The sequence below is a fragment of the Lepidochelys olivacea genome (genome assembly GCF_965140295.1).
Source record: "Lepidochelys olivacea isolate rLepOli2 genome assembly, chromosome: 4".
Classification (NCBI taxonomy): Eukaryota; Metazoa; Chordata; order Testudines; family Cheloniidae; genus Lepidochelys; species Lepidochelys olivacea.
In genome coordinates this window covers 5,215,987-5,287,880 of record NC_140414.1, presented here as the reverse complement: position 1 = coordinate 5,287,880, position 71,894 = coordinate 5,215,987, and positions in this window count along the sequence as shown.

The window sequence follows — 71,894 nt, the reverse complement described above, 5'->3', positions numbered from 1 at the left end:
TGATTTGTGCTTTGCACTGACTGGCCACCCGGTGTCGCTGTTGCTCCGTTAAGGAAATTATTTGTGCATTACCCAGAGTGGCCACCGAGTGTCACTGTTGCTCCATTAGGGAAATGCTTTGTGCAATACCTGTATTAGCCACCCGGTGTCACTGTTGCTCCATGAGGGAAATGCTTTGTGCAATACCTGGATTAGCCACCCGGTGTCACTGTTGCTCTGTGAGGGAAATGGTTTGTACATTATCTGGATTGGCCACCTGGTGTCACTGTTTCTCCACGATGGAAATGGTTTGTGCAGTACCCTGAGGGGCCACCCAAGACACCACACAGAAAACACGACAGACAACACTGACACACACACACACAACATGACACCGACACACACAGAGAGAACACTCTCACACACACACAACACAGGACACCGAAAGACAAAAACAACATGACACACAAATAAACTGACACACAAAACAGCACACAACAAGACACACAAAAATCACACACAACACACGACACCGACACATACACACACACACACACTTGATGACGCACAAAACAGCAGACAACGTGACAAATAAATCACACACAACACTGACACACACACACAATATGACACACAACACCTCACATGACACACAAAACGGCACACGTGACACACACACACAACACGATGCACAAAACTTCGCACACAAAATATCACACACCCACACACAACACGACACACGATACCGACACACGACACACAAAACGGCACACAACACGAGACACAAAAATCTCACACAACACATGACACCGACACACACAACATGCACACAAAACGGCACACACCGTCACATGCACACAACACGGTATACAACATGGCACACACACACACTCAACACGGACCACAACACGCACACATAAACACATCTCACACACACAAAACAACACACAAGTCACACACACAACACGTCACACGACACACGCAACACGACACACACAGCACGTCACACGGCAGAAGGTTTCATCGAGGAGGAGGATGTCCCGGGGTCCCCGGGCGATGCTCTGGGACTGCTCCCCAGGAAGCCAGGCAGGACTCTGGGGGAGTCTCCTCTCGGGGAGCAGCCAGTCTGCAGGACACACAGCTCCCCCGGCTCCACCTTCCTGGCTCTGACCTCGGAGCCTTCAGCCTCCTCTGCCCCTCCCTGCGCTTCCCACAGCCAGTCCGCCCAGGCGGGGTCCTGGGGGGGGGCAGAGGGTCCTGCCCCCCAACTCCGCAGTCAGACGGGACTCTCAGCCAGCCAGGAAAACAGAGGTTTATTAGACGACAGGGACATGGTCTAACACAGAGCTTGTAGGTGCAGAGAACAGGACCCCTCAGCCGGGTCCATTTTGGGGGGGGGGCAGTGAGCCAGACAACCCCGTCTGCCCTTCACTCCATGTCTCCAGCCAGCCCCCAACTGAAACTCCCCCCAGCCCCTCCTCCTCTGGGCTTTGTCCCTGTCCCCAGCCAGGAGGGCACCCGATTCCTTTGTTCTCCAACCCTTTAGCTCTCACCTCGCAGGGGGGAAGGGCCCAGGGCATCAGGTGCCAGGAAAGAGGGTGTCGGCCATTCTCTGTGTCCAGACCCCTGCACACACCTGCCCTCCAGAGCTCTGCAACGATCATACACCCTTACCCCACACCCTAGATCCTTAAGAACTGCATAGGGGAAACTGAGGCACCCCCACACAATTCAGAGGAAACATGAAGTCCCGCTTCATCACAGATGACTCCAGGAGGTGAGTTGCTTGCTATCCTACCATGTTTTTCTCTGTCTCTCCTCTAGTGCGTTGGCCATCACACATACTCTGTCTCTGTCTCCGTCTCCGTCTCCGTCTCCGTCTCCTCTCCTCTCCTCTCTTGGTGCCAACAATGACCAGGACCCGGGTGCCTGGGCCCCAGTGCCCCGCCTGTGCTCCATCTCTTCCTGTATCTGCCTCGCCCCTTCTCCCAGCCCACACTGCCCACCGCTGCCTGGAGGAGTGCCGGGTCACTCTGGGGCCGGTTTTCTTCACCATCTTCGTGCATGATCAGGAGGATGGGATGGATTGCACCCTCAGCAAGTTCGCAGATGACACTAAGCTGGGGGGAGAGGGAGATACGCTGGAGGGTTGGGATAGGGTTCAGAGTGATTCAGACAAATTAGAGGATTGGGCCAAAAGAAATCTGATGAGGTTCAGCAAGGACAAGTGCTGAGCCCTGCACTGAGGAGAGAAGAGTCCCATGCACTGCCCCAAGTGTGCCATGTCCCCGCCCCGAACCGACCCTCCCGGAGCATCCTCAATTCCATGAAACAGCTGTTCTGGGGTGGGCAGGAAGTGCTGGGAGGGAGAGTGGGGAGTTGCTCAGTGGGGGTGTGTCTCTCTGGGTGGGGTCTGTGTGTGTTTATGCACAAGCTGATTGTGATGTCACGGAGGCCAACAGCAAAGAGTGTTGGGCGTCAGCATTCTTGCCCTGCCGTCAGTCTGCCAACTGGCTTGGTTGACAATGGCTGGTGACCCAAGGAGCTGCTGAGAGACGCGGACCATCCCTCTGTCAACAACTTCTTGAATCAGCTATTTCCACAGGTGTTTGAGGAACAAAAGGATGAGTTTTTACAGAAGGTAATTCCCAGATTCTTTCCCTGCTCATTAGATCGCACACGACAGGTCGGTGCCTCCTTCTCCTGGGGACGGGTGGGGGCGGGTGTGGCAACAGGCAGGTCTCAGCGTTCCCTTTTGATTTGAAAGTGGCCATCTCTCAGGTCTCCTCCTGCTTCAGCCGGTCAGGTTCTTTGGAGGCAGATTTAGATGATTTTATCTTTCAGCAGACTAGTCGGGGGGAATTTCCAGGGATAGAACCAAAAGGGAAGATAACAAAACTCGTGTAGAATTTAGATTGAGATCTCCATCAATAGTCTTTCCCTTGGAGTTGCCCCTAATGCACTCCTTGCCTTCAAGTTGGGAATAGAAACCCTTTGTTTCCTGTCATGACTGCCAAAGAAATGTGTAAATGAGGATATTCTATGATTCTATGATTTACACCCATCAGGGGACACTGTCTTTTTGAGGCGGGTGCAGCTGGCTTGGGATGGTGCTGATGATGGATAGAAAACAGGCTGGAGTCAATGACAGATGGGACCACAGAAGGGGAAGGGGAAGGGCATCTCCATAGAAGGTCCTGGGTGCTCAGATACCCCAGTTCTAGGTACCCTGGCCTGTCCCAGAGAGAAAAGACAAAGAGGGGCCCAGCCCCCCGACAGTCATGCCATGGACAAGAATCTGGTTGGGAGTGGGCTGAAGGTTCCCGCTGGACAAAGGGGAGCTGAAGTCCCCCAGCGTCCTGGAATTTAAGCAATGCAAGCTTCAAACCCTGCACGGGTGGGGCCTGAGGGGCACCCGCAGAAGGTTGGGCTGGACAGCAGCGGCAGGTTTCTACAATTTTTGGTGGTTTCCAGAATGGGACCAAGTCCTGCCTCCCCGTCCACCTCCCCCCACATCTGCCTAAGGCTCTGGGAGTTTGGGTATGGGAGGCAGAGGGAAAGGGGTTGGGCTCTGGGAGGGAGTTTGGGTGTGGGCTGTGGGTTGCGGCAGGGTGTTGGGGTGCAGGAGGGAATGAAGGGTGCGGGGTCTGGGCTGGGGCAGGGGGTTGGGGTGCAGGAGCAGGTGTGGGGGCAGGCTCTGGGAGTGAATTGGATGTGTGGTGTGGGCTCTGGGCTGGGGCAGGGGGTTAGGGTGTGGGAGGGGGTGAGAGGTACAGGCTCTGGGAGGCAGTTTGGGTGCAGGTGTGGGGTCTTGGCTGGGGCAGGGCATTGGGTGCAGGAATGGGTGGGGTGGCCAGGTTCTGGGAGGGAGTTCAGGTGTGGGCTCTGGGCTGGGGAGGGGGTTGGGGTGCAGGAGAGGGTGCAGGTCGGGCTCTGGGAGGGAGTTGGGTGCAGGGGGTGGGCTCTGGACTGGGGAAGAGGGTTGGGGTGCGAGAGCAGGTGTGGGGGGAGGCCTGTGGGAGGAACTTTGGGTGCGGGATCTGGGTTGGGGTTGGGGGTTGGGGTGCAGGAGGGGGTGCGGGCGCAGGCTCTGGGAGGGAGTTTGGGTGTGGGGTGTGGGCTCTGGGCGAGGGCATGGGGGTAGGGTGGAGGAGGGAGTGCAGGGGGTGGACTCTGGGAGGGAGTTTGGGTGCAGGGGGTTGGGGTCTGGACTGGGGCTTGGGGTGCGGGAGAGAATGAGGGTGCAGCTCTTACCTCAGGGATCTCCCAAAAGCGACCCACACCCCCCTCTGGCAGCAGCTCCTAGGTGGGGGGTCTCTGCCCATCGCTGCCCACGGACACCACCCCAGCAGCTCCCATTGCCACAGATGGCAGAGTCGGCCCTCGGGGCGGGGGCAGCATGTGAAGATCCCCCCACCCCCGGGGCTGCAGGGACGCGCCAGCCGCTTCCGAGACTGGCAGGCCACACGGAGTGTAAGCAGTGTCAGGGTGAGCCTCACCCTGACATCTGGTGGTGAGGTCTGGCAAGTTGTGGAAAAGAACTTCAGGGGCCGATCTCATTTGCATCGGCACACCCACCCCGCCTAGAACGAGGCCATAGCTGCCCAAATGGTCACTTTGGCTGCTGTGGGATCCCCAGTGTCTCTGTTATTGGGGCAGGAAGAATAAATTGTTATTACCCTGATTATGGGAACTGTGCTGGGAACTGTACTGGGCCTTTTGTTATGATGGAGGGACTCACCATCAACTAAGTAGCACTCGCTAGGCAAGGGTCATGGGTTCCAAAATGCTGTGAATTGAGAGAGGTTGGGGATAAGTATTAATACTTGGTGCCATGGGTCACTTGGTGATGGCCTTACATGCTAATTGCTCTTCCTTTTCTCTCCACTGTGGAATCTCAGAGCTAATTTTGATTCCGTTAGGACTCTTGTTACAGACTATTAAGCTCATTTCAGGCTAATGGTGTCCCAGCACTGAGGCTCCCCTACTACGAGCTGACTTCACCAAAGAGCTGAACTGACTAAGAGCTGAAATCACTGAGCGTTGTGTTCAGTAGTGGGGGAGCCTGAAGATCTATTGTGGAGCAGTTTGCGGGACGGCTGGAGTGCCTCGTGGACAGGCTGGTGGAGCAGTTCGTGGGACGGCGGGAGCTGCTGGTGGGCCGCGGAGTGGAGCTGAGCGAAGCAGTTTGTGGGGCGGCTGGTGGAGCGGAGGCCTATGGAGCTGTGGGGCGGTCAGCTTCAGATCATGTAAGGTGCCTTTTACCCCCGCCCCCATCTCCACCCAGGTTGGGAGGTAAAGCTCTGCAGATAAACTTTTGAACTTTGGGGCTGCCCTGACCAGGGACAGAGACTTTTGGGTCATTGGACTTTTGGGACTTTGGGTGATTTGGGGTTGCTGGACTCAAGAACCAAAGGGAAAGGGCATGCCCCAATTTACTTGGGGTGGGTTTTTTTTTGCTCGTGGGTTGTGTTATGAATCCTGTTGGTGCTGTTTCCCCAACATAATGCCACATTGTTTCTCTCTGTTATTAAAAGGCTTTTTGCTACACTCAGACTAGGTGCTTGCGAGAGGGGAAGGATTGCCTCTGGGAGGTGCCCAGCGGGGGTGGTACATATTTGTCCCAGGTCACTGGGTAGGGTCTCAAGCAGGTTTGCATTGTGTTATTGGAATGGATCCCCTAGATATTGAACCCGGCCCTTGTTGCTGCCAACTCTGACGGGCAGAAGGGTTACACGGAGTGAGGGTGGGCAGGAAGCCGCCTTAGCCCCCTTGTGCTGCCGGTGATGGTTCCCGGGCCCTTTTAAATTGCCCGGGGGCAGCAGGCGGGGCTGGGGGAGACACCGGGCCCCGGACTTTGGTGGAGCCAGGCCCCCGTGCTCTTATGTTGCTGGAGCATGGGCACCAGGGGCCCAGATGAGGCGCCTCCCCTGCGGCTGGAGGAGCATGGGTGCTAATCCACGTTTTGGCGGGTTGGTTTTTGGAAGGTTAAATGAAGGCAGCCTCTGCTCTGGGCTCGCCCAGTTTCAGGGCCTGACGCTGCTTTGCAAAACGATGAATCTCGGAACAGGCCAGCAATGAAATGACGGCAGAACCTGAGGAACGAAAAGCCTCTGGGTTCGTCTGTGGGCCTTGACGCCGAACGGGAGCCATAATTTGACTCGCTTTGTGGCTGCAGCCGGTAAAATGTCAGGACGAAGTCGTCCCAGTGATTGTGACACTGGGTTTGAGGAGGCTTTGGTCTTATTAAAATGTAACTAGCATGGAACACTTGTGTTTTTAAAGGTGGGTTCCCCAAGCAATCCCAAGTTGTTCTTCCCAGAGCTGGGTGATGGTGGGCAGCAGGGGATCTCCCCAGTCTGTCGGGAAATCTCTCTGGGCCCCACTGTTAGTTCTCCAGACTTTCTCCCCCTAACCACGCACACCTCTCCCCACCCTTATGGGATACAGCCTTATCAATGCTTTACAGCGACCCCTCCCTCCCCTTATGGGATACAGCCTCTCGGTGACCGAGACTGCCTGGGGCTCCCCTCTGCATGGCCCCAATGGGGAAGGAAAGGGACCGATGGGGGAGGAAGAAGACGGGCAGAAGGAGTCAAATGGGGCTAAACCAGAATAGAGGAGATTTTCTTCCTATTAAAATGGACTGGAGTCTCATTGCTGGAAAGCCACACCTTGAGTGAGGTTTGAACTGGCAGCCTTTCAATTGCCAGGCAAAGGTGCGAACCACAGAGACCGATCACGGCCGACTTCCCAGCGCTGTCCAAGAAGCCCCTGCAGGGGTGCAAGTGGTTAGTGCAAAGGGCAATATTGCTGGGGTTGTGAGTTCAAGCCTTCCCTGCAGCCCTGGTTTCTGTTACCCCATGGAGCTTCCCCAGCTTGCTTGTCCTAATTCACATGGAAAGTGCCATGAGAGGAATGTCTGAAATGTGGACGTTGGTGCAAAGCTTGGGACCCCCCACCAATGCTGCCATTAGCTGTGGGTGGGTTGCTCGGGGGCAGGGAGAATTGATTTCTTTGCTGCTGAGAAAGCTGCCAGGACAGGTCTGTGGGCACCAGAGCTCCCCGCTTCTTCCAGCACATGCCAGGCTCTGTCACTCCTGGAGGAGAGTCATAGAATCATAGAAGATCAGGGTTGGAAGGGCCCTCAGGAGGTGTCGAGACCAACGCCCTGCCCAGAGCAGGACCAACCCCAACTAAATCATCCCAGCCAGGGCTTTGTCAAGCCTGACCTTAGAAACTTCTAAGAAAGGGGATTCCACCACTTACCTAGGTAACGCATTCCAGTGTTTCACCACCCTCCTAGTGAAAAAGTTTTTCCTAATATCCAACCTAAATCTCCCCCACTGCAACTTGAGACCATTACTCCTTGTCCTGTCATCTGCTATCACTGAGAATAGTCTAGATCCATCCTCTTTGGATCCACCTTTCAGGTAGTTAAAAGCAGCTATCAAATCCCCCTTCATTCTTCTCTTCCATAGACTAAACAATCCCAGTTCCCTCAGCCTCTCCTCATAACTCATGTGTTCCAGTCCCCTAATCATTTTTGTTGCCCTTCGCTGGACTCTCTCCAATTTTTCCACATCCTTCTTGTAGTGTGGGGCCCAAAACTGGACACAGTACTCCAGATGAGGCCTCACCAATGTCGAATAGAGGGGAACGATCACGTCCCTAGATCTACTGGCAATGCGCCTACTTATACACCCCAAAATCATAGAATCATAGAATATCAGGGTTGGAAGGGACCCATGAAGGTCATCTAGTCCAACCCCCTGCTCGAAGCAGAACCAATTCCCAGTTAAATCATCCCAGCCAGGGCTCTGTCAAGCCTGACCTTAAAAACCTCTAAGGAAGGAGATTCTACCACCTCCCTAGGTAACGCATTCCAGTGTTTCACCACCCTCTTAGTGAAAAAGTTTTTCCTAATATCCAATCTAAACCTCCCCCACTGCAACTTGCCATTGGCCTTCTTGGCAACAAGGGCACACTGCTGACTCATATCCAGCTTCTCGTCCACTGTCACCCCTAGGTCCTTCTCTGCAGAACTGCTGCCTAGCCATTCGGTCCCTAGTCTGTAGCAGTGCATTGGATTCTTCCATCCTACGTGCAGGACTCTGCACTTGTCCTTGTTGAACCTCCTCAGATTTCTTTTGGCCCAATCCTCCAATTTGTCTAGGTCCTTCTGTATCCTATCCCTACCCTCCAGCATATCTACCACTCCTCCCAGTTTAGTGTCATCCACAAATTTGCTGAGAGTGCAATCCACACCATCCTCCAGATCATTAATGAAGATATTGAACAAAACCGGCCCCAGGACCGACCCTTGGGGCACTCCGCTAGATACCGGCTGCCAACTAGACATGGAGCCATTGATCACTACCCGTTGAGCCCGACAATCTAGCCAGCTTTCTATCCACCTTATAGTGCATTCATCCAGACCATACTTCTTTAACTTGCTGGCAAGAATACTGTGGGAGACCGTATCAAAAGCTTTGCTAAAGTCAAGGAACAACATGTCCACTGCTTTCCCCTCATCCACAGAGCCAGTTATCTCGTCATAGAAGGCAATTAGATTAGTCAGGCATGACTTGCCCTTGGTGAATCCATGCTGACTGTTCCTGATCACTTTCCTCTCCTCTAAGTGCTTCAGAATTGATTCCTTGAGGACCTGCTCCATGATTTTTCCAGGGACTGAGGTGAGGCTGACTGGCCTGTAGTTCCCAGGATCCTCCTTCTTCCCTTTTTGAAAGATGGGCACTACATTAGCCTTTTTCCAGTCTTCCGGGACTTCCCCCGATCACCATGAGTTTTCAAAGATAATAGCCAATGGCTCTGCAATCACATCCGCCAATTCCTTTAGCACTCTCGGATGCAGCTCATCTGGCCCCATGGACTTGTGCACGTCCACTTTTTCTGAATAGTCCCGAACCACTTCTTTCTTCACAGAGGGCTTGCCACCTCCTCCGAATGCTGTGCTGCCCAGTGCAGTCGTCTGGGAGCTGACCTTGTTCGTGAAGACAGAGGCAAAAAAAGCATTGAGTATGTTAGCTTTTTCCACATCCTCTGTCACTAGGTTGCCTCTCTCATTTAGTAATGGGCCCACACTTTCCTTGGCTTTCTTCTTATTGCCAAAATACCTGAAGAAACCCTTCTTGTTACTCTTAACTTCGCTCGCTAGCTGCAACTCCAGGTGTGATTTGGCCTTCCTGATTTCACTTCTGCATGCCTGAGCAATATTTATATACTCATCCGTGGTCATTTGTCCAATCTTCCACTTCTTGTAAGCCTCTTTTTTGTGTTTAAGATCAGCAAGGATTTCTCTGTTAAGCCAAGCTGGTCGCCTACCATATTTACTATTCTTTCTACACATCGGGATGGTTTGTCTCTGTAACCTCAATAAGGATTCTTTAAAATACAGCCAGCTCTCCTGGACTCCTTTCCCCCTCATGTTATTCTCCCAGGGGATCTTTCCCATCAGTTCCCTGAGGGAGTCAAAGTCTGCTTTTCTGAAGTTCAGAGTCCGTATTTTGCTGCTTTCCTTTCCTCCTTGTGTCAGGATCCTGAACTCGACCATCTCATGGTCACTGCCTCCCAGGTTCCCATCCACTTTTGCTTCCCCTACTAATTCTTCCCGGTTTGTGAGCAGCAGGTCAAGAAGAGCTCTGCCCCTAGTCGGTTCCTCCAGCACTTGCACCAGGAAATTGTCCCCTACAGTTTCCAAAAACTTCCTGGATTGTCTGTGCACCGCTGTATTGCTCTCCCAGCAGATATCAGAATGATTGAAGTCGCCCATGAGAACCAGGGCGTGCCATCTTGTAGCTTCTGTGAGTTGCCGGAAGAAAGCCTCATCCACCTCATCCCCCTGGTCTGGTGGTCTATAGGAGACTCCCACCACTGCATCACTCTTGTTGCTCAGGCTTCTAAACTTAATCCAGAAACTGTCAGGTTTTTCTACAGTTTCATTCTTGAGCTCTGAGCAGTCATACTGCTCCCTTACATACAGTGCAACTCGCCCACCTCTTCTGGCCTCCCTGTCCTTCCTGAACAGTTTATATCCATCCATGACAGCACTCCAGTCATGCGAGTTATCCCACCAAGTCTCCGTTATTCCAATCACATCATAATTCCCTGACTTGGCCAGGATCTCCAGTTCTCCCTGCTTGTGTCCCAGGCTTTGTGCATTTGTATATAGGCACTTGAGATAACCCGCTGATCGCCCCTTGTTCTCAGTATGAGGCAGGAGTCCTCCCCTCTCACACGCTCCAGCTCGTGCTTCCTCCCGGTATCCCGCTTCCCCACTTACCTCAGGGCTTTGGTCTCCTTTCCCTGGTGAACCTAGTTTAAAGCCCTCCTCACTAGGTTAGCCAGCCTGCTCATGAAGATGCTCTTCCCTCTCTTCGTTAAGTGGAGCCCGTCTCTGCCTAGCATTCCTCCTACTTGGAACACCATCCCATGGTTGAAGAATCCAAAGCCTTCTCTCCGACACCACCTGTGTAGCCATTCCTTGACTTCCACGATTTGACAGTCTCTACCCCGGCCTTTTCCTTCCACGGGGAGGATGGACGAGAACACCACTTGCACCTCAAACTCCTTTATCCTTCTTCCCAGAGCCACGTAGTCTGCAGTGATCCGCTCAAGGTAATTCTTGGCAGTATCATTGGTGCCCACGTGGAAAAGCAGGAAGGGGTAGCGATCCGAGGGCTTGATGAGTCTCGGTAGTCTCTCCATCACATCGTGAATCTTAGCCCCCGGCAAGCAGCAGACTTCTCTGTTTTCCCGGTCAGGGTGGCAGATAGATGACTCAGTCCTCCTGAGGAGAGAGTCCCCAACCACCACCGCCCGCCTCCTTCTCTTGGGAGTGGTGGTCGTGGAACCCCCAACCCTAGGACAGTGCATCTCATGCCTTTCAACTGGTGGAGTCTCCTTCTGCTCCCTTCCCCCAGACATATCATCTGGGTCACTCCCCGCAATGGTACCTGTGGAGAGAACATGAAAATGGTTACTTACCTGTGTCCGCTTTGCTGGTCCATGGACTTTCCCCCTTCTTCTTCTGGAGGTCACATGTTGCCAGATTTCTTCACAGTCCTCCTGTCCCTGCTGCGCAGCCTGCTCTGAATCTTCAGAACCTTGTGCCCATAGAAGCATATCCTGACGTCTGTCCAGGAAATCTTCAGTTTCTCTTATGCAAGGCAGGGTCGATACCTGTTGGTCCAGACCTTGAACCTTCTCTTCCAATATGGAGACCAGCTTGCACTTTGTACAGACAAAGTCGCTTCTGTCCTCTGGAAGAAAGACAAAGATGGCACATCCAGTGCAGGTCACAACAGTTGAACACTCCCCATCCATATTACCTTCCTACTATGAGCTTCCTCCGGAGATGCAGTAATTTCTCAGAGAAGTCGTTAGGGTTTAAGCCTCAGTGGGCTCACTCCAGGTGAACTCCCAGGCAAAGTCCTGCTGTTTGCTGCTCAGCTGGTTCCCCGCTGCTCAGCTGGTTCTATAAGCACCGAGCCTAAAGCTCTTCCAAGCCTTCTTAGCGCAGCGGGCAGTGCATCAGTCTCATAATCTGAAGGTCCTGAGTTCAAGCCTCAGAGAAGGCAACTCTTTTTGCTCCCTGCTTTAGATTTTCTAACGTAAATCAGAGAAAAAAAGACTAGAGCTGAGTGGTTTCTAGACACCCTCCCATCCATCTAACACACACACACAGACTTTTCTAACGGTGCTTCTACAGTATGAAATTAGTTCAAAATTATTCGATTCAAAATTTCGGGAGCTATTTAAGACATTCAGGCTTCGGTGTCCCCACTAAAACACGTGAATTCGGCAGAGTGCATCCACAGTACCGAGGCTACCATCAAACGTCGGAGCGGGTGCACCGTGGGTCGCTATCCCACAGTTCCCGCAGTTCCCGCCGCCCACTGGAATTCTGGGTAATGCTCCCAGTGCACGATGGGGCAAAAACATTCTTGCGGGTGTTTCTGGTGCGTGTCATCAGGAAGCTCTGGCAGACAATCGTTTCACGCCTTTTTGGCATGCAGACGCCGTACTGCTTTCAGCAGACGGTGCACTGCTTGCTCTCCTGCAACTATGAATCCGCCTCTCATTTCCTCTCCCCTTCTCTACTATCTGCTCTTTCTCTTCCTCATCGAACTCTTCTGCCTCCAACTCTGCTCTCCCGCTGGTGCCACGCTTCCGAGCTTCTCCGGGTTGTCTGTCCTGGGCTCCCGCCTCCGTGAAAGCCACAGAAGACAACCATTTCCCGCCTTTGTTCAGCTACCACGAACCAAACAGCACCTCTTCCCCTGCCACTCTGCTCTCCTACATTTCGCGCCCGTTTTCCAGGATTACCCGTACAGGCACCATGGAGCCCGCTCAGATCTCCGCTGCAGTTTTGAGCATTGTAAATACCTCGCGCATTATCCAGCAGTATGTGCAGTCCCTGCAAAACCGGGCGAGGAAACGACGACCGTGCGATTACTATACTGATGAGGACATGGACAAAGATGGCACGGTGTGTGGCAATTTGGAGATCATGGTGGCGCTGGGCCAGGTTCATGCCGTGGCACGCCGATTCTGGGCCCAGGAAATAAGCATAGACTGCTGGGGCCTCATCGCGTTGCAGGGGTGGGATGATTCCCAGTGGCTGAGAAACTTTTGTATGCGTTAGGGCCACTTTCATGGAGCTTTGCGACTTGCTGTCTCCTGCCCTGAAGTGCAAAGACACCAAAATGAGAGCCGCCCTCACAGTTCAGAAGTGAGTGGCCATAGCCCTGCGGAAGCTTGCAACGCCCGACATCTAGCGGTCAGTCGGGAATAAGTTTAGAGTGGGCAAATCTTCTGTGGGGCCTGCTGTGATCCAAATAGCCAACACAATCATTGATCAGCTGCTATCAAGGGTCGTGACTTTGGGAAATGTGCAGACCAGTGTGGATGGCTTTCATGCGCTGGGGTTCCCTGACTGCGGCGGGGCGATAGACATAACGCATATCCCTCTCTCGGCCCTGGAACAGCGGGGCGGCCACTACATAAACCACAAGGGGTACTCTTCCATGGTGCTGCAAGCCCTGGTGGATCACAAGGGACGTGGCGAAAGGGATGCACAAACAATCCAGTTGGGTCATTGCCCACAAGCTCACCCCAAGCAGCTTGGACTCCTGATGACTGTGATGCTGAGGTTCCTTAGACCCCTGTTCATATTTCAGACCCCAGCCGGTGCAGCATCCCTGCCCAACCACTCACCATCTGCCCCAGGAGAACCAGCTGGTGGGCTGCATCCACAGGCAGGTAGTTTATGCCGCTCCCCTCAGAGCAGCAGCCACAGCTGTGCAGCTAATCCCCACATCTGGTTGCCGGGGATCCAGCTGGATTGTTTGGGCATCCCTTTCAAGACTTGCCCTCAACAACCTGGCAGCCCCCAGCTTTCTCATTGCTCTGTGGTTGTTTGCTCTATGAAATGGGCCTCTAGGAATTGGTATTTCCAGAGACATTAAAGAATCATAAAGGAGAAGGAAAAGTTAATGCCTTAGAAAAGTCTGTGTGTCTGTATTAGATGGATGGGTGGGTGTCTAGAAACCACTCTGCTCTCGTCTTTTTTCTCTGGTTTCCAGTGGTAATCAAGGTCAGCCATTGCCAGCAGTTGACAAGAACATGTGAGAGCAGTGGGGGCGGGAAATAAACATGGGGAAATAGTTTTACTTTGTGTAATGACCCATCCACTTCCAGTCTTTATTCAAGCCTAAGTTAACTGTATCCAGTTTGCAAATTAATTCCAATGATCACTACAAAAGGTTCCCCCCACCCCACCCGGCTCTCCTGCTGGTAATAGCTCACCTTACCTGATCACTCTTGTTACAGTGTGTAGGGTAACCCCCATTGTTTCATGTTCTCTGTGTATAGGAGTCTCCCCACTGTATTTTCCACTGCATGCATCTGATGAAGTGAGCTGTAGCTCACGAAAGCTTATGCTCCAATAAATTTGTTCGTCTCTAAGGTGCCACAAGTCCTCCTGTTCTTACTCATGGTGTTGTATCCCCATAGTGTGGCCGTTTGGTGTCAGTCCTTTTAAATAAACAATGAGTTTTTTTTCATAGAAACCATATTTTCCTCATACAGACACAGGAGTAGATTAATCTACAAAGGGAAGGTGATTCCAAGGCAGTCCCGGAGGGAGAAGGGAACGTTTTCAGCATCACTAAATTATCGTGTTGTACCTCACACACACACAGAGTGACAATACACTCAATTAACTGAGCTACCAACACACTGCACAGGAATGAAATAAACAACTTTATGTTCAAGGAGTTCGGTGCATGTAAAGAATATTAAAAATATGTTTTGGGCAACGCATGGAAAAGTCATTGTGTTGTACAACCCACTTGATATAGTTAATACACCACATAATATTTAATGAAGTTAAGAATGATGTGCTTATAAATTAACATGTTGTGCCATTTACACAAGCACAAGACCTAGAAAAAACTGAATTATTTGAGCTTCCAACATTTCCACTTTCTCACAGCATGTTAGACCCCCTGCTTTAAATGAAATATGTCTAAAGGCCAGATGTATGAAAGAATTGTCTCGTTCTGTATTAGCTTTTATCTCAAAAGGTAATAGCCTCATAGTCTCCCCCAAACACCCTGGGACCTCTGCAAATTATTAAAATGCCCCTGTTCTCAGCAAGGCCACGACAGTGACCCACAGCTAGAGTGTCTAGGCCAAGCGTTCTGAAGGAGGCAAGTCAAAGATTTTCTCTCTGCTTCCCTTGGCAAGGTCTGAGTGGGAAAACAAAATCCCCCACATGGAAAGTTTTCTGCTGAGAAACCAATACTAGTCTGTTTGGGGACTTTGATTTGAATGGATTATTATTTTTCTCTTCTGATCTCTGAATTATTTCAGTTCAGTCTTTGTCCTCCAGATGTGTTGCAAGGTGTTGAATTGCGGGGGAGAGAGACCAAGTCATGACGTCTCTTCCCCTCTTTCATAATTTCTTCCAACTTGTTAGGAAGTTCCTCTGCTATGATGTGAGTCAAGCAGTGTCCATTGTCTCCGGGCTGTCTCGGAGGAGTCCGCATTGTACACGGTTCCTGGGAGAGTCCTTGGGAGCGTGGATACCTTCACTGGGCCAGCAGCGAGTCTGGCTCCTCCAGCGTCACACCGGAAAGGCTGGCGGTGGCCATTTCCCAGCCTCATCACATATTTCAGTGACGCACCCGGAGCAAAACGCCACCACTTCCCAGACAAGCCTAGCGCACACCATCCACCCAGGTATTAGCCTTCAACAGATCACGACTTTTACAATGATAGCTCACCAGGCCGACTTTGTACAAACCATCCCTTAATTCTATGAGAGTGGTGACTATGGGGCTTCCAGGGTGCTGCTTTGAGCACAGCCTGCCACCCCTGGGCTGACACTGCAATGGAGACGTCCCCGTAGAGTCTCTCTCTCCCGGGATAAAGATGGCAGCAGGGCTGGCCTGGGTCACCTGATGTGGGCTTCTGGAGCTCAAGCTGTGGGGCTGAAAAGTGGGGTGCAGATACTGGTGTTCCTGCTGAAGCCTGGGTTTGGAAACCCTCACCCCTCATGGGACCTCAGAGATTGAGCTCAAGCCCATCTGTCTCCACTGTCATTTTATAGCCCTGCAGCTGCAGCCCCAGAAGCCTGAGTCAGCTGCCCCGGGCTCTGAGACAGGTGCCCTGGGTGTTTGAATCGCTGTGGAGACATAACGTTGGGATATGTCTACAGTGCAATGAATCACCCATGGCTGGCTGGTGTCACATTAATCAGGGTCTTGTGGCTTGGGCTGAAAAGTTGCAGTGTACAAATACAAAGAAACAAGAGCAAAAACCGGTTGCCTTTATAGCTAGCTAGCTATAGATACATGGCAAATAGCAACAAGAATCAGCGTAGAGCTGGATCTAAAAAAATGAAAGATTAATCTTTGCTCTACAAATAATAAAGACTGATAAATGGTAATATAAAAAAGGACCTGGAATTCCTTCATAATTTGACGGTTCTTGGAAGTTCCAGGCATATTGGCTAGAATTTTCGAGACACAGATTGTCAGAAAAACGTAACACGCTGAGTGCTCCACCTGAAACAACAGCAAATACTGTTGCCAAGATAGATAGATACATTGCAAAGAGCAACAAGAATCAATGTGGAGCTGAATCTGCAAAAGGGAAAGATTAATCTTGCAATACAAATAATAATTTATTAATTATTATTATGTCATAAAGGACCATGAATTCCTTCATACGTTTATCATCCTCAGGATGTTGCTGTGAATTCAGAGACATGATCGTTTTCTGGAGCAGCCATTGCAGTTTCAAAAGGAAATGCAGGCAGAAAACAAAGCAGGTAGGGTTGTGATGGGGGCGCATGAAAGCAGAGGAGGCTTGTTCCTCTTGAGTTTTCTTTCAGTTTCTCTTGTGATCGTGATGGAGGAAGCGGAAGCTTAATTTGAGTTTGTCCCCACTCCCCTCCTTCTGTCGGTGGTGTGTGTCTTCACCAGGAGTGCTTCCACCGAATGAAGAGGGGCAGTGTGGGGGGGCTGAGAAACGGCGTTCTTCACTCCGCGCAGCTGCCCACTGGGAGCCCAGGTACCCCCAGGGCTCTAGACTCCCCACCTCCTCCCTGGAGTGGGAGCCGGCCACCTGGGCTTCTTGCCTGCCTGCTCCCAGCCAGGAGTGGGGGCGGGGGCCAAGGGCTCAGGTTTCTCGGCTCCCTGCGCTGGGAGCCGGGAGCTTTCGTGCAGCAGCCCCGCGAGGAGCCAGGCAGGTGCAGCCCCGCTGGGATCAGGGAGCAGAGGGCAGCCATGAAGGGAGCCAGCCAGAAGCCATGACATTGGCAAGACAGCCAGCAGCCCCTGTGAGTAAGGCAGTGTCTACACAGACACTGTGTTGTCCTAACGACCCCAACGCAATCCCCGTGCCTCTTGAGGAGCTGGAGTTACTATGTGGGTGTAGCAGGGCACTTACATAGATGGGACAAGGCTGTAGCGTGCACCGTGAGGTAATTAGGACAACCTAAAATGCTGTCGGCGGGCCTAACTGTGTAGTGTAGCCCAGGTTTTAATCTCCTGCTGATGGGTTATATGCTGGGTGCCTTGTTTCCTTTGCTTAGGAGTGCTTGTTCTCACACCTATCTCCTCGCTTTCCATTCCAGTTCAAGGAAGGAGAGAATAACCAAGTCTTCAGGTATGAAAAGGCAAAACATTTCTACATGACCCTTCGCAGTCAGTGAAACCTGTGGTGGGAAACGTGCCCTTGATTTTACTGCATTTTGGTTTCTTGTCTTGTTGGTTGCTCCCGAGGAGCTGGCAGGGAAATGTCCATGGAGAAGTGGAGTGGATGTGAGGTTTCTTGCTTACGAGATTTGCCTGCGTTTTGGCCTCATTGTGAGAAGGGCAAATTGGATGAGACATTGCAGCTTTTCTGATGCCTGTCTGAGTTTGGAAAGTAAGTTCTTTGTTGTCCTGTTCTTCAAAGGGGAACTGAGGGAGTGGATATACACTGGCAGCTGAGAAAGCCTTAGAAGGGGACATCCAAAGCTGGGCACAACTGGTTTCTGCAATGGATTGTACTGTAGTGTGGTGGTTATCAAGTTTGCTTGACACGCAAAATATCCCTGACTTAAAACTAGGCAAAAACAGTGCCTTTTCCCCCGACTGATCACTTTTGGTCTTCCTCCATTCCAAGTCCTTTGCTGAAATACACCCGTATTTCCCACACTTTTTGTTCCTTTTTCTTTCCTTTTACGATATTTTAGGGTTGTAATTTAATGGCCACACAATTTTGCTCATGAATTAAAGTTTAACACAACATTTGACAGCCTTTTTCCATGCCCTCCTTTCTGTCACTTACAGGAGTTTACTTATGGGAATATTCACTGATTTATTGCACCGAGCATTTCAAAGGAAAGGTCAGAATCATTTACCTTGGATTCACTTTCCTTACTTCTTTCTAATTCTTTCTCTCACATAGATGGGGAAATCTGTGTTGGAACAATTTAGCTTACCACTCTCTCTTTCTAGACGGAAGCTGACACAGTTTAAAACTTCCCAATTTGCAAATATCTATGTGAAAATATTTTCTAAACCAATGCAGAGATCCTGGGCAAGGCTAGGGGTGAGGCAGATTAATAATTGGCTGTTCTTTATTTTGGTGCTTGCTAATTGACCATTTGGAATTTTAATACAGGATGGCATTACAGTCAAAAGATAATCTCAACATGTGGAGAAGAAACGGTTATACGGGCTAATAAATAATTTCTTGGTGTCACACCAAAAGTGATGCATTCCAGTGTGAAAGAAGAACTAATTCATGTCTTATGAGCATTTGCTATGTAGTTGTAGCCATGCAGATCCCAGAAAAGCTTGTCTTTGTCCCCAACAGAAGCTGGCCCAGTGAAAGATATTATCTCACCCACCTGCGCGTTTGCTCGCCACACTACCTGAGACAAGCGGAAAGAGACTCAAAGCAGAGAAAAGGGAACAAAGAAGTTGAATTCCTAGTTGAAAAATGGGCCCTTTGTCAGCTGGAGGCAATCTCAAATGATTCTGGGACCTCTCGTGGCTATTGCTGGTTTTGAAAAAAGCCAGGTATTATTTAGGCAATATCGCTTCTACTATATCCACTGAAGCAGATTTATGCTTCACGATTGCTGTGTATCCAAAGAGATTCATTCAATTCAGCACACAAGTGAATAGAGATAGGCAGCTGGAGTCAGCCAGTTCGCCCCCATCTCAAAGTCTTTGGTTTTTAAAAAGGCCCCTTTTGGTGTTTATACAGGACAGGGCAGAAAACGGCCAGATAATAAGCTATTGGGGTGAAAGTTCTGAGGTTTTTTTTAATTTGCAGTGAAGACTGAATGGAGAATTGTGTCGAGAAGTTTCTTTCCCTGGCTGAGGATGGAACCAAGGCAGCATCAAGGAGACTCCTAACCAGTAGACCAAGGGTACTCAACAGGTGTACCATGGGCCAACTCTAGACAGCCAGAAATTTTTAATGGACCCTGAAATCTTTTTAAAAATCATAATAATAAGTAAATAAAATTATTTTCTCTGGAGTCTGGACCTTGATCATATCTTGACAGAGATTTTGGACCTTGACAAAAAATAGTTGACTATCCCTGCAGTAGACCATAAGGGGGGGTAATGTAGGGTTTTTTGGTTCAGCTCCTCTATGCTTTCTAAGGCTACTTACTCTCCAGTTAAAGAAATCCCTTCCAACCCTGATATTCTATGAAATGGTCCATTCCCCATTTCAGAGGGGACAGGAACAGAGAGTGAAGGAACCCCTGTGCTCATAACCTGAGCTCAAGGAAAAGCATTGAAACAAGCTCAAATTACGATTTAGGTTCCTCCATCAGAATCCCAAGAGGAACACAAAAGAGGAACAATCCTCCTCTGCTTTCATTTACCCCACCGCATCCCTCTCCGCTTCTTCTTCCGCCTACCTAGTGGCTTGATTTCCTTTCAGAGTGGTAGCCGTGTTAGTCTGTATCAGCAAAAACAATGAGGAGGACTTGTGGCACTTTGGAGACTAACAAATTTATTTGGGCGTAATCTTTCCTGGGCTAAAACCCACTTCATCACATGCATGGAGTGGAAAATACAGCAGGAAGAGATATATACAGAGTCCATGAAAAGATGGGGGTTGCCTTAAAATCATAGAAGATCAGGGTTGGAAGGGACCTCAGGATGTCATCTAGTCCAACCCCCTGCTCAAAGCAGGACCAACCCCAACTAAATCATCCCAGCCAGGGCTTTGTCAAGTCCCCTGCCCTCTGACATGTCCTTTCACAGAATCACAGAGTTGGAAGGGACCTCAGGAGGTCATCTAGTCCAATCCACTGCTCAAGGCAGGACCAATCCCCAATTTTTGCCCCAGATCCCTAAATGGCCCCCTCAAGGATTGAACTCACAGAGAACTGTTTGAAATGGGCCACCCTGTTTACCACTACAAAAAGTGATTTTTCCTCCTACTGCTAATAGCCCATGACATGCTAACAAAGAAACAGCCGTGATTTAAAATCTCCACTCAGAAATGGTGAACAACAGCAGAACCCAAAGTAACTGAAGGAAGGGCGGATGATCACAGTTAGGACACAGAATTCAGAAGATGGCAAAGCTCAGAGCCCCGTTACATGGAGTCAGAATGCAATCAGCTCACAATGAGGGGGAGCAAACTCCCTCCCTTGCTCTCTATGCCAAAGTTCCTGTCAGCTCAATGTCCAGGTCGGCTGCTGAGAGGGTTGCAATGGGGTCAGTGAAGGCAGAGGAGGATTGTTCCTCCTGGGTTTTCTTTGTGTTGCTCTGTGATCCTAGTGGAGGAAGCTGACGCATCATTTGAGTTTGTTTCAGTGGCTTGGGTTGGGCTCAGGTTGTGACCCTGAGCACAGCGGTTCCTGCCCGCTCTGCTCTTAGCCGCTCAGGGAATGGACAAAGGAGCAGCTTCAGAAATTGGAGAGAAAATAGCCTAAGGAAGTGTAGCACAGCTGAGAAAAACAACAGCCCCATCTTCTCCCTGGTGGTCTAGTGGTTAGGATTTGGCGCTCTCACCACCACGGCCTGGGTTCAATTCCCAGTCAGGGAAAAGTGACTTTACAGCAAAACACCTTAATTTATTCTTCTCTTGCAATTTGAACAAATTGACGGTTTTTCCCTGACTCCCCCATCTTCTACGTGATTTTGGCAAGGGCTTTGGAGACCATATCAAAATCAAAGCTTCCCATTGACTAGGAGCAGAATGTGGGCATGTTTCCACTGTGCACTTCATTGTCCACAAATAGACAGGTGCAAATTCTTGTTCCCCCTTGCTAGCTAGCCTAACCAATGTTGTAACAACAGTAATAGACACTCAGGTTGACCCAAGATGTCAGTTTTCTTGCTGAAACAAAACCAAAAAATCATTTGGGGTCAACCAAATTCTTTCAGCAAATAAAATATTCACTCAAAAAACTTTCATCCCACTCTATATACCAATCTTTGGAAGTAACCATCTCAGCAAAACTGACCATTAGCCTCTTCCATTCCTGAGGGCTAGCTGCTGTCGTGTTCTAAGCATAGACGATGGGCCTTTCACCTGTTGGCCACTGGTTTCTACCTTGCTCAGGTAGCTACTGATGAAAGGCAATGTGGTTTAGTGGCAGACCTACTTCTATCCCTCTGTCCAACTAGGCGTGTTTGTTTCACACTGCTTGTAAAAGTACAATCAATGCATTTTGTTGATACCTAAATCTGGGATCAAGATGAAACATTGTGATTGTAAGTCAATGAGAAAATCTCTGCTGAGTTCGACAGAAGGAAGGTTTTCTCATCAGGTTCTAGCACACGATAAAAGTTCTGAAGGTTCTTAGAGTTTCCAGACACATGGGCCAGAATTTTCAGAAGGTCTCACCACCACCCCTAGAGCCAGATTTTCAGAAGAACTCAGCTCCCATTTGGGCAATAAACATTTTGGCCAGATTTCAGAAAGGCTCAACACACTGAGGGCTGAGCTATTTTGGAAACAAAAGGTGGTAGAAGTTGTGGGTGCTGGTTGCTTGGCCGTCTGGCCCACCAGGCAGGAGTTTGAGGTTCAACGTTACTTTCTCAGAATGGTAGCAATCATCTTTTATTCCCTTAAAAAGGGAGCAGGGAGATGACATATAAAAATCGCTTGTGCTTTAGAAAGTCTCTAGAAGTTGAAAGAGATATGCCATCTCCACCTCCCTGGAAAGTTCACAACAAGTTAAAGAAAACTGTGATTGATAAGTGGCTTGACTAACAGTGACAGGCTGGCCGAGTGGTCTAATGTGTCAAACTCAAGGCTGTGTCTTTCCGTCATTTGTGTTCTGGGCTCCATATGCAGGTGGGCGTTCAAATCCCCTTCCTGACACAATCATTGCCTTCTACATGAGAAATAGCCTCATTTCAACCTCTCCTGTAACATTACAACACCAACTGCTTCGCATTTCTATGCTAGAACTTGGAGGGAATTCAAAAGTGGTGCATTCAGGGCACCTAGTTGAGGTCACGGGTGGTCTAGTTATAAGCAAAGGTTGTTCAGTCCTGTCTGGGAGGGTAAGCTCTGGAGAACACGGATCATCTGAAGATTACTGAGGGGAAGCAGGAACATCTGATCCAGCCAGTAGAGGACAGCCATCTAGAATCCTAAGGAGATATTTTGGCATCTAGGGAGTGAGAAGTAAATCTCAGAACGGAGAGCTGAGGTGGTGCTGATGACTATTTCCTGCGGCTAAGGCTAAATGGGAGCGTGTACATCTAGGAACAAGGAATGTCAGCCACGTATACAGCAACAGTGGGATCTCAGCTAGGAGTCGAAAGGTCTTTTTACCTCTGTATTTGTTGTGCCCACTTCATCCAGTTCTGAGGTCCCCAGTTCAAGAAGGAGGATGAAACATTTGAGAGGAGAAAGAAGAGCCATGAGAAGGATGAAAGGCTTAAAACCCCCGCCTTGCTGTGATAGTCACAAAGAGCTCAGAAAAGGTTTAGGGGATGACGCTCTCACTCCCTAAGTACCTACATGGGGAACAATACTTACAAACAGGCTCTTCAATCTAACAGACAAATGTATAATGTGAGCCAATGGCTGGAAGTGAAGCTAGACATATTCAGATTGGAAATAAGGCATGCTTTCTGACAGGGAAGGGAATTAACCATTGAAAATCTTACCCAGAGTCCTGGTGGAGTCTCCATTCCTGGAAATTTTCAAATAAAAATTGGATCTATTTTTTTTTAAATGGATCTGTTCTAGTTGAAAAGGAATTCTTCGGGGGCAGGTATCGGGCCCATGCTAGACAAGAGGTCAGACTGGGTGTTTACGAAGACCCCTTGTGGTTTTAAAATATGGGAAACAAACCCTTAAATGACAAACGCTTTATTCTGTGAATCAAAAGGAAGTGCTTCCCCTGGCTCTTTTTCTCATTTTGTAAACAAGGGCTTGGAATTTCAACTCTCAGTGAAGCTTTGCCTTTAAACTGAATTAGGTGAATTTTCCAGCTCTTGATCCTCTGAGTCTAAGGAAGAATCCCTGAAAAGCAGGTGAGGTTGCAGTTCAGAATTTCATAGGTTAATTTGATGCCATCCAAGAGTGAACACTTCGGTAGGGAACAAGTGAGAATTTGTTGACTGAGAAACATTCCTGGTGAAAATTGGCAAAGCTGTGGATATTTTTAAACATTCCAGTGAATTTACACATGAAGATACAAACAGAGAGAGAAAGAGAAAATCACACACTGCACAGCCCCTTGTAGGCATCAACAAAAATCAGACCCACACACAAACCCACACAGCACACAGAGAATCAGAGAATCATAGAATAACAGAGTTGGAAGGGACCTCTGGAGGCCATCTAGTCCAACCCCCTGCCCAGAGCAGGACCAATCCCAACTAAATCATCCCAGCCAGCCCAATGCCCCTACTTATACAGCCCAAAATGCCATTGGCCTTTTTGGCAACAAGGGCACACTCTTGACTCATATCCAGCTTCTCGTCCACTGTCATCCCTAGGTCCTTCTCTGCAGAACTGCTGCCTAGCCATTCGGTCCCTAATCTGTAGCGGTGCATTGGATTCTTCTGTCCTAAGTGCAGGACTCTGCACTTGTCCTTGTTGAACCTCATCAGATTTCTTTTGGCCCAATCCTCCAATTTGTCTAGGTCCCTCTGTATCTACCACTCCTCCCAGTTTAGTGTCATCTGCAAACTTGCTGAAGGTGCAATCCACACCATCCTCCAGATCATTAATGAAGATATTGAACAAAACCGGCCCCAGGACCGACCCTTGGGGCAGTCCACTAGATACCAGCTGCCAACTAGACATGGAGCCATTGATCAGTAGACATATGCACATAAGGGAAAGCCACACAAAACAGACAGAAAAAGCACACAAGACGAAAGCACAAAAACCACATACCAAAAGAATACGAAGCAAAAAACAATTTGCCTGCAAAAATCAGACACACGCACACAAAACTATGCAAGGCATCCACAGAAATCACACAGGACCCACATGCTCATCAACCTGACAGACAAAAACCACATGAACATATCGAAAGCCAGGCAGGGTTTGAGTCTCACAGCCAAGAGGTAGTGCAGGAAGGTGGTTTAGGGAGCAAAGGTTGAGGGGGAAGTCAGGGGCTCAAGAATCACAGGATGGGCAGTGCTCTGGGCTCTGCTTGATGCCTCCTGACACAGGGTGCAGGTGGAGAATGGAGCCTTGTAGATCTGTGGAATCTGTCCTGCACTCTGCAGAGGAAGAGAACCTGGGTGTCTTCTGAGCCGGAATTGTATTTTCCGACGGGCAAGATGAATGGCAGAAGCCATTGCTTAAAGAAAGCTGATGCTTGAACTCACAACCTCAGCATCTGAGTGGACCAGATCATACGTCTGAGGGAAGGGAGCAGAAGGAGACTGCGCCAATTGGAAGGCATGAGATGCACTGTGCTAGGGTTGGGGGTTCCACGACCACCGCTCCCAAGAGAAGGAGGCGGGTGGTGGTGGTCGGGACTCTCTCCTCAGGGAGACTGAGTCATCTATCTGCCATCCCAACCGGGAAAACCGAGAAGTCTGCTGCTTGCCAGGAGCTAAGATTCGTGATGTGACGGAGAGACTGCCGAGACTCATCAAGCCCTCGGATCGCTACTCCTTCCTGCTTCTCCACATGGGCACCAATGATACTGCCAAGAATGACCTTGAGCGGATCACTGCGGACTACATGGCTCTGGGAAGAAGGATAAAGGAGTTTGAGGTGCAATTGGTCTTCTCGTCCATCCTCCCCGTGGAAGGAAAAGGCCAGGGTAGAGACCGTCGAATTGTGGAAGTCAACGAATGGCTACGCAGGTGATGTCGGAGAGGCGGCTTTGGATTCTTTGACCATGGGATAGTGTTCCAAGAAGGAGGAGTGCTAGGAAGAGACGGGCTCCACCTTACGAAGAGAGGGAAGAGCATCTTTGCAAGCAGGCTGGCTAACCTAGTGAGGAGGGCTTTAAACTAGGTTCACCAGGGGAAGGAGACCACAGCCCTGAGGTAAGTGGGATACCAGGAGGAAGCACGAGCAGGAGTGCAGGAGAGAGGAGGGCTCCTGCCTCATACTGAGAAAGAGTGGCGATCAGCAGGTTACCTCAAGTGCCTATACATAAATGCACAAAGCCTGGGAAACAAGCAGGGAGAACTGGAAGTCCTGGCAAAGTCAAGGAATTATGATGTGATTGGAATAACAGAGACTTGGTGGGATAACTCACATGACTGGAGTACTGTCACGGATGGATATAAACTGTTCAGGAAGGACAGGGAGGCCAGAAAAAGTGGGGGAGTTGCACTGTATGTAAGGGAGCAGTATGACTGCTCAGAGCTCAAGTATGAAACTGCAGAAAAACCTGAGAGTCTCTGGATTAAGTTTAAGATTAAGTTTAGAAGCGTGAGCAACAAGGGTGATGTCGTGGTGAGAGTCTCCTATAGACCACCGGACCAGGGGGATGAGGTGGATGAGGCTTTCTTCTGGCAACTCGCAGAAGCTACTAGACCGCACGCCCTGGTTCTCATGGGGGACTTCAATCATCGTGATATCTGCTGGGAGAGCAATACAGCGGTGCACAGACAATCCAGGAAGTTTTTGGAAACTGTACGGGACAATTTCCTGGTGCAAGTGCTGGAGGAACCGACTAGGGGCAGAGCTCTTCTTGACCTGCTGCTCACAAACCGGGAAGAATTAGTAGGGGAAGCAAAAGTGGATGGGAACCTGGGAGGCAGTGACCATGAGATGGTCGAGTTCAGGATCCTGACACAAGGAGGAAAGGAAAGCAGCAGAATACGGACCCTGGACTTCAGAAAAGCAGACTTTGACTCCTTCTGGGAACTGATGGGCAGGATCCCCTAGGAGAATAACATGAGGGGGAAAGGAGTCCAGGAGAGCTCGATGTACTTTACAGAATCCTTATTGTGGTTACAGGGACAAACCATCCCGATGTGTAGAAAGAATAGTAAATATGGCAGGCGACCAGCTTGGCTTAACAGTGAAATCCTTGCTGATCTTAAACACAAAAAAGAGGCTTACAAGAAGTGGAAGATTGGACAAATGACCAGGGATGAGTATAACAATATTGCTCGGGCATGTAGGAATGAAATCAAAAAGGCTAAATCACACCTGGAGTTGTAGCTAGCGAGAGATGTTAAGAGTAACAAGAAGGGTTTCTTCAGGTATGTTGGCAACAAGAAGAAAGCCAAGGAAAGTGTGGGCCCCTTACTGAATGAAGGAGGCAACCTAGTGACAGAGGAGGTGGAAAAAGCTAATGTACTCAATGCTTTTTTTGCCTCTGTCTTCACGAGGTCAGCTCCCAGACTACTGCACTGGGCAGCACAGCATGGGGCGGAGGTGGCAAGCCCTCTGTGGAGAAAGAAGTGGTTCGGGACTATTTAGAAAAGCTGGATGTGCACAAGTCCATGGGGCCGGATGCGTTGCATCCGAGAGTGCTAAAGGAATTGGTGGATGTGATTGCAGAGCCATTGGCCATTATCTTTGAAAACTCATGGCGAACGGGGGAAGTCCTGGATGACTGGAAAAGGGCTAATGTAGTGCCAATCTTTAAAAAAGGGAAGAAGAAGGATCCGGGGAACTACAGGCCAGTCAGCCTCACCTCAGTCCCCGGAAAAATCATGGCGCAGGTCCTCAAGGAATCAATTCTGAAGCACTTCGAGGAGAGGAAAGTGATCAGGAACAGTCAGCATGGATTCACCAAGGGAAAGTCATGCCTGACTAATCTAATTGCTTTTTATGATGAGATAACTGGTTCTGTGGATGAAGGGAAAGCAGTAGACGTGTTATTAATTGACTTTAGCAAAGCTTTTGACACGGTCTCCCACAGTATGCTTGTCAGCAAGTTAAAGAAGTATGAGCTGGATGGATGCACTACAAGGTGGGTAGAAAGTTGGCTAGATTGTCAGGCTCAACGGGTAGTGATCAATGGCTCCATGTCTAGTTAGCAATCGGTATCTAGCGGAGTGCCCCAAGGGTTGGTCCTGGGGCTGGTTTTGTTCAATATCTTCATAAATGATCTGGAGGATGGTGTGGATTGCACTCTCAGCAAGTTTGCGGATGACACTAAACTGGGAGGAGAGGTAGATACGCTGGAGGGTAGGGTAGGATACAAAGGGCCCTAGACAAATTGGAGGATTGGGCCAAAAGAAATCTGAGGAGGTTCAACAAAGGACAAGTGCAGAGTCCTGCACTTAGGATGGAAGAATCCAATGTACCGCTACAAACTAGGGACCGAATGGCTCGGCAGCAGTTCTGCAGAGAAGGACCTGGGGTGACAGTGGATGAGAAGCTGGAGATGAGTCAACAGTGTGCCCTTGTTGCCAGGAAGGCCAATGGCATTTTGGGCAGTATAAGTAGGGGCATTGGCAGCAGATCGAGGGATGTGATCGTTCCCCTCTATTCGACATTGGTGAGGCCTCATCTGGAGTACTGTGTCCACTTTTGGGCCCCACACTACAAGAAGGATGTGGAGAAATTGGAGAGAGTCCAGTGAAGGGCAACAAGAATTATTCGGGGTCTGGAACACATGCCTTATGAGGAGAGGCTGAGGGAACTGGGATTGTTTAGTCTACGGAAGAGAAGAATGAGGGGGGATGTCATAGCTGCTTTGAACGAAATGAAGGTGGATCCAAAGAGGACGGATCTAGACTATTCTCAGTGACAGCAGATGACAGGACAAGGAGTAATGGTCAAGTTGCAGTGGGGGAGATTTAGCTTGGATACTAGGAGAAACTTTTTCACTAGGAGAGTGGTGAAACACTGGAATGGGTTACCTCGGGAGGTGGTGGAATCTCCTTCCTTAGAAGTTTTTAAGATCAGGCTTGACAAAGCCCTGGCTGGGATGATTTAGTTGGGGATTGGTCCTCCTCTGGCCAGGGGGTTGGACTAGATACCTCCTGAGGTCCCTTCCAACCCCGATATCCTAGGATTCTATGATCATTTGGCCAACAACATGCAGCAAAGCACCCAACTCAGTTGCATGAATGCTCTATAAGTCACTACTCAATTATACAGAGACACCAGCATATCTCCCCAGCTCTTAGCCTTGCACCTCAGAAATGTACCATCTTACACGACTCATGGCCTTCTCTTGAAAAGTGTAAGCTCATTAATTAGTTCGCCACTTCATCAAAAATAAAGGGGACATGCACCAGCCTTTGTCATGTGAGCAACTTTCCCAAACACTTTGGACAAACTCAGGAGTAAGTATAAAATATTAAAATAAGTTTATTAACTACAGAAAGTTAGATTTTAACTGAGTCTAACTGTTGGTCACAGAGGTCAAAAGTGGTTACATAACAAATGAAAACAGACTCCCAGTCTAAACTCTAATTTGAAAATACTAAGCAAGAATTGGATCAAACAGCTTTTCTCACTTACTGGTTGCTCCAGGCAATGTTGAGTTCTTCATACACAGACTGAATTCCCTCTCAGCCTGGGACCAATCTCCGCAGTTCAAATTCTGAGTCTTCCAGACAATCTTCCAGGTGTTGAGATTGGGGAAGAGATAGGCCATGTGGGGGTGTCTTTGACTCTCATACATATTTTTTCTCCAGCTGCTAGGTAGATTCTTGCCGTGATGCTGGGGTTAGTTAGCCCCCAATATGGAGCAGCAGTTTGCCTCCTGCACCGTGTGGTAGGCGTGTCACAGCTCCTTGACTTTGACCCCACAGGGCAGTGTGTCCCTGTCATGGCCCCTTTCTATCATGCATCACGAAATCTGCGTGCGCACCTCGGGAGTTACACCGCAGAAAGCTGCTTTCCTGTGCAGAAACTTGCCCGTGTAGACAAGGCCGCAGAGGACTTCCATAAGAACGCACGACAGGTCACAGACTGGGTCAGACCAATGGTCCGTCAAGCCCAGTGTGCTACCTGAGAGCGACCAGTGCCAGATGCATTGGAGGGAAAGAACAGAACAGGCTTGTTGACCTGCAAGGTGAGGGTCTTTCACCTTCATATTTAACTTCATTGTTGTTGATTCCTACTTATCCTATATCTAACTACCCCTCCTCTGAGGTCTCTGGGCAAATCAGGTGTGAACCACTCCTTTGACACAGACGTGTCCCAATCCAGCTGAACTGAGGCAGAATTTGGGCCAATGTCAGTTTGGAAAAGGCCTGCTTCACCCAGCAGGTTTCTAAAAGTATCCGTTGCTGTGAACCGCATGTCGTGTGGATGTGCGAACTCCAAAGATAGCAAACATGAAAAAAAAAACCGCAAAGCCGGTTCTGAGGTTTCCAGAGCCAGCCCTGAGGGTTAAAGAGCTGTGCTCAAAAGGACAAGCGTCTCAGCAGCTATAAAAAGAACTAGTTGCAAAAACAAAACAAAAATTACATGGAAAAAAAACAACCAAACAACAACCACCCAGAAAAGCTCCTATCACTCCCCCATCACCATTGTAGATCTTGACATCTCCTGCCTAATGTGACATCTTTGTTTTGCGAACAAGAGCCCTGGGAAACTCCTGCGAACTCCAAAGATAGCAAACATGAACAAAAAAACGCAAAGCCGGTTCTGAGGTTTCCAGAGCCAGGCCTGAGGGTTAAAAAGCTGTGCTCAAAAGGACAAGGGGGCTCAGCAGCTATAAAAAGAACTAGTTGCAAAAACAAAACAAAAATTACATGGAAAAAAAACAACCAAACAACAACCACCCAGAAAAGCTCCCATCTCTCGCCCATCACCATTGTAGATCTTGACATCTCCTGCCTAATGTAACATCTTTGCTTTGCGAACAAGAGCCCTGGGGAACTCTCTGGCTCACCTGTGTGGGTGGAAGGGGTCTCACACTACGTGGGAAGGCTGCATCATGAGAAAAACCACCTGTGCTCTACTTTCACACTTTCTAATCTTTCAGAGTAGCAGGAGGCGGAAAAGTGAGACACATGCATTAGACTCAAGAGCAAAACTAAGAGACCAAACCACAGACTCTGGACTCAGCATTCATGTATCCTGCAGTCTGAACTTGGAATCTGTTACATTCCCTCATTGGCTACCATCATTTAACCAACACGGAAGTGCTTCTTGTCCAGCAAGGCAGCCAGTTTGGGACCCATAGGCATGGCATGGCTCTGAAGGAATCAGCTGTTTCTCTCTGTGCTTCAGGAAACTTGGGATCCAAATGGTAAAAGACAGTTGTTCCCAGTTTCATCATGGCATCCTTTAGAAGTGTGAGCAATTCTAAAAACAGTTTACCTTGGCCACAGGTCACCATAGCGTCCATCTCTGGGGTGAAAATCAACCACTCGTACCTCTCATTTCTACCTGAGTTCTTGTCAAATCTTTGACCTTAGTTGTAGCAATTTTACACGGCTCTGGCGTAGAATTCTTCACCAACCACACAACATACCAGTAGCGATACTGAGGTAGAACTCCCCCAAATATGCCCTTTTGTTTCTTTAATCTGGTGCAACAGATTTAAATAAGGGACGAAATTCAGGTGCGCCTTAGAATCCCTCTAAGACACCAAATGTCAGGTATCTACTCAAAATGGGTGTCTTTCTGCAGCTCTATCACATTCCTCATGGATGTCATTTCCTACACATTTACAGCATCTGCCAGGAGTGAGCTGAACAGAAATGTCACTTCCATTTTTCCCATCTCTACCTAGGAAGGGATTGCATTTCCCAAATAAGAGGCAACATGCACCTGATTAGGAAGGGAAGATCTTCAGGAGCAACCTCCTGCAGGGCATGGGCCACAACTGCTTTGGGAGGCAAATGAATGGGTCTTTTGCTTAGTTCCAAATCATTTACTAGAGAATCCTCTTCCCAACCCCTTCGGGAAATAATGACCTTATCAATTGAAGAACAGGGGGATTGGGATGGCGATGGAGAATCCCTCTGATTTACCCTATGTTCTTCTGTTGTTACAGAGGGGAAAAGACATTTTTCCCTCTCCCTTCCCTATTCCTGCTCTTTGTTATACTTCAATATATTTTAAGGGAGGAAAACGGAAGTAAAAATATCTGCCTTCAGGAAAACCTGAAGCAACAGCGCTCTGATGAACTGTGACAACTGGGAATGAAACAATATGTTCCTGGTGGGGGAACTTGATGACGAACAATTGTTTTTAAATGGGGGAACAGTATAACTGTGATGCTCAGGGTTTGTTTAGACTAGGAAAAGTGATGGCGTTTAGGTCAGGTCAAGGGGAAAGCTAATGCCAACCACTGCACCTCGGCTGCATCTGCACGACAACTGTAATTGTCTTTTAACACCAAGATCACTAACTTGAGCAGCCAACGCCATGTACAGTCCTAGTGGATGTATGGCACGGGTAGTTTTTGCCTCAGTGTAGCTTGTTGGGAACAAACCTCTCTCCCCCACCTGGAGCTGATGAACATTCCTGGCTGGAGGGACACACGCTCCTTCGACTCAAAAGGAAAGGAGTTGATAGAAAACATCACAGGACTGACCCCAAAGAAGGGTGAGCTGCAAAAAGCAGAAGCAGGCAACTCATCTGGGGGAGCTGAGTAACCACGGTGAAGATGGGGCACAGATCACTAAGTGGGAATTAGCAAATGTGATTTAAAAGAAAAAAATACCTTTGGCCAGCCCTAGTCAAGGCATTTGTTACAGATCACTCCCATGTGGATTTTCTGATGTCTAATAAGGGTTGAGCTCCGATTGAAGCGTTTCCCACACTCAGAGCACGTGTAGGGCCTCTCTCCGGTGTGCGTTCTCTGATGTGTGATTAGGGTAGAGCTCTGATTGAAGCTTTTCCCGCACTCAGAGCACGTGTAGGGCCTCTCTCCTGTGTGGATTCGCTGATGTGTGAAAAGGGCTGAGCTTTGATTGAAGTGTTTGCCACACTCACGGCATCCATAAGGTTTCTCACCCATATGGATTCGCCGATGTATGATAAGGTATGAGCTCCGATTGAAGCGTTTCCCACACTCAGAGCATCCATAAGGCTTCTCACCTGTGTGGATTCTTCTATGTGTGGTCAGTACAGAGCTCCGATTAAAGCTTTTCCCGCACTCAGAGCACATGTAGGGCCTCTCTCCGGTGTGCGTTCTCTGATGTGTGATTAGGGTAGAGCTGTGATTGAATCTTTTCCCACACTCAGAGCATGTGTAGGGCCTCTCCCCTGTGTGGATTCGCTGATGTGAGAGGAGGGATGAACTGTCAATGAAGTGCTTCCCACACTCAGGGCATCCATAAGGTTTCTCACCCGTGTGGATTTTCCGATGTGTAATAAGGTGTGAGCTCTGCTTGAAGTGTTTCCCACACTCAGGGCATCCGTAAGGTTTCTCACCCGTGTGGATTTTCCGATGTGTAATAAGTTGTGAGCTCCGCTTGAAGTGTTTCCCACACTCAGGGCATCCGTAAGGTTTCTCACCCGTGTGGATTTTCCGATGTGTAATAAGGTTTGAGCTCTGCTTGAAGTGTTTCCCACACTCAGGGCATCCATAAGGTTTCTCACCCGTGTGGATTCTCTTATGTGCAATGAGATGCGAGCTCTGCTTGAAGCATTTCCCACACACACAGCATGCGTAAGGTTTCTCACCTGTGTGGATTCTCTGATGTGTGAGAAGGTCCGAGCTCCCTTTGAAGCTTTTCCCACACTCGAGGCATGTGTACCGTGTTCCTTCAAAGTTCATTCTCTCACGTGTAATAAGGTCTGACTGGCTACCGAAGTTTTCCTCTGGCCTCTGCTGACTCTCACAGGCTTTTGTTTTTTCTGGGCGTGCACAGCTCCCAGAATCATTCCCTTTGGACCTTCCTGACAACATCCCATGGGCTTCTACTCGCTCAGCGTCTTCCTGCTGGGGTTCCTCCTCGTTTTCACTCACCATCCCAACACCTGACGGGAGACCGAGAGAATCCAGACGTAAGTCTCTGCCTGCGCCAGAGAGAAAGGAAATCTCAGAGAGAAGAATGGAAAAAAGGATGAAGGAACGAAAACATGTACAGGACAGATCAAACCTATCAGGAGCTGATTTTCCCTTCAACCTTCCCCAGAGGAGAGAAAGGAAGGGATCAGTTCTGGGTCCGTATCTCAGAAGAAATCTCAGGGGACAGCGAGATTGGGGAGGGACCTGCTGCCAGTTGTCAGTCAGGATAGGTGGGAAGCCATGAGTGACCTCTGCCTAACGATTCCACATCTGCAGGGAACAATCCTGAACTTGGAGAGCTCACAAGCTCTTTGTAGGGCATCCCAAATGTTTCCTGTATTCACCGACAGTTTTGGGGTTGGTTTAACCAATGCCTCACCTATGAAGGCAGCTCTCGGGAGCACTTTTTTCTCAGAACCATGAAGGTCTGGGACGCACGACTCCTCCCCTCGTTCCAGCTGCGAGATCACATCAGTTCTGGAAACTGGAAACCCTGCTCAAGGCAAAGAAAACAAGGGAGGTCAGTGGAATTTGTGGGATACTTGTCACAAAGAATATTCCATGCTTTTAAACCCAGCTCACTTTTAAGTAGTAACGTCCCAAGGCCGGCTTCCTTGGCTCAAAGTGCCAGGAGATGATTATTATAAATCATATTCATTACCTTACTGCCTAAGGGCCAACTAACAGTGGGTCCTCATTTTGCTTGGCACAGTACAAACCGAGAAGCGTTGATGGCCCGTGTCCTGAAGAAGTTACAATCTAAATAGACAAGGCAGACACAGAATGGGGGAAGGGGTACAACCCACCAGCAGAGTGAACTCCGTGAAGGCAGAGTGACAGATCTAATCAACACAGGCCTAGATCTTGAGACTATCGGATTTAATGTTACAACCAGGGCCAGTGTTTTCCGGAAATTGTCGCTAGGACTGCATTTTTTCCCAAAATTACTCTTTGTTTCTGGAATCACCGTTAATATCCGGAATTGCTGATCAGAGGGTGGGTGGGGCATGCAGGGTCACAATCCCCCAGATTTCTCCCTGGAGACACCCGTCTCCTCCCCAGGGCACAGGCTGGCTGCGGTTGAGACTTGCTGCCAATTTCTTCCCTCCTCATACAAGTCTGGGATCGGCAGTGGGACGCCAGGCTCTCTCATCATGCTGCAGAGAGGACGGCACTCACAGCTGCTCGTGGCCGTGTCCACAGCACCTCTCCCCTGCTCATCTCCCTGCACACAGCTGGTTCATGCCCCGTCTCTCCAGCGCACAGCTGGCTCTAGGCTCTCAATGCCCAGTATCTGAGCCCCACCGCCCCCACACAGCCGGCTCCTGTCCCCTCCCCCCAAGGCACTTTCAGGCTTTAAAGGATTAAATATTGCTCACGTTTGTCAATTACTCTCTTTTCATTGCCTGCAAACTCTTGCCCTAATTATGACTGTTATCTGTATATCTAAGCCAGCCCTTGAAAGCATGAATTCTTCACAGACTATGATGCCGAGATGCGCCACATGATACCAGGAAGGGCTGCGGGATGGGTTTCCTGTGCAAGCTGGTATCGCTACAGGGTGATGAATGCCAGATCTCAAGGCTGGTTATGCAGAGCTCCACCTTTTGAAGCTTTACCCAATGCAGAAAGGGGTAGTGACGGATTTCCCCTCATTCAGAAGACTGAAGACGACAGACTTTTGGGGGATAAACAGCTGAGTTTGAGCTGACTGAGGGGGGTCTTTCTGGGCTACAAACTCACAGGACCTGATAACCACCAGGAGGTAACCCTTTAACAAAGGTTTTAATGCACTTTGGAACCGATCAGGGATTCGCATGAGGACTGCTGAGGGAATGAAGGTAAACACGCATTTGGATGCTCTTCTTCTTTTATGAGAACGGGAACAGGAAGGGCAGGGATATCACTGAATGCAGGATCTCAGCAGGACTAGGTGTCAGGATAGCACCATATTGCAGCCCATTGAAAAACAAAATCCCAACTACACATATAAAATGATGGGCTCTAAATGAGCTGTTTCCACTCAACAGAGGGATCTTGGAGTCACTGGGCACAGTTTTCTGAAAACATCAACACAGTGTGCCATGGCAGGCAAAAAGCAAAGAGAATGTTGGGAATCATTCTGAAATGGATAGATAAGAAGACAGAAAATATCCTATCGCCTCTATATAAACCCATGGTACACCCACATCTTGAATACTGCCTGCAGATGTGGTTGCCCCATCTCAAAAAAAGATATATTGGAATTGGAAAAGGTTCAGAAAAGGGCAACCCAAATGATTACAGGTATGAAACTCTTCTGTACGGGGAAAGATTAAAAAGACCGGGACTATTCAGCTTGGAAAAGAGACAAAGGGGGGATATGAGAGAGGTCTATAAAATCAAAACTGCCGTGGAGAAAGTAAATAAGGACGTGTCATTTACTCCTTCTCAGAACACAAGGACTAGGAATCACCCAATCAAATTAATAGGCAGCAGGTTTATAAGAAACAAAAGGAAGTATTTCTTCACACAATGCACAGTCAACCTGGGGAACTCCTTGCCAGAGGACGTTGTGAAGGCCAAGATTATAATAGGGTTACAAAAAAAAAAACAAAACACCATGAGAAATCTATTGAGAACAGGTCCGTGAATGGTTATTAGCCAGGATGGGCAGGGATGGTGTCCCTAACTTCTGTTTGTCATAAGCTGTGAATGGGTGACAGGAGATGAATCACTTCATGATTCCCTGTTCTGTTCATTCCCTCTGGGACACCCGGCGCTGGTCACTGTTGGAAGACAGGACACTGGGCTAGATGGACCTTTGGTCTGTCCCAGTGTGGCCATTCTTAAATACCAGGGAACCTAGTGAGTCCAGTGCAATGGGAGGGAGTAGGAAAATCCCTGGGTGTGGAGAACACTGGGAAATTAGAAACTATCATTCAGAAGCAACAGACTCTAAATAGTCTAGAAAAGCAGAATGTGAAAAATAAGAATCGGGGTCATGTGACTTCAGGAATGAGGGACTCAAAAAACCAAGTCTGCAGAGAAGGTAGATTGTGGCTAGTGCACATGCGGATGGGGGAGCAACTCTCCAGGTCTCAAGGATTTTCACCAGCAACCGAGGCCATTGTCCCATGCACGGGGCAATCCGGAGCAGTGAGGAGTTGTGTCATCTGTAATCCTGGCTGAGTTTCAATGTTCTGCTGCTGGAGCTCCCTTGTCTGGATTCCCCCAGCCAGCATTCAAGGTCTGTGTGATCAGTAACCCTGGACCAGCCGCTCTGACCCCAGCAGGCTGCTTCTTACACCCCAAGCACTTTCTGGTCTGGGTGGAAAGGCTCAGGGTTTGAGAGAAGGCCAGGGGTAGGAAGCTTCTGTTCGTTATGCTGGACCTAACCCCCCGTTTTACTTGTGCAAACAGGAGATATTTGACACTGTGCGATTCTGCTCCTGTGCTCTCTTCCCACAGCGTTCAGCAGCAGGGGAGGGTCTCTGGTCGTGTGTGTGTCACTGGCATGCTGGGGTGATGCTGGAACAGGACAGAGCAGAGGTGGCATTGTGGGGGTGGCGTGAACCTCATCACTTCCGTTCCCCTTCCAAGAACCGAGGGGACAGGAACCCTTACCCAGCGAGGTCACATTCTCATAGGTCTCCTGCATGACGTCTCTGTAGAGGGCTCTCTGAGTGGGGTCCAGCAGAGCCCACTCTTCCCTGGTGAAATACACAGCTACCTCCTCGAAGGTCACCGGCCCCTGAAAGAGCCAGAGCCCCACACTCAGGACCTGCTGCCCCACTCACAGCCCCACTATTCGTGGGGGAGAGGAGACAATCAAACGGAAACTCTGGGTGGACCGCAGCCAACAGAGTCCCACCCCCACCCCACTCAGAGCACCCAGGAAATACCAGGGTGAGGGGGCGAAGAGACACCCCTCCTCTCTCCCAGCAGATCCATCACACACCTACTAGCCACAGACTGATACCGGAGATGCTGCCCCGAGCAGGGTCTAGGGAGAGATCTCTTGTAGGAAGCCCAACACCCTCCTCCTTGTGAAAAGAAAAGGAGGACTTGTGGCACCTTAGAGACTATCCAATTTATTTGAGCATAAGCTTTCGTGAGCTACAGCTCACTTCATCCGATGCAAACTGTGGAAAGTGTAGAAGAGCTTTTTATATACACACAAATCATGAAAAAAATACCTCCTCCCACCCCACTCTCCTGCTGATAATAGCTTATCTAAAGTGATCACTCTCCTTACAATGTGTATGATAATCAAGGTGGCCCATTTCCAGCACAAATCCAGGGTTTAACAAGAACGTCGGGGGGATGGGGGGGCAGGAAAAAACAAGGGGAAATAGGTTACCTTGCATAATGACTTAGCCACTCCTAGAGCTGGATATGAAGCAGGGGAATCTCCCCTAAGCCTGACTGGTGGCTTCCCCCTTCGTATTTCAAGGCACCTGCTGGTTAGTTGGGTCAGGCTCCAGCACTACGAGTCTGGTCCTTTTTCCCAGCCCCATCTAGGTAGGTTATTTTCTGTTCACCAGATTGGAGCATTTCCACCTCCGAACCTCATGGGTCTCTTCCTAGAATCTAGGCCACTTATTAAACAACTCCCAGCAGGTCTGCCACCCCCTGGCCTCCTCCCTTTCTCCACCCTGTGCATTTCCTGCCCCACTCCAACCTCCAAACCAGACGGTGCAAACCTTCCCCTCTCCCGTGTATTTCCTGTCCCTCTCCCTCCTGCAGGAACAGATCAGAACCCCCCACAATAATCCCTACCTGAGCTGGCTCCTCTGCAGCCATGTCGCTGCCTTGTCCCATGGGAGGACGGGATGAACCGGAAAGAAACATGAGCGTCGTTCTGCAACCTGGCCGGGCAAGAAGGGCTGTTGCAGAAGTTTAGGAACGGGCATTAGTTCATTTCACATCACGCTTCCCCCGGGCTCTTTCCCTGCAGAGCGAGATCCGAGATTCTGCCGTGCTGAGAAAATGCTCAATCTCTGGATTACAGCAGAGACCTGGGCCCTCCTGCCAGGCTAGGCCCACAGACACACTTTTAACCTCCTTTCTCCCTCCCGCATCCCAAAACAAAGTCTCTGAACGCAATCCCAGAAAAAAGCAGAACCAAAGGAGTCCCTTTCGAGGATTCCCTCTGACACTGACCCCATGACAGCCACACCCCAGCAGGAGGGACATGGAGTCAGGAACTGGGTTTTCCACCCCAGCGTTGGCTACAGCTTTGCACTGCGGGAAGCCCCCCCTCATGGATACCCTTTGTCATGGGGTTTGGGATACTTCTGGACCACGCTGCACTCAGAGGAACCTCCTCATCCCGTGCCAGCTGGAGAAAAGAAAAGGGTCCAGCCAACTCTCCTGTTACCAACTGGGAACCACCCATCCCCCAAACAGGGGGAGGCCCCTGGCTTTGATGGGTATTGAGTATATGGCTAGTCTCTTTTATCAGCAAACATTTTTAATAGAGAGAAAGGAGGGAACAAATGATTCTCAAAGGAGAAGGAAAGATGATCATTGTTGCAGGGGGGTTAATTTCCCAACCAGGATGGAGAAGGACTCAGGGCGACAGGTTCCCCCCAAGGAAGGAGAAGTTGCTAGGATTTAGAGACATGGGGAACATCCCCTAACCCAAGAGGATTTTTAATTGACATTTGATCATGACATCGTAAGAGGGAAACCTGAGATTTGTGATCAGTGTTCAGAAATGAAAGAGAAAGGGTGGAAATCTGAGGGATTTTAGATCCATTTATGGAAATTATAGAGAGGAAAGTGGAAAATGAGAGGGATTTTATCGCAGTTGTTGATAGGAGGTAAAAGCTGAGTGTATTTCCCACCACTATTTGGTCAATGAATAGAGCGGAAATGGGCAACATTGGCAAACGTTTGAGATCCATATTCAGGAATCTGAGAAAAGGTGTAAATCTGAGATTTTCGTCGTAATTTATAATTACAGAGACAGGGAAAGCTCTCAGGGGCATATTCAATTAGAAGTAGACAACTAGAGTAAAAGTGGGGCAAACGTTGAGGGTATTTTTGAGGAATCTTTGAGACGTACAGAGAAAACGTGTCACAAACTACGGAACTGAGAACATGGGATAAACGCCAAGACCGGGGAGGCTTTTATGTGGCTATTAAAGAACTAGCTGGAAAAGGGGGGACCATTTGTGATATAAAATCCAGCCTGTCCAATACAGAAGCAGAAAGTGATGGTCCCCCCCCCACCACGACCCCCGTTCACCTGGGCAGCAGGGAGCCCTCTGAGGGGCTGACTGAAGGGGGCAGGGAGGGGGCGGCAGTGGGGGATGGGCAGGTAGGGGGCAGAGAGTCACTTTCCTGCCCCCCGCGCCCAGCGCTCCCCCACCGGGGTCTCCCACTCACCGGAGCACGGGGGGGTTAATGACGGGCCCCACCCCGCACAGACCCCGGAGGGGAGCCGCAGCTGCTCCTTCTACAGATCCGACACGAGGCAGCGCCTCGTCTGCTCCAGGCCCCGCCCCCAGACGCTGCCACGCCCCCGGTCTGCTTCAGGCCCCGCCCCCCGACGCTGCCCCGCCCCCGGTCTGCTCCAGGCCCCGCCCCCAGGCGCTGCCCCGCCCCCGGTCTGCTCCAGACCCCGCCCCCAGGCGCTGCCTCGTGTCGGGTCTCTTGGAGGAGCAGCTTCGCGGTCTCTGCTGGGGGGGCCCGTCATTAACCCCCCCGTGCCCGGCCGGGGGGGGCTTTCTCCAGCTGGGACCAGCCCCGGCTCTGCCCGCCCCCGACCCGGTGAGTGGGAGACCCCGCGGGGGGGGGAGCGCTGGTGGGGGGGCAGGAAAGTGACTCTCTGCCCCCGGCACGGCTGGGATTGGGGGGGGCAGAGACTGGGGCCCGGCGGGCGGGGTCCCTTGGGGGGTGTTGGGGGGAGAAGCCGGAGTTGCGGGGGGTGGGGGTTGAATTGTCTCTGTGCAGCCAGGAAATTCCCGGGGGGGAAGTGGGGGGCGGCGGGGGAGTTAATTGGATCCCCTCTCCCCCCACGGGCACAAATGCCCCCCAGTTTTCCCCTTTTCCCTCTCGGTAGCTCCCACCTGGTTGTAAACTCCCCCCCACCCCCCCATTGATCCGCTCTCTGGTCTCCCCTGATCCCCCCCCCGTCTCTCCCTCCTCCTCACATGTCCATTGAAACTCCCCTCCCGTGGGGGGGGGCGGGATTTCCTTCCCCCCGTTTTATCCGCAGCGATTTGTCCCGGTGTCGGTGGGAAGTTGGAGCCCGGAGCTATCCCCCAACCTGGCTGCCCCGGCGTGGGGGTGGGAGGAGACGCCGGGTCTCTGCCGGGGCGGGGAAGGGAGGGGACGTGTCCCCCATGGGCTGCCACCGATCCCGGCTTCCCAGTCCCACTTGATGCCCCCAACTCCGCACCGTTGCCCCCAGCCCCCACCTGCCCCCACCTGCCCATCCCCCACTACCGCCCCCTCCCCTCCCCCAGGGAGCCCTCCAGCTCCCCGCCCCCCGGCCCCCTTCAGTCAGCCCCTCAGAGGGCTCCCTGCTGCCCAGGTGACCGGGGCCGGGGGGACGACGACGATCACTCTCTGTTTATGTTTTGGACAGGCTGGATTTGATATGACAAACGGTCCCCCCTTTTCCAGCTAGTTCTTTAATAGCCACATAAAAGCCCCCCCGGTCTTGGCGTTTATCCCATGTTCTCAGTTGCGTAGTTTGTGACACGTTTTCTCTGTACGTCTCAAAGATTGATAAAAAAGTTTGCCCCACTTTTACTCTCGTTGTCTACTTCTAATTGAATATGCCCCTGAGAGCTTTCCCTGTCTCCGTAATTATAAATTACGACGAAAATCTCAGATTTACACCTTTTTTCAGATTCCTGAATATGGATCTAAAACGTTTGCCAATGTTGCCCATTTCTATTCATTGACCAAATAGTGGTGGGAAATACACTCAGCTTTTACCTCTGTGACAAAGTGGGACTGTTCTTAATGTTCTTAATGTTTCCTCTGAATAGTGTGGGGGTGCCTCAGTTTCCCCTAGGCAGTTCTTAAGTATCTAGGTGGTGGGATAAGGGTGTATGATCATTGCAGAGCCCTAGAGGGCAGGTGTATGCAGGAGTCTGGACACAGAGAATGGCCGACACCCTGTTTCCTGGCCACTGATGGCCTGGGCCCTTCCTCCCTGCAAGGTGAGAGCTAAAGGGTTGGAGAACAAAGGAATCCGGTGACCTCCTGGCCCGGGAAAGGAACCAAGCCCAGAGGAGGAGGGGCTGGAGGGAGATGGAGTGAAGTGCAGACGTGGTTGTCTGGCTCACTGCCCCCCACAAAATGGACCCAGCTGAGGGGTCCTGTTCTCTGCACCTGCAAGCTCTGTTTTAGACCATGTTCCTGTCATCTAATAAACCTCTGTTTTACTGGCTGACTGAGAGTCCCGTCTGACTGCGGAGTTGGGGGGCAGGACCCTCTGGCTTCCCCAGGAGCCCTGCCTGAGCGGACTCGCTGTGGGAAGGGCATGGAGGGGCAGAGGATGCTGAATGGTCCGAGGTCAGACCCAGGAAGGTGGAAGCTGGGTGAGCTGTGTGTCCTGAAGACAGGCTGCTCACGGAAAGGCGACTGCCCCAGAGTCCTGCCTGGCTTCATGGGGAGCAGCTCCAGAGCATCGCTCAGGGACTCCGTGACAACTGGTGGCAGTGGTGGGATGTACTGCACCCCGTGGACGGCGCTTCCTGCAGAAAGTGACTGGGGAGCAGTAAAATGAAGGGGGATTGACGGGGACCAGACGTGCTGAAGATTCAGAGAGAGACAGTTTCAGGGGGCGGTTAACTCCTGGAAGTGTGTGACCAGAGAGAAGGACTTTTGCAGTAACAGGGTTCCCCTGGGGACTGCAGCGAGCGGTCCCAGGGACGGAGGAGTCTGCCGCTCGACCCTGACAAAGAGGGGGTGATCTCGAGAAGGGCTGGCACACTAGGGGTTCTCCCTGGAAACCGTGGGGAGCTGAGAGCACACAGGCCTGTGAGTCCACAACTTGGGAAGGGCGGAGTGAGGGCCTGTCACCGTCTCCTGAAGAAGGACATTGTAACCCTGTGCAGAAAGAGAGGGTTGAGCGTTGGAAAGTTCACCAAAGCACAGTTAATCGTGCAGCTGGAGGAGGATGACCGCTCTAAGGGACAGATTCCTGACCAGAAATGGGGCTATAGCAGGATCTGGGAGCAGCTGGAGTGGTGGCCAGGCATCGCCAAGACTCCTGTCCCCAACCAGACGAGGGTCTTCACGATCGGGTTCCCCATCCGGGGATCGGAGTCGGACAGGATTGGAGCTGAGTCCGAGAGAGCAAGAGGACCGTGGGAGACAGCGAGAGCCCGAGAAAGAGCTGCAGAAGCAGCAGCAGCATGAACTGGTGATGGGGGAGTGGAGAGGCCTAGGGGACCCCCCAGGGGTGAGTGGGGATAGACCCCGGGGGGCCAGTTCCGCAGGGAACCTCGAGACTAAATTGCTGCTCCTGGTTAAGGAGGGGGGATGTGGATGCCCACCTCACTGCCTTTGAGCAGGCTGGAGATTTGAACCGGGGGACCCTGCGGAAAAGCCCCGGTGTCTAGCTCCCTTGCTGGGTCCCAAGGCCGTAGACTCCGTCAGCCAGATGGGTGGGGAGGTGGACAGTCTCCCACTCCTGGTCCCAACCTATATGTCTGTGTGGAGTTTCCTTGGGCCAGGCCCCTCGGACCCCCAGTGGGAGCAGAAGGTGATGGTGAATGGGGAGACATTCCTGTGGTGGCAAGATCCTGGGACAGAGAGAACTGGTGTCAGGCCCTGGGTGGTGCAGCCTCAGAGGCTGAGGGGCTGTGTGAGCTGGGTGAGGGTCCCAGGGACGAAGCCCCTCGCCCTGCCTATGGCCCAGATCCCTGTGCAGACCCAGGAGGGGTGGGGCTGGCTGGTCATTGGGGTTCTCCAGGACACCAGCTGCAAGACCCTGTTATGGGGTGACTGTGTCTCTTTGGGACAGGATCCAGGCCGTACTCCTGTAACTGCCAAGGGTTTGAATCCGGGGAACCAATCGCTGGAGAGGGAAATGGTCAGTGAAAATGCAGATGACCTGGCTGGCAGCAGGGAGGAGCAGCTAGGCTCAAGCTATCTGCCTGACTTTAACCAGACCCCTGGAGTTGGGTGGGACAGAGAGATGCTCCCCGCCCCCCTTGCACACCGGAGAGGGGGCTCACGCTGGCTCTGATGCTGTGAGGAAAGCAGCGAGCTCGCTGCCTACCCCCACTGGGACAGCAAGGGCAGTGCTGAGCAAGGGGGGAGCTGAGACCCCAGCTGAGTGGGGGGAGACACAGGCAGGGCAGGGGATCTGTGGGGAGTGGCAAGGTGCTGGGTAAGGAAAGTCTGGATGAGCCTAGGCAGCCTTGTGAGCTGATGGCTGTGTCTAGTCAGCAGGGTGGGAAGTCGAGGAGAGTGGAAGAGGAGTGTCCCTGGACCTTACCTGTTAGCTGGGTGGAGAATTGGGACAGTGAAGGAAACATGCCTATGTCTGTCAGGGGTATTGACTTGCCAATGGAGGGAGCTACCCTGATCTCCAAGCAGTTGTCTGTGACCAGCCTTGTGTGCTGGGACAAGGGGAGAGAGGTCCCAAGCTGGGTGTCTGGGAAAGGAGAAAGTGTGTCCGGCTCTTCTTTGTCTGTGGAGCAGACAGAAGGGGCCTTTCAGCCTGTGATGGTTGAGGGTCGTGCAGTTGTCTCAGAGCTGGTTCTGGATTCAGCTAAAGCCCAGGAAGGGAAGGGTCCTAAGTTTGTGTCTGCTCCGGAGAATGGCCCTGTAACTAGGTCGCATCCAGTTAGGGTCTATGTAAAATCCCAGAGACGAGACAATTCTGGTGCTTGTATTTTGCCTGTTGCTAGTATGTTCTTGGAAAGGGTGTAGCAACTCTGTCTAATCAGGGTGAGATCCTAGCCAGGGCACAAGGAGAGCAGGAAGGTGATGTGATTGTGTTACCTCCTGAGGGTGTGGAAACCGGTAGCAAGAAGGAAAAGATTCCTGAACTTGTGTGTGGCAAAGGGAAGGAGAATGCTTCTGACCTTTTCTCTAGGAAGTCTGTAAGTTTGCCTGAAAGGGGATTGTGTAGGAATCCGCCGGATGGGCCAGAGGTGATTCTGGATGTAAGGGAGACCCAGAAAGAGTCTGTTGTTGCTCAGGAAAGTGTTCCTCTAGAGCAAGCCCTCGGTGAAGAGGGTAAGGGCAGAATTTCTGGGAGGGGTGAATTATTGCATAGAAAAGCCCCTAGGGAAAGGAATCCTCATGGAGTCTTTGCAAGCAGTTTACTGCCACTGAAGGGTGTGAAAGTGATTTTATCAAGAAAGTTTCAGTTCCTAACAGCCAGAAATTTTCTTTTGTGAATGTATCCACTGACTGTCCTGTTGAAAGACCCAGTGTGGAGAGCTTTGAGAAGGTCTCCGATGAAGTGAAAGCTGTTAAGAAAGTTAAACAGTCCCATAACCAAGTGGCTGTGTTTGGCCAGCTTGTTGGGGAGAAGACCCAATCCCAGTTTGACCCCCTGGGGTTTTGGGGTGGCCAAAGGGCATGGGCCACAGAAACCTTCCCACATGCGGCCTGCGAGTGCTATCGACCACCACTGACCTAAGGGAGGGCGTGAAACTGGAAGGGCCTGGTGTAACTCCTCCCAAGGAATGGGAGAGATGCTGGGGCACCCATGGGAACGTTGGTGGCTTCGAACTTCCCCAGGTCACCGGCTGAAGTGACCCCGCTCAGTTCGATCTCGAAGGGGGGAGAGATGTGACAAAGTGGGACTGTTCTTAATGTTTCCTCTGAATAGTGTGGGGGTGCCTCAGTTTCCCCTATGAAGTTTTTTAGTATCTAGGTGGTGCAATAAGGGTGTATGATCATTGCAGAGCCCTAGAGGGCATGTGTGTGCAGGGGTCTGGACACAGAGAATGGCCAACACCCTGTTTCCTTGCCACTGATGGCCTGGGCCCTTCCCCCCTGCAAGGGGAGAGCTGAAGGGTTGGAGAACAAAGGAATCCGGTGACCTCCTGGCCCGGGAAAGGAACAAAGCCCAGAGGAGGAGGGGCTGGAGGGAGTTGGAGTGAAGTGCAGGCGTGGTTGTCTGGCTCACTGCCCCCAAAATGGACCCAGCTGAGGGGTCCTGTTCTCTGCACCTGCAAGCTCTGTTTTAGACCATGTTCCTGTCATCTAATAAACCTCTGTTTTACTGGCTGGCTGAGAGTCCCGTCTGACTGCGGAGTTGGGGGGCAGGACCCTCTGGCTTCCCCAGGAGCCCTGCCTGAGCGGACTCGCTGTGAGAAGCGGACGGAGGGGCAGAGGATGCTGAATGCTCCGAGGTCAGACCCAGGAAGGTGGAAGCCGAGTGAGCTGTGTGTCCTGAAGACAGGCTGCTCACAGAAAGGAGACTTCCCCAGAGTCCTGCCTGGCTTCGTAGGGAGCAGTTCCAGAGCATCGCCCAGGGACTCCGTGACAACCTCCTATCAACAACTGCTCTAAAATCCCTCTCATTTTCCACTTTCCTCTCTATAATTTGCATAAATGGATCCAAAATCCCTCAGATTTCCAACCTTTCTCTTTCATTTCTGAACACTGATGTCAAATCTCAGGTTTCCCTCTTACGATGTCATGATCAAATGTCAATTAAAAATCCTCTCGCGTTTGGGGCTGTTCCCCATGTCTCTAAATCCTAGGAACTTGTCCTTCTTTGGGGGGAACCTGTCACCCTGAGTCCTTCTCCATCCTGGTTGGGAAATTAACCCCCCTGCAACAATGATCATCTTTCCTTCTCCTTTGAGAATCATTTGTTCCCTCCTTTCTCTCTGTTAAAAATGTTTGCTGATAAAAGAGACTAGCCATATATTCAATACCCATCAAAGCCAGGGGCCTCCCCCTGTTTGGGGGATGGGTGGTTCCCAGTTGGCAACAAGAGAGTTCATAGAATCATAGAATATCAGGGTTGGAAGGGACCCCAGAAGGTCATCTAGTCTAACCCCCTGCTCGAAGCAGGACCAATTCCCAGTTAAATCATCCCAGCCAGGGCTTTGTCAAGCCTGACCTTAAAAACCTCTAAGGAAGGAGATTCTACCACCTCCCTAGGTAACGCATTCCAGTGTTTCACCACCCTCTTAGTGAAAAAGTTTTTCCGAATATCCAATCTAAACCTCCCTCACTGCAACTTGAGACCATTACTCCTCGTTCTGTCATCTGCTACCATTGAGAACAGTCTAGAGCCATCCTCTTTGGAACCCCCTTTCAGGTAGTTGAAAGCAGCTATCAAATCCCCCCTCATTCTTCTCTTCTGCAGGCTAAACAATCCCAGCTCCCTCAGCCTCTCCTCATAACTCATGTGTTCCAGACCCCTAATCATTTTTGTTGCCCTTCGCTGGACTCTCTCCAATTTATCCACATCCTTCTTGTAGTGTGGGGCCCAAAACTGGACACAGGACACAGATGAGGCCTCACCAATGTCGAATAGAGGCCTCACCAATGTCGAATAGGTCGAGTTGGCTGGACCCTTTTCTTTTCTCCAGCTGGCACAGGATGAGGAGGTCCCTCTGAGTGCAGCGTGGGTCCAGAAGTATCCCAAACCCCATGACAAAGGGTATCCATGAGGGGGGGCTTCCCGCAGTGCAAAGCTGTAGCCAACGCTGGGGTGGATCCACGGTGGCCATTATTTGCTAGTGACAGAGTATGGAAATTTCTTAGTTATTTTGGCCCTCCATGGCTTCCCTTCTCCTGTTAAAGAGGCGTCCCCCCGGGCTCCCCCTGCCTGTGTGACTGGCCAGCAGGGGGCGGTGATAACTTTCTGTCCACTTGTCAGACACTGTGAGGGAACACTGTTGCTGGGGGGGGGGGCATGTCTGTGTGGGGAGATTGCAGCGGGAGCTGAAGGGGCATTGTGGTAGGGGGAGGCCTCTGGGTGGCTGGGCAGGGGGGACCCTAGTCAGGTTGGTGGGTTCTGGAGGGTTTGGGGTTTCGGGGGGTAGTTCTGATGTGCCCAGCCCTAAGGCTATGGGTCCTGGAGGTGGGTATCGCTGGGGGCCTGTTGGCTGCAGACCAGTGGGGGTGGGGGTCTCTTGGGCAGGTGGGGCAGGGTGTTAGACGCTGCCTGGTGCTGTACCAGGGGCTCTGTCTGGGATTGCCCAGCTGGCTCCTGGGACCATTGCCATGCCCAGTGCACAGAGCTGTGGTGGGGCGGTCCCTGGCGCAGAGTGAGGGGTCCTCCTGTAAAGCGTCAGGGGGTCCTGCTGGGAGGAGGAGGGGGTCCCAGGCAAATGGCCTGGCAGATCCTGGTGGAGGGCAGGTGGGGGTCCTAGGCAGGCAATGGGGAAATCCCAGGCAGGCAGTGAAGGACTATAAAATGACTCTACACAAACAGCCCCCCACCCCATTTCTCCTGCCATTTGCAGGAGCAAATCCAGCCATGGGGGAGCAAACAACCCAGGAATGAGAGTTTCCGAGCAGACAGGCATGGAGAGGGCACAGGGAAAAGGAGATAGAGAGACTGACAGGGTCTGTGGGATAAAAGAGTTTTGAAAGAGATTTCTAGCTCTCTCATCTGCCCAGACAGATGTATTACTCCACTGTGGGGAGAATCACTTTCCTGTGGACAAGACGAGGATGAGAGAGAGGAAAACCCAGTTCCTGACTCCATGTCCCTCCTGGTGGGGTGTGGCTGCCGTGGGGTCAGTGTCAGAGGGAATCCTCGAAAGGGACTCCTTTGGTTCTGCTTTTTTCTAGGATTGCGTTCAGAGACTTTGTTTTGGGATGCGGGAGAGAGAAAGGAGGTTAAAAGTGTGTCTGTGGGCCTAGCCTGGCAGGAGGGGCCAGGTCTCTGCTGTAATCCAGAGATTAAATAGAGAGTTGTCACTTTGGATGGGCTATCACCAGCAGGAGAGTGAATTTGTGTGGGGGGCGGAGGGTGAGAAAACCTGGATTTGTGTTGGAAATGGCCCAACTTGATGATCACTTTAGATAAGCTATTACCAGCAGGACAGTGGGTTGGGAGGAGGTATTGTTTCATATTCTCTGTGTGTATATAAAATCTGCTGCAGTTTCCACGGTATGCATCCGATGAAGTGAGCTGTAGCTCACGAAAGCTCATGCTCAAATAAATTGGTTAGTCTCTAAGGTCCCAGAAGTACTCCTTTTCTTTTAGCATTTTCTCAGTACGGCAGAATCTCAGATCTCACTCTGCAGGGAAAGAGCCTGTGGGAAGCGTGATGTGAAATGAACTAATGCCCATTCCCAAACCTCCACAACGGCCCTTCTCGGCCTGCCAGGCTGCAGAACGACGCTCACGTTTCGTTCTGGTTCATCCCGTCCTCCCATGGGACAGGGGAGTGACATGGCTGCAGAGGAGCCAGCTCAGGTAGGGATTATTGGGGGGGTTCTGATCTGTTCCTGCAGGAGGGAGAGGGACAGCAAATACACGGGAGAGGGGAAGGTTAACACGGTCTGGTTTGGAGGTCAGAGCGGGGCAGGAAATGCACAGGGTGGAGAAAGGGAGGAGGCCAGGGGGTGGCAGACCTGCCTGGAGTTGTTTAATAAGTGGTCTACGTTCTTGGAACAGACCCATGAGGTTCGGAGGTGGAAATGCTCCAGTTTGGTGAACAGAAAATAACCCACGTAGATGGGGCTGGGAAAAAGGACCAGACTCCTCGTGCTGGAGCCTGACCCAACTAACCAGCGGGTGCCTTGAAATTGAAGGGGGAAGCCACCAGTCAGGCTTAGGGGAGATTCTCCTGCCTCATATCCAGCTCCTCACAAGGAGGAGGGTGTTGGGCTTCCTACAAGAGATCTCTCCCTAGACCCTGCTTGTGGCAGCATCTCCAGTATCAGTCTGTGGCTAGTAGGTGTGTGATGGATCTGCTGGGAGAGAGGAGGGGCTCTCTCTTCGCCCCCTCACCCTAGTGTTTCCTGGGTGCTCTGAGCGGGGTGGGGGTGGGACTCTGTTGGCTGCGGTCCACCCAGAGTTTTGTTTGATTGGCTCCTCTCCCCCACGAATAGTGGGGCTGTGAGTGGGGCAGCAGGTCCTGAGTGTGGGGCTCTGGCTCTTTCAGGGGCCGGTGACCTTCGAGGAGGTGGCTGTGTATTTCACCAGGGAAGAGGGGGCTCTGCTGGACCCCGCTCAGAGAGCCCTCTACAGAGACATCATGCAGGAGACCTGTGAGAATGTGACCTCGCTGGGTAAGGGTTCCTGTCCCCTTGGTTCTTGGAAGGGGAACTGAAGAGATGAGGTTCACGCCACCCCCACAATGCCACCTCTGCTCTGTCCTGTTCCAGCATCACCCCAGCATGCCAGTGACACACACACGACCAGAGACCCTCCCCTGCTGCTGAACGCTGTGGGAAGAGAGCACAGGAGCAGAATCGCACAGTGTCAAATATCTCCTGTTTGCACAAGTAAAACGGGGGGTTAGGTCTAGCATAACGAGCAGAAGCTTCCTACCCCTGGCCTTCTCTCAAACCCTGAGCCTTCTCCACCCAGACCAGAAAGTGCTTGGGGTGTAAGAAGCAGGCTGCTGGGGTCAGAGCGGCTGGTCCAGGGTTACTGATCACACAGACCTTGAATGCTGGCTGGGGGAATCCAGACAAGGGAGCTCCAGCAGCAGAGCATTGAAACTCAGCCAGGATTACAGATGACACAACTCCTCACTGCTCCGGATTGCCCCGTGCATGGGACAATGGCCTCGGTTGCTGGTGAAAATCCTTGAGACCTGGAGAGTTGCTCCCCCCATCCCCATGTGCACTAACCACAATCTACCTTCTCTGCAGACTTGGTTTTTTGAGTCCCTCATTCCTGAAGTCACATGACCCCGATTCTCATTTTTCACATTCTGCTTTTCTACACTATTTAGAGTCTGTTGCTTCTGAATGATAGTTTCTAATTTCCCAGTGTTCTCCACACCCAGGGATTTTCCTACTCCCTCCCATTGCACTGGACTCACTAGGTTCCCTGGTATTTAAGAACGGCCACACTGGGACAGACCAAAGGTCCATCTAGCCCAGTGTCCTGTCTTCCGACAGTGACCAGCGCCGGGTGTCCCAGAGGGAATGAACAGAACAGGGAATCATGAAGTGATTCATCTCTTGTCACCCATTCACAGCTTATGACAAACAGAAGTTAGGGACACCATCCCTGCCCATCCTGGCTAATAACCATTCACAGACCTGTCCTCAGTAGATTTCTCATGGTGTGTGTTTGTTTTTTTTGTATCCCTATTATAATCTTGGCCTTCACAATGTCCTCTGGCAAGGAGTTCCCCAGGTTGACTGTGCGTTGTGTGAAGAAATACTTCCTTTTGTTTCTTATAAACCTGCTGCCTATTAATTTGATTGGGTGATTCCTAGTCCTTGTGTTCTGAGAAGGAGTAAATGACACTTCCTTCTTTACTTTCTCCACAGCAGACATGCTTTTATAGACCTCTCTCATATGCCCTCTTGTCTCTTTTCCAAGCTGAAAAGTCCCAGTCTTACATATCTCTCCTCATACAGAAGCTGTTTCATACTCCTAGTCCGGGTTTTTTTGCCCTTTTCTGAACCTTTTCCAATTGCAATGTATCTTTCTTGAGATGGGCCGACCACATCTGCACACAATATTCAAGATGTGGGCGTACCATGGATTTATATAGAGGCAAGTTATGTACTGTCTTATTATCTGTCCCTTTCTTAATGATTCCCAACACCCTGTTCGCTTTTTGACTGCCTCTGCACCCTGAGTGGATGTTTTCAGAGAACTATCGACAATGACTCCAAGATCCCTCTCTTGAGTGGAAACAGCTAATGTAGAACCCAACATTTTATATGTATAGTTGGGATTATGTTTTCCAATGGGCTGCACTAGGTGCTATCCTGACATCTAGGACTGCTGAGATCCTGCATTCAGTGATATCCCTGCCCTTCCTGTTCCCTTTCTCCACTGAACCCCACCAGCCCATTCTTAGTGTTCCCAGCTTCCCCAGGACTCTCTCATTGTGTCTGGACCTCTCTCTCTCTGCAAGAAGCAGTTCCAGGGAGACTTGTCCTCTGTCTGGAGTCTTCAACTTCTGGGACATGGATTTACTTTCTCTGTGTTTTAGGAGATGCTTTGAAATTGAGTGTCTGTGACATTAACCACAGTGCAATCTTGACTGGTTGAACAGCTGTTTCCCCTCAGTTGCCCAAGCTGGGGTGGCTTTTACACTGCTTTACTGTGAGAACAGCCACTCCTGGGCAGTTAACACCCAGTCTCCAGCATGTAACTCGCTGCCAGCTACACAGTATTGAGCGCTGTTAGTCAGCGACTCACGAATTACAGTGCACCACAGGAGAACCCCAGAAAATTCTCTGGTCCCGGACTTTTGTGCATCTTTCACTGTCCAGCACACTACTGAACGGCGCAAGGTCATATGAAGTCTGTCATTTCATCAGTGGAAAAGTGACACGTGCCAGCCTTGTTATCCCAAATGGATTTTCCAACACACTTTAATCCCAACACACTGGTTAGATGAAACAATAAAATGAGATGGCTAACTACCAGCAAAAAAACCATATTAATTGACTACACAGGTAATGAGGTATAAAAGCCAGAATTGTTTACAAAAGAAATGCAAGATAAAACCCAAACTAACATCTAAGTTAACAAGCTAAAATGGATACAAAGCAAATGTTTCTCTCACCATATCCTGAGGCAGGCTGGCTGTCCTTTCAGCCAGAAGTCCCCCTAATTCGCCCCTGCTGCCAAGTTCAGTTTCTTCAGGAGCTGTCATGAGCAGAGGAAAAGGGGGAGAGAGAGAGTCTCAAGCATTTTCCTCCCCTCTTTTTATAATTCAGTCCTTTGTACGACAAACAACTTCAGTTCTCAGCTGAGTCCTGGTGACCGGCTGTCTGTTGTAGCTATGAGCTTCAAGTGGTCCCTGTGAAGGAATGTAAATGTCTTCTTCACACCTTCCCCCTCCTGGAGAATGGCAATTTGACCAGCTGCTTGCCTTGCTGTCTCTGAGGAACTGGTCTGAGGGTGTTCCACAGAATTGCAACTTTTTCACTAATAGGATACAGTAAAATCTCATAATTTTACATAGTGTTGCTACACATATTTTAACAGGAGGATAATATTCTGTAGATTATGCATTTTCAAATGATACCTCAAAGAAGCCATACTATGTAAATAATTGATCATAGTTTTCTAGAAGAGTGAACATAGGGGTTGTGACAGGGTCAGGCCAGATGGCTAAGTAGGTCCCTTTTCCTTGGGTAAAGTAACAGAACAATCAGGAACCTTCTGGAGACCAGTAAGACAGGCTGATTCGAACACCTGCAACCAATCAAGAAGCTACTTGAATCAATTGAGGCAGGTAATCAGGGCACCTGGGTTTTAAAAAGGAGCTCACCTCAGTTAGTGAGGTGCGTGTGAGGAGCTGGGAGCAAGGGGCGCGAGGAGCTGAGAGTGAGAACACGGACTGTTGGAGGACTGAGGAGTACAAGCATTGTCAGACACCAGGAGGAAGGTCCTATGGTGAGGATAAAGAAGGGGTTGGGAGGAGGCCATGGGGAAGTAGCCCAGGGAGTTGTCGCTGTCGCAGAGCTGTTCCAGGAGGCACTCTAGACAGGTGCATTCCACAGGGCCCTGGGCTGGAGCCCGGAGCAGAGGGTGGGCCCGGGTTCCCCCCAAATCCTCCCAACTCCTGGTCAGACGCAGGAGTCGTCGGCCTGGACTCTGGGTTCAGAAAAACGGCCAAGCTGAGGGCTGCCGGGAAGCTCCAAGGCGAGCAAATCCGCCAATAAGTGCAAGACCCACCAAGGTAGAGCAGGAACTTCGTCACAGGGTACAGACTGTGCCTGTCTGTGTGTGTCCCCAGCAGATATGTGGGTATTTCAATCCCTCATAAGCAGAGTGCTCAGCATCTTCAGGGACCCAGGGAGCTGGTCCTGGGAATTCACTGGTTTACTTGGCGTGACACTGTAGGGAATTGTGAGACACTTCAATAATAATAATTAATAATAAAATACCAATATGATGAAATTGCAATGAATCATGCTAGATATGCCATGTAAGGTGTCAGTGAAAATGCTATGATTTTCCAAGTATGATCATTTTGTTTCTATGTTTTGTACCACCTTTGTGTTGTGAGTTATAGAGATGTAGGGTATATCTGTATTTCCAGACTTGTGCAGTGTTTCTGGGTGACACCCCCGGACAGACTGGCATCAGCACTGCCGAGCCTCTTCACTGGCCTGTCAAGGGTCATCAGCTGTACAATGAGCCCATGAAAAGAACCAAGGGGATACACCTATTGAGTCAGCAAGACATGCAGGGGTATGCCTGTGTACTGAGACCTCCAGGGCTTTTCCATGCCATGTGCTGTGAAGCTTGTGTTTGGGACACAGGAAGTACAAGCCACAAGGCAAAGGGAATAGAAAGGGCAGCTGCATCATCTTCATTTTCTCTTCAATCCCTCTTCCTACCTCTGGAGCAACTTCTCTGCAAACTGAAGCCTTGAACAAAGGACTGAATGACCCATCCAAGCTGTGGATGTGTTCCAGACGGACTTTCAAGCCAGGAACTCACCAATACTGTGAAGAACCCGATATATAGATTTCTGAATGTATCTGACCTTTCCTTCTTTCCTTTAGTTTAGAGGCTAAAGGATTGGCTGGCAGCCTGGTATTTTGGGTAAGATCCAAACCTTTTTTTTAAATTCAGGCTTGACAAAGCCCTGGCTGGGATGATTTAATTGGGGATTGGTCCTGCTTTGAGCAGGGGTTGGACTAGATGACCTCCTGAGGTCCCTTCCAACCCTGAAATTCTATGATTCAAACCTGTGCTGACCTGGTAATATGGCTGACCGTTTGGGGTCAGAACATTGTGTTTCTGTGACCAGAATTTTTAAATAAGCTCTCACTGTACCGAACATAGGTGCTGATTGGGAGTCAGAGAACTGGAATGCAATAAAGGGGGCTGTGTGATCTTTTTCAGCTTCTCAATAACCAGTGTGGGGGATCAGAAGCATAGTTTGTGAGTGGTCGGTGATTTTAACTTCAGTGTTAGCCATCAGTTCTGGGAGCATCTTCTCTCCCTTTTTTTAGCCTGCCCTGACCTTAGCGTTTTCAGTCAGGACTCCCCAAGGCACACCAGGTCACACTAAGCACTGAAGTGAAATTAATAGTATGTTTTGCTTTTTTTATGACACAGTCTTATGCAATCACCTGAACTCCTTTGTTTTCTTTCATCTGAGCAGGGTTTCCCATTTCCAAACCTGATGTGTTTTCCCAGCTGGAAGAAGGGGAAGAGCCATGGGTCTCAGAGCTCCAGGGTTCAGAGGAAAGACAGACCCTGAGAGCTCCCTGCAAAGGTGAGGAAACATGAAACCAACTCAGAATCTGTAAATGCCTGAAGGAAACATCTGGGATGCCCTACGAAGCCCTTGGGAGGTCACTCAGTTCATTATTGTCCCTAGCAGGGGTCATAACCTCAGGGTAACTATAGCTCATGGCTTCCTGTAGATCCTAGCAGACATCAGGCAGTAGCTTCCTCCCTTCCCCCCATGAATTTGATGGGATGTGAAGGCTGAATTGATCCCCTCCTCTCTCCCATTTAGGGGAAGTGTTTGGAGGAGTTCAGTTCCTGTTTTTATTTGACCTCTCTCCAGCACTTTTTTTCGTTGGCCTTCCCCTTTCCATCCCTGTTTGAGGTTTCTGTCTCTATCGCAGCAGGTGATGTGATGGCATGTGAGAAAGAGGAGCAGAATTCTCAGCAGGAAGATGCTGGGCAAGTGGATAAACACAGAGCATTATCACAAAGATCGGAAAGGAACGTGTCCAGGAGTCATGAGCAGGGAAAATCCTGTGAGATTCAGCACAGACCAGAGAGCGAGCAGGGAAATCGGCCAAGGGATAAAGTGGGTAAATTAATTTCCTGTCGGGGAACTCAGAAGGAGCTCAAGGAAAGCACAACACAGCAGGAAATCCTCAGGGGAAAGACAAAAAATGCATGCACTGAGTGTGGGAAAAACATATATGACGAGTCAGCCCTTCTAAAGCATCAGAGAATCCGCGCAGGAGAGAGGCCCTATGAATGCCGTGAGTGTGAGAACCTTCAATCGCAGCTCAAACCTTGTTACCCATCAGAGAACCACACAGGGGAGAGGCCCTATGAATGCCGTAAGTGTGGGAAAACCTTCTCTTGGCACTCAGCCCATGTTAGCCATCCAAGAATCTGCACAGGAGATCAACACCATAAAAACCTCTATGGCTATCCGTACTTTTTTTTCTTTAATACTTTTCCTGATTCCCACATAGTAACTTTTAAAGTTGTTTGAACTGTTTGCAGCACCGTTATCCCTCAGTGTGTCCAAATGAGTGGCCCATTTTTGCCTTTTGCAGTTCACCCTGTTTTGAGGTGGACCCATTTGTCCTTCCTATCTACTCCATTGTCTCACGAATAATTTGAGTGTGCCCTTCCTATCAGGAACCAGGGAGCATCACATCTATACCATTCCTCCTATTGCAAAATTATTGTTCGGAATCACCAATGATTCAGATTATATCGTTGCCAGTTGTTCTCACGTTGCTCTGGGTTGTGCTGAAGAGCAGTTATATTGGGAACTTTCCCAATTATATTTAAAGGAAGAGGAGCAGGGGCAGGAAAAGAAGTGTCATTTCAGCCTCTGTGACACTGGAAGGAGATGGGGTGACTCAGAGATTCCCTCCTTCCTCATCACTCCAGACCTGTTAACTCTGCATGGCTCAGACAGGAGGGATCTTCATCACATTCTATCCCTCCACTTCTCAAAGTGTCACGTGATGAAGCGTACTCAGCTGTCTGTGCTTGGAGACGATGCTTTGACTTCTTTAATCCTATATCAGAGTCGCTATGCCTGGAGATGAAAGTGTCAAAAACCTGGAAGGGGAATTCAGATGGATCCCAAGCACCGTGTGATCATTTGGAGTTTAAATCCCAGGTTCCATCAATTGGTAAAACCACTTCTGGCAAGGGGCTGTTTTGTCCCCCATTATGGGGGATGCTAGGTTACTAAAAAGTTTTTAAATAACCTAACTAATTCTATGGCATGGGGAATGGTCCCCTTCATGATGCAGATGTTGAGGAAATAGAAGTGGGTTTTTTATTGAATTTATCCTTTGTAGGTGCTAAAAAAAAGTGTATGAAATGAAATCAGTGTTGGAAATCTAATAGCTGCAGAAAAATAGCTAGTTTTGAATAGAAACTCCAGCTCTGATAACTAACAGGCCTGTATCCAGTCCCTTGCCTGGAATTGTGCCACCAAATTAAAGAAAAGCTGGGCATGTTTCAGGAAGCCATTCCTCACTAACACTGCTGAGATTTTGAGTGCTTTTGTAAAGGATTCTGAAGTGTACATTTACCCTAACCAAGGCCAAGGATTTGGAAAGAACTGGGGTTGAATGAGTACACGCTCCGTTCTTGGTTTCCATCCCAGTAAAAGAAGCTATGGTGACCAAAGCCCCAAGGAAAATTGTTTGTTTGTACAACTCACTGATTACAGATCCAAAGCATGCCAGGGTTAGATTGAGAACAATCATCCTTCACCATTTGGATTCAAAGAGAGAGAGTGCTTCATAGGACATTCCCTCCTCGTGGATTCCAAACTGGGTGCCTGATCGGGTAATGTGAAAGTCAGCTTCAGGACTCACATAATTTGTCAGACCATTCTGTTTATTAGCAAAGCACTTTGCCAGTGCACCCAGATATGTGAGCCCCCTGCAAAGGCTCAAGCTAACTTATTTATACAGATAAGCCAATTTAACATAAGAGACAAAAGGAAGCAGAAACTGACAAATATACATACATATCTATCTTGCATACTAATGTTTACCAATCTCCCAGCTCAGTAGGAGCTCTAAGTTAATTAGTTTGAGGACCCATTGTCTCACACTCCTTAATGTTTCTCTTCTTGACAACTATATTTCAACAAACCCTTCAAGTAGCATTTCTTTAATGAATTATAATTTCAATATAATTCATTCTATTTTCACAGAAACAAGGACTTTCAGGCTGTGGAAATGATGGCAACCAATGAGGCAACGAATGTGTCCGGTTCCAGTTTCAGACTTCCAGATACTCGCATGTTGAGTGCTGATTCTCTGGTTTTGTGTCTGATGCTCCGGCTTCACAATAAAGCTGATGTTGGCACAGCTGCCCCCATGTAGCTGCACTGGTGTAGCATGCTATTACAGATGCTCTAAGCCAATGGGAGAGATCTCTCCCGTCGGACTTCATTAGTCCAGCCCCCTCAAGCTATATGTCCTGCTGACGTAGCGCAATCTACACCGGGCGTTAGGGCTGTGTAACTACATTGCTCAACTCTGGATTTTTCACACCCCTGAGCAATATAGTTATACCGATAAATGCCTTTTAGAAGAACCAGCGATATATGAACTCAGAGAATTGGTTGGGACCTACGTTGGGACAAACCAGAACTAGAGCCAAGGTTCAGTTGTTGGCAACGGGGATTAAAAGAAAATGAACTCATATGATAAGAATTTGAGCTCTTTGAATATGTTATTGTTTCCAATAAAAATGAATTTATTGGTTAAAGAGTAGGAGACTAATTGTGTGATAATCTGAATCACTTTGTAAAACAAAGTGTCTTGTTTTTTTTGTTTTGTTAGTCATACAGGAAGTGACAGCTGATCTTGAAAAGTTAATTTGCTTTGATTTACCCCCTGTAGTGTAAGGAGTTCTGGTAGAAAACCTCACTCCAATGGTTGGGGTGGAAGAATGTGTGTGAGAGTGTATAAGTGAATATTGGCCCAGTATAGATTTTAAATTTTTGTGTTTCAAATAGAACTTATTTTGCTTAGTTTCAAAGTCTATTTCTAGTGAAAGCAAAAGTATTCGAAGAGACAATTTGTAGAAGTTTTTACAAGTTCTTACACTTAGACTGTAAGGGTCACTGACTTCCCCACTTCTCTAATTTGCAAAGGAAAGTCATCTGTCATAGGATGTGTTCAGCAGGGAGGAAAGTTGCAGTCCTCAAGCACCAAGGAAAAGGCTGAAGTCCATTACCTTTTAGGTCAAGAAGCCATCTAAAGTCTGGTCTATGCTGAAAAGCGATGTTGACGTAGCCACCTCTCTCAGGGGTGTGAAAAGTCCACTCCACTGAGAGAAGTAGTTAATGTGACCTCAGCCCCAGCGTAGACAGTGTTAGGTTGTCAGAAGAACACTTCCTGTGTTTGAAGTATAGACAGAGCCTGAGACAGACCGATCCCCTATGGGAAGTGAGTCATGACATGAATTCCAATTTTGACCCATTTCCCTCTATGTGAGGGAGGTACTAGTATGGAGGGCTGGGCCAGCTGTCCGATCGCCTGGTTCCTCAACTGTAGCTACAGCTCTTCGTACCCATCCACCCAAAGACTGAGAGAAATGGAGAGTTCCAACCGTTGTTATTTTAGTATCTTATTGTTCCTTTCTCTGTTTTTTGTGCTGGCCTTTCTATTATATCAGGGGGTGAGGGTATAGCTCAGTGCATGTTGTGACAAAGCTCTGTCCTTGTCTCTATGGGTCCCACGTTTCCTGGTGGATTTTGCTAGCCTCAGAGGCTCACTGTGACCGTCCACACAGCCCTTCTCTCTCTCTAGAGGCAAGGGCCACAGCTTACTGAGCCATCATAAGCCAGCAAGGGAGGTGAGGAGAAGCAACCCTCCCTCGCACAATCTCTGTTTTCCAGTATCCATGATTAATCAAGGAGGGGAGGGAAGGGGAGGAGAGGGGAGGGGGGAGCCTGGGCCCACCCTCTACTCTGGGCTCCAGCCCAGGGACCCTAATAGTAGCAGCTATGGTAGCTGACTTTTGGGAAATAGGACGTGTACAATTCCCTGGGCCGCTTCCCCACAGCAGCCCCCACTCAGTATCTCCTTCGCTGTTACCTCAGGGCCTCCTTCCTTGCACCTGATGTGGATTTGCACTGCTTGGTTCCTCCAACAGCACGGCTTCCTCCTACAGATCCTGACACCTGCGCCTCACTGACGAACTGGGAGGCTTTTCACGAGTTCCAGCCAGGCCTTGATGGGCTTCAGGTATTCCAATCAACCTAGCTATCTCCACTGCTTTCTAGAAGGATCTTAATTGGCCCCAGGTGTCTTGATTAACCTGAAACAACTGTCATTTGGTTACTATGGTACCAAGGATTTGTTTAGCCTGGGGCTAACATACCTGTTCCTCACGACTTAACTATAGCCGTCTTGCCTTGCGTCGTCGCAATGTGTGACAAAAGCTTATTGGTGCCAATTGGCAAAGGGGTCACTGTCATTCACAAGCAACTCCTGTCTCAGACCTGACAAATTCACCACACCTAGGACCCAGAGCAGGGGTGGGGGAATCTTCCTTACAGTGGGGGGGCCACCGGCGTCCGAACTGTGACGCCCCCATGACACCCCTTTCCCCCCAGCCCTCACTCACTCCGCCCCTTCTCCCTGAGGCCCCAATCTCACACCGCCACTTCTCCCTGATGCCACCCCTCCCTCCCTCTGAGGCCACACCCACAGAACGCCTCTTCCCCCAAGGCTCCACCTTGTTCCCCCATCCGTCGTCCGTTCTTAGGGCTGCTAAAAAGTGCTGGGCCCATGGCCCTCTAAACGCCCCTCGTCCTGCACCCTGACACACAGCCAGGCAGGCAGCAGTGTGTGTGAGTGTGTGTATGTGACAGAGACTGCTGGGCTGTACTGAGCCAGTGCGGGAAGTGGGGGCTGATGTCGGGGCTGTCCCGCTCTCCCTGACTCAGGACTGGGGTGTCCCCTCTCCCCCTGACTCAGGACTGGGGTGTCCCGCTCCCCCTGACTCAGGACTGGTTGCTTCCAGCAGCTGTCTGAACTTAGGGACAGCGTGCCAACACACTCACTCTTCCACAACACACACGCTCCCCGAACACACACACACTGTCCGTCCCCAACACACACACACTCTCTGCCCACCATGCCCACGGCAGCTGAAAAGCAGCTGGCAATCGAGTCGGATGCCCATGGAACAATGGGATAGAGAAACCTGCCTCGTGTGGCTGCCCACCAGGCATTGCAAACCCTTCCCAAAGCACCCTGCGGCCAGTTGCACAGTGGGATAGCGTCCCACAATGCACTGCTCTCTGTGGCGATCCAAGAGCTGCTAGCCTGGATGCGCTCCGGTGACATAAGCAGCCTAGTGTGGACATGCAACAGCGGCTTAATTAAAACGCTTTAACTAAAGCAGCATAACTCTGTCGTGTAGACGTAGCCTGGCTCCCACTGGGGCCAAGGATGCTCAGGCACTGAAACTGAAGAGCCACAACTTCCTCCGGGCAGGTGCCTCGTGGGAGGGGCAGAGAGGTGTGAGCGGTTCTCAGGGCAGGTGAGGGGAGGGGACAGAGAGGAGTGTGTGGCAGGCTGGGCAGGTCTCATGGGAGGGCTCAGAGAAGTGTGGGTGGCGGGCAGAGTCTGTATCAGGAGAGGGGGCAGAGAAGTGTGGGTGGCAGGCAGACCATGGGGTAGGGGGCGGAGAGGCACGAGCAGCCGGCAATGAGGCCTTGGGGGAGGAGAGGAGCGAGTGAAAGGTGGACCAGCAGGCCTCAGCCAAGGAGGCAGAGTGGATGGGAAGAAGTCCCCCTGTTAATCCAGTGCTATCTACACTGGGATTAGGTTGGCATAATGGCATTGCTCAGGGGGGTTAAATTTTTTACCCCGCAAAGTAATGTTGTTACACTGACTTAATTTTGTAGCGCAGACTTGTCCAAAGAATCACACACACACCTTGGGAGCAAAACTTCACCTGCTTCTCTGCTTTACAGAATCCAACACAAGCAACGCTTGTCCGGCCGTGGGGGGCGTTGGCAGGGAGTCAGGTGTGGGCAGACACCATACGTTAGCCAGAGACGGGCACCATGGCTTAGCTGGCTAAAGCACCTGTCTTGTAAACAGGAGATCCTGGGTTCAACTCCCAGTGGTGCCTTGTTGAGTGGCTTTTGGGGCACCTGGTACTGGCTGCTGTCAGAAGACAAGATACAGAGATAGGTGGACCTTTGGTCTAGCCCAGTGATGCTGGTTTTGCTGTTTAAATTACACGCACAGGCACTGATGATAGAGTGACTGAAAGTTTGGGTGTTAAGAGTTGATAGGTCAGTGGTGCAGTCCCCTCGCAGATGACCCCCTCCCTCTGGGACAGGGGCAGGTCCGAGCTCTCACACCAAGTGGCTCATTGGGGCTGTGTTAGCCGACGGCCAAGGATGTTTGGTGAGGTGCCAGCTATGCCCGTTTATACCATCCGTGACTTTAACCGCTAGGACGCACTGTCCCTTCGCAGCGGGCAGCCCGGGCTAGGCTGACGGATGCCCCAAGGTCCTAACCACCCGTGACTTTAACTGCTAGAGCTCAGAGCTCCTTCGCAGCGGGCAGTCAATACTGACTGACAGGTGCCCCAATGGCAGCACTAAGAGCCTCTCCACACCCGTGACTTTAACTGCCCGTGACTTTAGAGCTCAGAGCTCCTTCGCAGCGGGCAGCCAGGATTGACTGACAGGTGCCCCAAGAGTTTGCCCCGTGGAGGCGGCACAACTCAACGCTAGGCTCTTAGTACTCTCACCTAATGGCCAGGCTTTAGAGCCAAAACGGCTGAGGTTCTTTAATTGTGTCGGCTGCTTTACAGTAAACCAGAGAAAACAAGTCAGGCTTATGCACAAATAGTTACCAAAATTTATTAAGCTAGATTCTAATCATGTGGTTACAAAATTGGTAGTGCCTACTTATTTAAATGTAGAGATGTTACACACACAAACAAGTTACAAAACTGAAGCCACAATCCCAAAGAAAGAAAACAAAGTATAGAGCTCTATTTCAAAATATGTGTACACTAAAGATAGGAGATCAGGTGTGGGTGCTTCTTACCCTCCTTGCATCTCTCAATTCCAGCGGTGCCAAGCCAGGATCGGTCACTCAATTCCGCGGAAAGACGAATAAGGGACAAGGCGTAGGGACCCTCTTAGCTGCAGAAGCCTTGGGAGGCTGTCACTTATCTGACCAGCAGATAGATAGTGAAAAGCACTCAAGAATCATGGTGCTGTAGGTCCCCTACTTATACCTCTGTACTCCTTTATTCTCTTTCTCCTTTCTTATGCCAAATTGAGGCTGGTCTGTCTGGGTGACGCCAGCTTTCGCAAGAGTAGTTTACACTTGCAAAGGAGAGAAACAATAAGTGTTGACTACTGGACATTTCTTTTATCAGGGTAAATATTTTCCCACCTAGGATGTTGGGGTGTGTGCATCACGCTATTTAGTAGGGGCTAAGAGCCATGTCTGTCACAGGGCCTCTGCCTGCTGTGAGCTTAATCTTCGTATCTGTTCCCAGAGGCACATTGTAGCAGCACACCTGTGCTTTCACAGCTTCAAAGGCTGTACTGGAATATATGTTAAATGCCCTGTTCCTGCTTCCTCCTGTGTTTCCAGCAATGCTGGTCTGGGGGGGGGGGGGGGCTGTCTGTCTGGCTACACTTGCCTCTATATAAATCCATGGTACGCCCACATCTTGAATATTGTGTGCGGATGTGGTCGGCCCATCTCAAAAAAGATACATTGCAATTGGAAAAGGTTCAGAAAAGGGCAAAAAAACCCGGACTAGGAGTATGAAACAGCTTCTGTATGAGGAGAGATATGTAAGACTGGGACTTTTCAGCTTGGAAAAGAGACAAGAGGGCATATGAGAGAGGTCTATAAAAGCATGTCTGCTGTGGAGAAAGTAAAGAAGGAAGTGTTATTTACTCCTTCTCAGAACACAAGGACTAGGAATCACCCAATCAAATTAATAGGCAGCAGGTTTATAAGAAACAAAAGGAAGTATTTCTTCACACAACGCACAGTCAACCTGGGGAACTCCTTGCCAGAGGACGTTGTGAAGGACAAGATTATAATAGGGTTACAAAAAAAAAAAAAAAAAAACACCATGAGAAATCTATTGAGGACAGGTCCGTGAATGGTATATGAGCCAGGATGGGCAGGGATGGTGTCCCTAACTTCTGTTTGTCATAAGCTGTGAATGGGTGACAGGAGATGAATCACTTCATGATTCCCTGTTCTGTTCATTCCCTCTGGGACACCTGGTGCTGGTCACTGTCGGAAGACGGGACACTGGGCTAGATGACCTTTGGTCTGTCCCAGTGTGGCCATTCTGAAATACTAGGGAATCTAATGAGTCCAGTGCAATGGGAGGGAGTAGGAAAATCCCTGGGTGTGGAGAACACTGGGAAATTAGAAACTATCATTCAGAAGCAACAGACTCTAAATAGTCTAGAAAAGCAGAATGTGAAAAATAAGAATCGGGGTCATGTGACTTCAGGAATGAGGGACTCAAAAAACCAAGTCTGCAGAGAAGGTAGATTGTGGTTAGTGCACATGGGGATGGGGGAAGCAACTCTCCAGGTCTCAAGGATTTTCACCAGCAACCGAGGCCATTGTCCCATGCACGGGGCAATCCGGAGCAGTGTAATCCTGGCTGAGTTTCAATGTTCTGCTGCTGGAGCTCCCTTGTCCCAGCCAGCATTCAAGGTCTGTGTGATCAGTAACCCTGGACCAGCCGCTCTGACCCCAGCAGCCTGCTTCTTACACCCCAAGCACTTTCTGGTCTGGGTGGAAAGGCTCAGGGTTTGAGAGAAGGCCAGGGGTAGGAAGCTTCTGCTCGTTATGCTGAACCTAACCCCCCGTTTTACTTGTGCAAACAGGAGATATTTGACACTGTGCGATTCTGCTCCTGTGCTCTCTTCCCACAGCGTTCTGCAGCAGGGGAGGGTCTCTGGTCGTGTGTGTGTCACTGGCATGCTGGGGTGATGCTGGAACAGGACAGAGCAGAGGTGGCATTGTGGGGGTGGCGTGAACCTCATCTCTTCCGTTCCCCTTCCAAGAACCGAGGGGACAGGAATCCTTACCCAGCGAGGTCACAGTCTCATAGGTCTCCTGCATGACGTCTCTGGAGAGGGCTCTCTGAGCGGGGTCCAGCAGAGCCCACTCTTCCCTGGTGAAATACACAGCCACCTCCTCGAAGGTCACCGGCCCGTGAAAGAGCCAGAGCCCCACACTCAGGACCTGCTGCCCCACTCACAGCCCCACTACTCGTGGGGGAGAGGAGCCAATCAAACGAAACTCTGGGTGGACCGCAGTCAACAGAGTCCCACCCCCACCCCGCTCAGAGCACCCAGGAAACACCAGGGTGAGGGGGCGAAGAGACACCCCTCCTCTCTCCCAGCAGATCCATCACACACCTACTAGCCACAGACTGATACCGGAGATGCTGCCCCAAGCAGGGTCTAGGGAGAGATCTCTTGTAGGAAGCCCAACACCCTCCTCCTTGTGAGGAGCTGGATATGAGGCAGGAGAATCTCCCCTAAGCCTGACTGGTGGCTTCCCCCTTCAATTTCAAGGCACCCGCTGGTTAGTTGGGTCAGGCTCCAGCACTAGGAATCTGGTCCTTTTTCCCAACCCCATCTACGTGGGTTATTTTCTGTTGACCAAATTGGAGCATTTCCACCTCCGAACCTCATGGGTCTGTTCCAAGAACGTAGACCACTTTTTAAACAACTCCAGGCAGGTCTGCCACCCTCTGGCCTCCTCCCTTTCTCCACCCTGTGCATTTCCTGCCCCGCTCCAACCTCCAAACCAGACGGTGCAAACCTTCCCCTCTCCCGTGTATTTGCTGTCCCTCTCCCTCCTGCAGGAACAGATCAGAACCCCCCCAATAATCCCTACCTGAGCTGGCTCCTCTGCAGCCATGTCGCTCCTCTGTCCCATGGGAGGACGGGATGAACCAAAACGAAACGTGATCGTCGTTCTGCAGCCTGGCCGGGCGAGAAGGGCCGTTGTGGAGGTTTGGGAACGGGCATTAGTTCATTTCACATCACGCTTCCCCCAGCCTCTTTCCCTGCAGAGTGAGATCTGAGATTCTGCCGTACTGAGAAAATGCTAAAAGAAAAGGAGTACTTGTGGGACCTTAGAGACTAACCAATTTATCTGAGCATGAGCTTTCGTGAGCTACAGCTCACTTCATCGGATGCATACCGTGGAAACTGCAGAAGACATTATATACACAGAGACCATGAAACAATACCCCCTCCCACCCCACTGTCCTGCTGGTAATAGCTTATCCAAAGTGATCATCAAGTTGGGCCATTTCCAGCACAAATCCAGGTTTTCTCACCCTCCGCCCCCAACACAAATTCACTCTCCTGCTGGTGATAGCCCATCCAAAGTGACAACTCTCTACTCAGTCTCTGGATTACAGCAGAGACCTGGCCCCTCCTGCCAGGCTAAGCCCACAGACACACTTTTAACCTCCTTTCTCCCACCCGCATCCCAAAACAAAGTCTCTGAACGCAATCCTAGAAAAAAGCAGAACCAAAGGAGTCCCTTTCGAGGAAGTTTTTGGAAAGCGTAGGGGACAATTTCCTGGCGCAAGTGCTAGAGGAGCCAACTGGGGGGGCGCTTTTCTTGACCTGCTGCTCACAAACCGGGTATAATTAGTGGGGGAAGCAAAAGTGGATGGGAATCTGGGAGGCAGTGACCATGAGTTGGTTGAGTTCAGGATCCTGACGCAGGGAACAAAGGTAAGCAGCAGGATACGGACCCTGGACTTCAGGAAAGCAGACTTCGACTCCCTCAGGGAACGGATGGCCAGGATCCCCTGGGGGACTAACTTGAAGGGGAAAGGAGTCCAGGAGAGCTGGCTGTATTTCAAGGAATCCCTGTTGAGGTTACAGGGACAAACCATCCCGATGAGTCGAAAGAATAGTAAATATGGCAGGCGACCAGCTTGGCTTAATGGTGAAATCCTAGCGGATCTTAAACATAAAAAAGAAGCTTACAAGAAGTGGAAGGTTGGACATATGACCAGGGAAGAGTATAAAAATATTGCTCGGGCATGTAGGAATGTTATCAGGAGGGCCAAATCGCACCTGGAGCTGCAGCTAGCCAGAGATGTCAAGAGTAACAAGAAGGGTTTCTTCAGGTATGTTGGCAACAAGAAGAAAGCCAAGGAATGTGTGGGCCCCTTACTGAATGAGGGAGGCAACCTAGTGACAGAGGATGTGGAAAAAGCTAATGTACTCAATTCTTTTTTTGCCTCTGTTTTCACAAACAAGGTCAGCTCCCAGACTGCTGCGCTGGGCATCACAAAATGCGGAAGAGATGGCCAGCGCTCTGTGGAGATAGAGGTGGTTAGGGACTATTTAGAAAAGCTGGACGTGCACAAGTCCACGGGGCCGGACGAGTTGCATCCGAGAGTGCTGAAGGAATTGGCGGCTGTGATTGCAGAGCCACTGGCCATTATCTTTGGAAACTCGTGGCGAACCGGGGAAGTCCCGGGTGACTGGAAAAAGGCTAATGTAGTGCCAATCTTTAAAAAAGGGAAGAAGGAAGATCCTGGGAACTACAGGCCAGTCAGCCTCACCTCAGTCCCTGGAAAAATCATGGAGCAGGTCCTCAAAGAATCAATCCTGAAGCACTTGCATGAGAGGAAAGTGATCAGGAACAGCCAGCATGGATTCACCAAGGGAAGGTCGTGCATGACTAATCTAATCGCCTTTTATGATGAGATTACTGGTTCTGTGGATGAAGGGAAAGCAGTGGATGTATTGTTTCTTGACTTAAGCAAAGCTTTTGACACGGTCTCCCATAGTATTCTTGTCAGCAAGTTAAGGAAGTATGGGCTGGATGAATGCACTATAAGGTGGGTAGAAAGCTGGCTAGATTGTCGGGCTCAACGGGTAGTGATCAATGGCTCCATGTCTAGTTGGCAGCCGGTATCAAGTGGAGTGCCCCAAGGGTCGGTCCTGGAGCCGGTTTTATTCAATATCTTCATAAATGATCTGGAGGATGGTGTGGATTGCACTCTCAGCAAATTTGCGGATGATACTAAACTGGGAGGAGTGGTAGATACGCTGGAGGGGAGGGATAGGATACAGAAGGACCTAGACCAATTGGAAGATTGGGCCAAAAGGAATCTGATGAGGTTCAATAAGGATAAGTGCAGGGTCCTGCACTTAGGACGGAAGAACCCAATGCACAGCTACAGACTAGGGACCGAATGGCTAGGCAGCAGTTCTGCGGAAAAGGACCTAGGGGTGACAGTGGACGAGAAGATAGATATGAGTCAGCAGTCTGCCCTTGTTGCCAAGAAGGCCAATGGCATTTTGGGATGTATAAGTAGGGGCATAGTGAGCAGATCGAGGGACGTGATCGTTCCCCTCTATTCGACATTGGTGAGGCCTCATCTGGAGTACTGTGTCCAGTTTTGGGCCCCACACTTCAAGAAGGATGTGGATAAATTGGAGAGAGTCCAGCGAAGGGCAACAAAAATGATTAGGGGACTGGAACACATGAATTATGAGGAGAGGCTGAGGGAGCTGGGATTGTTTAGCCTGCAGAAGAGAAGAATGAGGGGGGATTTGATAGCTGCTTTCAACTACCTGAAAGGGGGTTCCAAAGAGGATGGCTCTAGACTGTTCTCAATGGTAGCAGATGACAGAACGAGGAGTAATGGTCTCAAGTTGCAGTGGGGGAGGTTTAGATTGGATATTAGGAAAAACTTTTTCACTAAGAGGGTGGTGAAACACTGGAATGCGTTACCTAGGGAGGTGGTAGAATCTCCTTCCTTAGAGGTTTTTAAGGTCAGGCTTGACAAAGCCCTGGCTGGGATGATTTAACTGGGAATTGGTCCTGCTTCGAGCAGGGGGTTAGACTAGATGACCTTCTGGGGTCCCTTCCAACCCTGATATTCTATGATTCTATGATTCCCTCTGACACTGACCCCACGGCAGCCACACCCCAGCAGGAGGGACATGGAGTCAGGAACTGGGTTTTCCTCCGTCTCATCCTCATCTTGTCCACAGGAAAGTGATTCTCCCCACAGTGCAGTAATACATCTGTCTGGGCAGATGAGAGAGCTGGAAATCTCTTTCAAAACTCTTTTATCCCACGGACCCTGTCAGTCTCTATCTCCTTTTCCCTGTGCCCTCTCCATGCCTGTCTGCTAGGAAACTCTCATTCCTGGGTTGTTTGCTCCCCCATGGCTGGATTTGCTCCTGCAAATGGCAGGAGAAATGGGGTGGGGGGCTGTTTGTGTAGAGTCATTTTATAGTCCTTCACTGCCTGCCTGGGATTTCCCCATTGCCTGCCTAGGACCCCCACCTGCCCTCCACCAGGATCTGCCAGCCCATTTGCCTGGGACCCCCCCCTCCTCCCAGCAGGACCCCCTGACGCTTTACAGGAGGACCCCTCACTCTGCGCCAGGGACCGCCCCACCACAGCGCTGTGCACTGGGCATGGCAATGGTCCCAGGAGCCAGCTGGGCAATCCCAGACAGAGCCCCTGGCACAGCACCAGGCAGCATCTAATCCCCTGCCCCACCTGCCCAAGAGACCCCCACCCCCACTGGTCTGCAGCCAACAGACCCCCAGCCATACCCACCTCCAGGACCCATAGCCTTAGGGCTGGGCACATCAGAGCTATCCCCCAAAACCCCAAATCCTCCAGAACCCACCAACCTGACTAGGGTCCCCCCTGCCCAGCCACCCAGAGGCCTCCCCCTACCACAATGTCCCTTCAGCTCCCGCTGCAATCTCCCCTCACAGACATGCACCCCCCAGCAACAGTGTTCCCTCACAGTGTCTGACAAATGGACAGAAAGTTATCACCACCCCCTGCTGGCCAGTCACACAGGCAGGGGGAGCCCGGGGGGACGCCTCTTTAACAGGAGAAGGGAAGCCATGGAGGGCCAAAATAAGTAAGACATTTCCATACTCTGTCACTAGCAAATAATGGCCACCGTGGATCCACCCCAGAGTTGGCTACAGCTTTGCACTGCCGGAAGCCCCCCCTCATGGAGACCTTTTGTCATGGGGTTTGGGATACTTCTGGACCACGCTGCACTCAGAGGGACCTCCTCATCCTGTGCCAGCTGGAGAAAAGAAAAGGGTCCAGCCAACTCGACCTATTCGACATTGGTGAGGCCTCTATTCGACATTGGTGAGGCCTCATCTGGAGTACTGTGTCCAGTTTTGGGCCCCACACTACAAGAAGGATGTGGATAAATTGGAGAGAGTCCAGCGAAGGGCAACAAAAATGATTAGGGGTCTGGAAAACATGAGTTATGAGGAGAGGCTGAGGGAGCTGGGATTGTTTAGCCTGCAGAAGAGAAGAATGAGGGGGGATTTGATAGCTGCTTTCAACTACCTGAAAGGGGGTTCCAAAGAGGATGGCTCTAGACTGTTCTCAATGGTAGCAGATGACAGAACGAGGAGTAATGGTCTCAAGTTGTAGTGGGGGAGGTTTAGATTGGATATTCGAAAAAACTTTTTCACTAAGAGGGTGGTGAAACACTGGAATGCATTACCTAGGGAGGTGGTAGAATCTCCTTCCTTAGAGGTTTTTAAGGCCAGGCTTGACAAAGCCCTGGCTGGGATGATTTAATTGGGGATGGGTCCTGCTTCGAGCAGGGGGTTAGACTGGATGACCTTCTGGGGTCCCTTCCAACCCTGATATTCTATGATTCTATGAACTCTCCTGTTACCAACTGGGAACCACCCATCCCCCAAACAGGGGGAGGCCCCTGGCTTTGATGGGTATTGAATAGATGGCTAGTCTCTTTTATCAGCAAACATTTTTAACAGAGAGAAAGGAGGGAACAAATGATTCTCAAAGGAGAAGGAAAGATGATCATTGTTGCAGGGGGGTTAATTTCCCAACCAGGATGGAGAAGCTCTCAGGGCGACAGGTTCCCCCCAAAGAAGGACAAGTTGCTAGGATTTAGAGACATGGGGAACAGCCCCAAACTCGAGAGTATTTTTAATTGACATTTGATAATGACATCGTAAGAGGGAAACCTGAGATTTGAGATCAGTGTTCAGAAATGAAAGAGAAAGGTTGGAAATCTGAGGGATTTTGGATCCATTTATGCAAATTATAGAGAGGAAAGTGGAAAATGAGAGGGATTTTATAGCAGTTGTTGATAGGAGGTTGTCACGGAGTCCCTGGGCGATGCTCTGGAACTGCTCCCTACGAAGCCAGGCAGGACTCTGGGGCAGTCGCCTTTCTGTGAGCAGCCTGTCTTCAGGACACACGGCTCACCCAGCTTCCACCTTCCTGGGTCTGCCTCGGACCATTCAGCATCCTCTGCCCCTCCGTCCGCTTCTCACAGCGAGTCCGCTCAGGCAGGGCTCCTCGGGAAGCCAGAGGGTCCTGCACCCCAACTCCGCAGTCAGACGGGACTCTCAGCCCGAAAGCGAGCTCACTGCTTTCCTCACAGCATCAGAGCCAGCCTGAGCCCCTTCTCCAGTGTGCAAGGGGGGCGGGGAGCATCTCTCTGTCCCACCCAACTCCAGGGCTCTGGTTAAAGTCAGGCAGGTAGCTTGAGCCTAGCTGCTCCTCCCTGCTGCCAGCCAGGTCATCTGCATTTTCACTGACCATTTCCTCTCCACCGATTGGTTCCCCGGATTCAAACCCTTGGCAGTTACAGGAGTAAGGCCTGGATCCTGTCCCAAAGAGACACAGTCACCCCATAACAGGGTCTTGCAGCTGGTGTCCTGGAGAACCCTAACGACCAGCCAGCCCCACCCCTCCTGGGTCTGCACAGGGATCTGGGCCATAGGCAGGGCGAGGGGCTTCGTCCCTGGGACCCTCGCCCAGCTCACACAGCCCCTCAGCCTCTGAGGCTGCACCACCCAGGGTCTGACACCAATTCTCTCTGTCCCAGGATCTCGCCACCCCAGGAATGTCTCCCCATTCACCATCACCTTCTGCTCCCACTGGAGGTCCGAGGGGCCTGGCCCAAGGAAACTCCACACAGACATATAGGTTGGGACCAGGAGTGGGAGCCTGTCCACCTCCCCACCCATCTGGCTGACCGAGTCTATGGCCTTGGGACCCAGCAAGGGAGCTAGACACCGGGGCTTTTCCGCAGGGTCCCCTGGTTCAAATCTCCAGCCTGCTCAAAGGCAGTGAGGTGGGCATCCACATCCCCCCCCTCCTTAACCAGGGGCAGCAATTTAGTCTCGAGGTTCCCTGCGGAACTGGCCCCCCGGGGTCTATCCCCACTCACCCCTGGGGGGTCCCCTAGGCCTCTCCACTCCCCCATCACCAGTTCATGCTGCTGCTGCTTCTGCAGCTCTTTCTCGGGCTCTCGCTGTCTCCCCACGGTCCTCTTGCTCTCTCGGACTCAGCTCCAATCCTGTCCGACTCCGATTCCCGGATGGGGAACCCGATCGTGAAGACCCTCGTCTGGTCGGGGACAGGAGTCTTGGCGATGCCTGGCCACCACTCCAGCTGCTCCCAGATCCTGCTATAGCCCCATTTCGGGTCAGGAATCTGTCCCTTAGAGCGGTCATCCTCCTCCAGCTGCACGATTAACTGTGCTTCGGTGAACTTTCCAATGCTCAACCCTCTCTTTCTGCACAGGGTTACAATGTCCTTCTTCAGGAGACGGTGACAGGCCCTCACTCCGCCCTTCCCAAGTTGTGGACTCACAGGCCTGTGTGCTCTCAGCTCCCCACGGTTTCCAGGGAGAACCCCTAGTGTGCCAGCCCTTCTCGAGGTCACCCCCTCTTTGTCAGGGTCGAGCGGCAGACTCCTCCGTCCCTGGGACCGCTCGCTGCAATCCCCAGGGGAACCCTGTTACTGCAAAAGTCCTTCTCTCTGGTCACACACTTCCAGGGGTTAACCGCCCCCTGAAACTGTCTCTCTGTGAATCTTCAGCACGCCTGGTCCCCGTCAATCCCCCTTTGTTTTACTGCTCCCCAGTCACTTACTGCAGGAAGCGCTGTCCACGGGGTGCAGTACATCCCACCGCTACCACCAGTTGTCACGGAGTCCCTGAGCGATGCTCTGGAGCTGCTCCCCATGAAGCCAGGCAGGACTCTGGGGCAGTCGCCTTTCCGTGAGCAGCCTGTCTTCAGGACACACAGCTCACCCAGCTTCCACCTTCCTGGGTCTGACCTCGGACCATTCAGCATCCTCTGCCCCTCCATGCCCTTCCCACAGCGAGTCCGCTCAGGCAGGGCTCCTGGGGAAGCCAGAGGGTCCTGCACCCCAACTC